At 28.4% G+C, this 66,550-nt stretch overlaps 1 protein-coding gene across 7 annotated transcripts; it reads right to left on the reverse strand.

Annotated features, from left to right (window-relative positions):
* Window positions 1-22,178: 22,178 nt before the first annotated feature.
* On the reverse strand, window positions 22,179-60,281 carry LOC130671563 (LIM/homeobox protein Lhx5-like). Of its 7 annotated transcripts, XM_057475525.1 has the most exons (9): window positions 60,176-60,281; window positions 59,851-60,101; window positions 49,515-49,704; window positions 36,892-37,124; window positions 35,404-35,628; window positions 31,542-31,783; window positions 31,171-31,456; window positions 30,775-30,960; window positions 22,179-25,071 (listed from the first exon to the last, which is right to left on the reverse strand). In XM_057475525.1, the coding sequence occupies exons 3-9, from the start codon at window positions 49,685-49,687 to the stop codon at window positions 24,950-24,952; spliced, it is 1,467 nt and encodes a 488-aa protein (XP_057331508.1). In that variant the 5' UTR covers window positions 49,688-49,704; window positions 59,851-60,101; window positions 60,176-60,281; the 3' UTR covers window positions 22,179-24,949. The 7 variants fall into 7 exon arrangements, with proteins under 7 accessions (XP_057331508.1, XP_057331512.1, XP_057331513.1 ...); XM_057475529.1 differs by lacking the exons at window positions 59,851-60,101; window positions 60,176-60,281 and adding an exon at window positions 57,387-57,530 and having other exon boundaries at window positions 35,404-35,607; XM_057475530.1 differs by lacking the exons at window positions 59,851-60,101; window positions 60,176-60,281 and adding an exon at window positions 57,387-57,530 and having other exon boundaries at window positions 30,775-30,939; window positions 31,180-31,456.
* Between the last annotated feature and the right edge of the window lie 6,269 nt (window positions 60,282-66,550).

Raw genomic sequence — 66,550 nt, forward strand, 5'->3', positions numbered from 1 at the left:
AAGTGTGTAGTCAAAATTAACACACTTGCCAACTAACATTGAAACACCATAAGCAATCTATAGATATTTAACACACGGGGCAACGTGTTTTAAGTAACTACAAAAAATTACAGTTTCGCTTATGGCCTTAAACGTGGAATACATTTAATGTATGTCGAAATAATGCCCTTGTAACACACTTGGATTTAGAGTGCTTTGATGGGAAATTATTTTTGTCATTAAAACTCCGAATTGGAGAGGATGACGATTAGGGTGGGCCAAAAAAAGTGAATATTTTTTTTTTCTTTAGTTACAGTGAAAATATTGTTTGAGATGATGAAAAAAAAATTCTATTAAAATTTGAGCTCTTAATATTAATATTAAGAGGTGCCTATTTGCAATTCTCCATTTCCCATTTAAATAACATGGGAAAAAAAATTTTTTATTTTTTAATTTTTTTATTTTTCTAGCTCGGCATTCGCACGTCATATAAATGAGTCCATAGCATAGTCTTGTAGAGAATTTAACGCTCTACAAAAAAGGTCTCTTATCATTTTTTGATAAATCCATCCATTCGAAAGTTATCGGAGCTGGAAGTCAAACCTATAATAAATTTCCAGATCTTTTTACTTTTCCAGCAAAACTATCAAACTTATCAAAAAATGTCATAGGATCTTTTTTATAGACAATTTTATTCTCTACAAATTATTTTTTATGAAGTTCTTTCAAATACCGCATTGTTTTTTAGTTATTTTCATTTTAATGCCAAGCTCGTAAAAATAATAGTCTTCTACTCTATTCTGAGAACTTAAGATTAAAATGAAAATAACTAAAAAACAATGCGGAATTTGAAAGAACTTTATTCGAACTAATTTGTAGGAAATAAAATTGTCTATAAAAAAGATCCTACGACATTTTTTGATAAGTCTGATAGTTTTGCTGGAAAAGTAAAAAGATCTGGAAATTTATTATAGATTTGATTTCCAGCTCCGATAACTTTCGAATGGATGGATTTATCAAAAAATGATAAGAGACCTTTTTTGTAGAGCGTTAAATTCTCTACAAGACTATGCTATGGACTCATTTATATGACGTGCGAATGCCGAGCTAGAAAAATAAAAAAATTAAAAAATAAAAAATTTTTTTTCCCATGTTATTTAAATGGGAAATGGAGAATTACAAATAGGCACCTCTTAATATTAATATTAAGAGCTCAAATTTTAATAGAATTTTTTTTTCATCATCTCAAACAATATTTTCACTGTAACTAAAGAAAAAAAAAATAGTCACTTTTTTTGGCCCACCCTAATGACGATTAAGTAAAATCCACATCAATCCGAATTAATTCCCGATTTTTTACAATGTAAATTTATATTATAGTCTGATAATAGAAAAATACTTCTAAACTGTTCAATTATAGGGGAGGTGGGGTAATATATGAGACACTTTATATTTTTTACTTAATACTTTAATTTAGCCGCACTGTTCGCGGTGATGATTTTCCTATCCTTTTTTACAAACCGTATCACTGAGTATTTTTTAATAAAAGACAATTATTTTTTATTTTGGTAAATAGTGTCTTATTTTACCCCACTTTCCCCTTTAAATGTTAAATAACTTTAAGGGATTGGCTTATAATTATTTCCCAACAAATTTGCCAATTTATATAAATACAGATATTCTAGATAATTATAATGTATATATTATATTTATATACTTAAGTTAATATGATAAAATCATTATTATATCTGAAAGGTATTGGCTCGCCGTAGTTTTATTTATAAATAAAAATCAAGACATTTAAAAAAATAAAAAAAATAAGTTGATTTTGAATACAAAATATATTTTTATTTCTATGCCACGCCTTCTTTCTTCACTCACAAAACGTCCTCAAAGATTTTATCAAGAATTTTTGATACCCCAGCATGTGACGATTCACTAGCTCACATTGTGTTAGAAAAATATAAATCTTTATACAAGCAGTCAAAAGAAACACACTTAGGTGACCTCATATCGGCGTAGATCGTCAACCGGAAGGATCATCAACTGCGGGGGGTACTTGTCAGATATTTATCGAAGTAATATATATATAGTATAATATTTATGATGTCGAGCACTTGTCATTTATTAACTTATATCATATCATACTTATTTTTTTTTTTAAATGACTCAAAAATAGATTTGATCTGTAAAAAGGAGTGCCGAGTTCATATATTCAAAATTTTATAATATGAGTCAACTTAAATTGTGTTCATTACACAATACAAAAACTATACATAATTAAACGGTTCAAAATTGTCAATTCATATGTCATGTAAAAATAATAGATAATAATAAAATCAGCTGTTACTGATAATTTCAAATACTAATAATAATTAAGGGGAAGGGGTAGGGGGAGGGGGGTGCAAAAGAGGGTACTTAAGGAAATACTAAGTTTTCGAAGACTCAAACACGTTAAATCTTTTTTTTTTATGATATTCAAAGTAAATAGAAAAAATTTTCAGTTTCCGTTAAAAAAAAAATTTTCATTTTTGCGGGCAAAATGAAGATACCCCTAAAAAAGGTGAAAAAAAAATTCCTAGTCATTAAATATATAAATTTGATTTAATTAAATTTTTTTGTAAGTAATTTAAATAAAAAAAAACTAAATTTTACATAGTTATAGGATACAAAAGAAGAAAAAAAAATTTTTAATAGTTTTTATTTTAAAAAAAAGTCATTAACATTTTTCGACTGACACTCTATTTTTGAAATAGTTTAGCAAAAAAAATTAAAAATACTGCTTAATCATATTTACAAAAGTGATTTTGGAATCTTTAAAAAACAAAATTTTTTTATAAAATTTTGGAGGTACCCCTTTTTGCGTTCCCTCTCCTATATGTATTCTAGTCACATATTAGCTCAAATAAATGTGTCAATATAAATAACATTATTATCAAACAATATCAATACATACAATGTGAAAAATCAGGAGTGAATACAGATTTTATTTCAATTCGAATTCACTCCGTCTCTCGGAGTTCCAGAGTAGAAAAAAAAAAACACTCCCAATACGAACTGAATAGGGAGTTTTTTCTCAGTCGAGTTATTTTGGAGTGATGTAGATTTGATTTCAATACGTATCCACTCCAATCTAGTCTTTTATTGTTAAAATAAAGTCCCCTTTGAAGTTAATTTCACTCCAAGGGGATAAAATAAATAAAAAATCATCTACTCTGGATTTAATTATAGTTTGTTTGTAGTAAGTTGCTTCCAAATAAATTCAAATATATTTTGTCTCTAAAACATATAATTATGACTTTTATACAATTTTGAATTATTGTTTTCAAGTCTATATGGGATTCTGCAAAATAATTAATTAACTTTTTGCAAAAAAACAAAGAATGGAATTTGAAATAAATTCATCCATGTTATGAACTGCGCCTGTAGCAAACAAATTTTCTGGAGTAAGGCCATTATTACATGATACGTAGCAACTGTATCGCCATAATTTATTAATTATTTATTAATAATCATAATTTGATTAAAAATAGTAAAAAAATTCTACAGTATAATTATTAAAATAAAAATTTTCCATAAATTGAGTTTGCAATTACAGATTTACATTTTTTTTCTTGTATAAAAACTACTGCTGTCACTCTTAATCCTCCGGATGATTGAGTTCTTGACATCTATCTCTCATCTCATGAACACAATTTTTTTTTTTTTTCTTTAAAAAGTCCTTTAAGACTCACGATAAGTCTTTTCAAAACTCAGTCTCATATATATTGTGACATTTACATAAGAAAAACATCAGCATTTAAATTTCATCTTTAAATAAAAATAAAAAAAAAAAAAGATCTAAATATTACAGATTGTATTTATTTGCATTAATGGCAAAATAAATAAATAAATTTAAAATAAGCCACAGAGTAATACTTAAAGGTGGCACGCCTTCTTTCGTCACGTACAGTAGCACTTTCCAGGACCCCGGAGCACTTTTCAGTAGCATCACGCCAAGCCCTGAATGAGACTGACTGGGGAGTCTATGATGATAATCCAAAGCCAAAGTATATATGCAGACTATATATACCTATCTATCAGATATACATCACTATTTTTATAATAGTGTATTCTTCTGCATCATCTTTTTATTGTTGGGTGTATAGAGTGTCCTGATGAGGATCTTGATAGAGTTGTGGTACGTAGTGGTGCTGATGGTTATGGTGACCTTGCTGGGTGTGGTGGGACTTGGAAGCCTGAGGCTTTGCTATATACATCATGGACCGTATATATATTAGCTGGCTGTATGGTTCAAGGTGCATAAATGGTTTTTGACTTTTTCAGTTATAATCGGTTGGCTATTACCGAAGTAGCATCTTGGGGCCGGCCGTGTGCCTACTGTTATGCCTTCAGGCTTCGAGGGGTAGTGTGCAGTTTCGAGCATGGACATGGATCTCAAAATATACTCTCATATCTTATGGCCATAAGATGATCCTTAATATAAAAACGTTATTCAACCTGACTTGCCACATAAATGCTTGCACAGTAAAAAATTTTGTGTTAAAATCAACATAACCTGTGTGTTAGAAACGGTCCACACAATATTTTTATTATTTATTAACACAGAATATTTGTGTTTAATTTTACACAATAAATTTGTGTTTAAATTTAAACACGAAATTCGGGTAAGACGAGAAGTAAAGTCAACACGTTTTAAATATCAGTGGCGACACGAAAAAATGTTCTTATACATTTTATTTTTGTACCATACTTAGATATACATTAAATATGATTTATACATTATTTTGAGGCTATCAAAAGTGACAACAATTATTACTTAACCCGTGTAAAAAAATTTTATTCATAATTAATTTAGATCTGAATTTCATTCCGAAACTCAGATCGTGACACAAATATGACTTTCATCATGAATTTGTATCAACAACTTTAATCATGACAAAATTATGACTCCGTCGAATTTTTATTTAAGCGATCCGAAGTTTATTCACCAAATTATTTTTACAATCGAAACTAATTTTCGTAAATCAAGTACTTGATAGGAGAAATTTATTGGCGATTTCTAATCGATGAATTTGACAAAAGGTAAAAATTCAGTCAAGTTTCTATCGAAATCATCCCAAGTCTAATTCGAAGACAGAATAAATTAATTTAGAATTGATTCGGGTTTACTAGACGAAAATTTGGAGTAAATTCATGATGAAAGTCATATTTGTGTCATGATCTGAGTTTCGTCATGAAATTCAAATCTAAATTCATTATGAACAAAAATTTTTTTTACACGGGAACATTCAACTATTTTTTTTATAGTAAACAATGTTTTTATCAGAGTCGAGATTTAAAAAAAATTACGTAACATTTCGTACCAATTGTGAATACACTGTAAAAAATGATCGGAGTAAATCCGGAGCGAATAACTGTTTATTTATTTAATCTCCTGGGAGTGAAATTCACTCCTATACAAATGGTGTTTATTTTAATATTAAAACTCCGAATCGGAGTGAATGCAGATTGGAATAAAATCCAGATCACTCCAAAATCACTCAGATGAAAAAGCAAACTCCCCATTTACTCCGTAAGCAGAGTAATTTTTTTAAACTCCGGAACACTTTTGAAGTGTTATATAGTATAAGTATAAATAAATGAATAAATAAATAAATACATAAAATAAAATATAGTAGATCGATTTAAAATTTTTAAGTAACGTAGTGAAATCTGTTGATTTAACACAAAAAATTTTAACTAATACACTCAATATTTTTCACTGTGTGCATATTATTAATTTTACCACCTTCCCGTTTATTTTTATTTATATTTATTTTTATCCGTATTCTTATTCGCGCATGGCTTGAACTTTTGTAACAGCTTCGACTTTTCTAACTTGTGATCGATTCACCTGATCTATCGGTCTTAAAACCGGTCCTAAATGTTTTGTATTATCTTATATAGATCAATACCGGATGCTCTTGAAGAGAACTCTCGAGGTTCGATATTGAGAACAAAAAAATTTTTTTTAATAACCCAATTATTATAGTACTTCCGGAACATATATATGTATGTATAACGTCATTTTTGAGTTCGATAAAATATTACGTAGCACGTGATTTATTTGTCGCGGTGAATTTATCTTGATTTAATATAGAAAGTGGTCTTTTGTATAAATTTATTATTTAAAATTTAAAATTTAAATACGTTTTTTATTATTTTTAATAATTTTGCAAATAATAAAATATAATCTTTTCAAAATAATATTTTAAGCTATTATCAAAGTTTTAATTAATGCACGGAAAAAAATGAATTGTAGATTCAAGTAAATATTTTATTGTTATGTGATAATAATATATTTTAATAAATATGCATGTTATTCAGCATATACTTCTTATTAATCCAAAAAATTTTCCATAATGTTTATGATTTATTTGAATTTACAAATTATTTTTCACAGTGACTTCATATTTTTCAAACTTAAAATAACTTATGAAAATCAGGATTCTTATTTTTTTTTTTTGGCTATACCTTTACTTATGATAAAGATTTTTTTCTTAATACACTTGTACTGTACACAAATAAATTAAGTTTTCAAATCATAATTGATAATAATAAATAAATATATAAAAAAAGAAATAATATAAAAATCATAAATAACAGATGAGACCTGGAGTAGAAGAAATATCAGTTTCAAGTCTACGATAAATATATATATATATATATTGTTTTTTTTTTGTATATAAAAGTTGCGGACTGGGGATTTAATCACGGGGGCTATCACAATTTCTAAGTGGGCTTCCTGGCCGCTTCAGAATTACAGATAATGTCGGATAATAATAATACACCCTATGCACAGGCAACTTGGCCACGGTCAGTAAGTATACGGTGACGTTGGATATACAACTTAGTTTTGATGCTGGATATATATGCACTGATGTAGTTGTGATGCTGTGTTGAATGATGATACAGTATACAGATGATGGTGTTGGTTGTGTCGATTGTGGTGATAGTATTAGTAAGAGAATGAGGATATGAACGAAAACGAGGAGAAGGAGGAAAAGGAGGAGGAGAAGGCGGCGCGGGAGGAGATTAAGGAAAAGGACGAAGAGGTGGATAAGTATAGGTTTGAGGAGGTGGACCCGGAGGCTTTTCGCTCGTAGCCAGAGTTACCTTCTGGCGAGATACAAGAAAGTATACGGGAGTCAGACCCTGGAGATACAGCCCGGGTGCGTGCCAGGCCACAGGGTCAGCTGGACCCCCTTTCGCCTGGTTCATAAGCTCTTTCCCTTCTCTCGTTCCTTTCTGTTTCATTTTACAATTTCAGTATTTTCTGCTATAGTATTTACAAGTATGTGATATTTAAATACTAGTTATCAAGAAAAACTTCCATTGAAAATTTAAACTTTAATTTAGAAGCTTGATACCTTTACAAAACATCAATCCGTATATATGTATCTGAGTAATTAATGACTCTGGTACATTAAAATGAACATAATTGATACTTGGAACTGAGGAAAAAATTTCTATATCTTGCCAAAAGTTCAATAATTATTTTTCAACTTACATATATTTCGAATCCAAAATTGATGACAATAATGAAAAATTTTTTTCATGTAATAAAAAATTTAAAAGAATAAAAATATCGTGTTGGTTACATAACTTTCATTAATGTTAAACGTTCAGATGATTTATGATTTATATATTTTATCGAAACCCGGAAGAGTTAATGTCTTTTGTACTATGAGGAATATTTAATGTATAAATATATATAATTGGAGATTTATTATAACATTTAAAATATTTTATTGATACATTTTTAATGTGTTTATATTATATTTATATATATTTATAATGGGTAGTTGGAATATTACTCCACTTTCTCTCAAGTATATGTATAGATATTGTGTTGAGTATATTCGATCTACAAGACTGTGAGAGCCTTGCGCGATTTCGGCTGATATATCCACCGCGGGAATATATCGGAAAAAAGTTAAGATTAAAAAAGAGAACAAAGGAAGATTTCAAGAAGGGTTTTGTAAGGCCTGAATAAAGCTTTTTAAATTCGTCGATGTTTATCGGAAATTAAATAATTGTATGGTACAAGTTTTTTTGAGTTCTAGTTTATGTCCGACGGCAAATTTTTCGATGATTTATTGGAGATCCGTCTTGAGAAACTTCTTGCTTTTCGTATATCATGTATAATACTATGATAATAGTTCTTTATGTTTTATTCAATTTTTTCATCGTATGTATTAATAATTTTATCAACAAATTTTATTAAAATAATATTTATTAATCTTCACTAATAAATTATCTTTAAAAAATTATAGTATACAAATAATTATATACATTTTACATAAATATTCCTTAATTAATCTTAGATACTTACTATACCGAAAATAATTTTACAAATTGCTGAATGTATAGGGGAGACTAGGGCACGGTGGCCCAAATAACCCAAAAATTTGATAAAAAAAAATTATTTGTAAATTTATTCGAAATTTATGAGATAGGAGCAGAACAAAATATCCAAGGTAAAATGAGATAATTTTTTTGTAATTTTAAGGTATACTGAAAAAAATTCTGAGTCCACGGTGTGATGTGAATAATTTAGAGTGAAAATTTTCAACAGTGGCGGTATGAAAGTTACACGACCTACGGTGTTAAATTTTTGGCCGTGTGAATTAGAACGATTACACCACCAATGGTGTAAATGTTACTTTAACAGACATACAATCAAAAACTTGGGCGAGATAATAGTAAAGAATATACTTTTATAGAAATTTATAAATTCTATTCTAATAAGTATCTTAGTTTTTAATTAATATCATATCAAAACAAAAATACTTATGTTAATAGAATTGTTAATTTATCAACTTTAAAGGTCGTACGAATATTAATGGCAAAGGTTTATGTGTATACTGTTAGTTTGTACTTAATTTACATTCGATTAATGAACACAATGTTACTTGTAATGAATTATTTGTTCAATTATAAATACTTGGCATTGTGTTTTTCATTGGTTCAGCTATTGATTGTATTTTTTTTTTTATCATTATTAAAAAAAGTTGATGATTTTTGAAGTTAAAGTTAAATTAATTAATTTTGACATTAAAAACTGTTATTAAGTTATTTTAAACTATAAAATCATATGATCGGACAATGTATGAGTTTTGAGCTAATACACTATAAAAAATTTTAGTGTAAAAATGGCCCTCGAGGACTTTACACAGCCGTAATTTTAGCACTTTTAACACGGTGTAATCTTCTTTTTTTTACACCGTACCGTGTTACTCGTTAAAATTTTGATCAATGTGCAACAAATGATCATCGAACATTTTTAAATAATTTAAACAATAACAAAATTGATTTTATTTAAATATTAAATTTACACGTTTGACGGTGTAAAAGTTTTTAATTCGCACCGCCTAAATTTAACACGATATTTGGTGTAATTTTTATACCGAATCATTTACGCTACACCGAATCCAAAATTTTTTTACAGTGTAACTCTGAACGGTGTGAAAGATAACACTCACACCACGTGTTAAAAATACACCCTTACGGAAAAAACTAATGAACACTTATGAACACTATCGAAAATTCATTAGTGTTGATAAGTGTTTTATTAGTGATCATTAGTGACCATGAGTATACTCTGGTTAGTGAATCTTACAACACTATTGGACGTCATTAGTGTTAGATAGTGTTGTATTAGTGTTTATTAGTACTTCGACTAATAAATCTTACAACACTATTGGAAGTGATTAGTTTTGAATAATGTTCTATTTAGTGTTCATTAGTATTCTGGCTAATGAATCTTGCAATATTGTTGTAAGTGATTACTGTTGTATTTGTGATCAGTAGTACTCCAAATACTGAGTCTGGCTGCAATATTGAAAGAGAGTAGTGTTAAATATAGCGTTCCATTAGTAATCGTTAGTAGTCTGATTATTGAATCGTTCAATATTACTGGAAGTGATAAGTGCTGACCAGGTTCCAATAGTGTTCATTAGTAATCCAAATAGTCGATACTACACGGAAAAATTAGAACCCGAATGATTACTGTTCTGCACCGTACTGAGTTGGGTGCAGAACAGTAACCAGTCGGGTTCCAATCTTGCCATGTACTCTACTGTGAAATTAACGGCATAAAACACACTAATGACACTACCCAGAGAGAAAAGTACCACGGGCCCAAGCCTGGGTTGCCATTAAATGGCCTAGACAGGGAAACCCAGTTATGGCCCAAGCTCGGGTAATCATTGTAACGGCCAGGACTGAGTACCCAATATTGAGCCAAGCATGGGCCAATATAGGTGTGCCAAAGCCAGGTTCATTAGTGCAGGGCGAAGTAGGGCCCCATCGTTCAACTCTGGCAGCTCCTGCATGGGTAAACGCACTAATGACACTAAAAGTACTAATTAATGGCACTAAAACATTAGTGCTCGAAGGAACTAAAGCATTAGTGTTTCCCATTAGTGCTGATAAGTTTTTTTCCGTACGGGCAACGCTTGATATTTCACGCCGAAAAAGTCTCACATCGTCAATTCATACCGAGGACACCGTGTAAAGTCCTCGGGGACCATTTTCACAGCAAAAATTTTGTAGTGGTCACCTTGCTCTAAAAAAAAAAATTTTTTTATTATTATAAAATAATTATAAATTTGTTTCAATTAAATGAAAACATTTTTTACTGTTGCTAAAAAAAAATTACTCGCTTTGGTGAATTGTTATTTCCCAGTCTCTACACGGAAAGAAATTTATGGGAAGTTTTCCTATGCATTATGGGAATGGTTCCCATAATGGTATGGGAATAGTACCTATACTACTATAGGAATGGTTCCCATATATTATGGGAACCATCCCCATAATAGTATGAGAATAGTTCCCATAATGATATGGGAATGGTTGCCATAATGATATGGGAATGATTCCCATACCATTTGGGAACCATTCCCATAGTATTATAGGAACCATTCCCATATCGTTATGGGAACCATTCCCATACTATTATGGGAATGATTCTCATATTGGTATAGGAACTATTCCTATAATATTATGGGAACTATTCCCATAATGTTATGGGAACCATCCCTATAATATCATAAAATTTTTTTTTTTGCACAATACACGGAAAAAAATTAATCGTGAATGCAACATGATGCAGTCTTGGTAAATAAACATGATGAAATGATATTGCATTCACATGATTTGTCATGTTGCATTCACATGATAGTCATGTTGCGGTAACATGAGAAAATCATGTGGCATTCACATGATTTGTCATGTTGCATTCACATGATAATCATGTTGCGGTAACATGAGAAAAATCATGTTGCATTCACATGATTTGTCATGTTGCATTCACATGATAATCATGTTGCGGTAACATGAGATAATCATGTGAATGCAACATGATCTTCTCATGTTACCGCAACATGATTATCATGTGAATGCAACATGACAAATCATGTGAATGCAACATGATTTTTCTCATGTTACCGCAACATGATTATCATGTGAATGCAACATGACAAATCATGTGAATGCAACATCATTTCATCATGTTTATTTACCAAGACTGCATCATGTTGCATTCACGATTAATTTTTTTCCGTGTAGTGTAGAAATTTCCCAAAATTTAAATTTTCTTAAATGTTTTGTGCTGACAAAAAATTCTTATTAAAAATTTTTAAGGTTTTTTTGCCAAATTCGATTTTTTTTTTAATGTTTGAATTTTTGTTTTTATGTTTAATAATATTTCTGTGTATTGTAGAAGTGATTACCACACTTATTTAAATTAATTTTTTCATGATAATATCGGAACCATTCCCATAATATTATAGGAATGATTCCTATAATAGTATGGGAACTATTCCCATAATATTATGGGAATGATTCCCATAATGGTATAGGAACCATTCCGATTGCATTATGGGAATCATTCCCATAATATTATGGGAATAGTTCCCATACTATTATAGGAACCATAATAGTTCCCGTAATATTATAGGAACCATTCCCATAATATTATGGGAATGGTTCCTATAATTTATGGGAATGGTTCCTATAAATTATAGGAACCATTCCAATAAATTATAGGAATGATTCCCATAATATTATAGAAAGTATTCCTATAAATTATAGGAACCATTCCTATAATTATAGGAACCATTCCTATAGTGTTATGGGTATCATTCCCATAATTATAGGAACTATTCCTATAATTATGGGAATCATTCCTATAATTATAGGAACCACTCCCATAATTTATGGTCGTAATTCCTATGATGGTATAGGAAAAAATTTCACAAAGTTATGGGAACCGCTGCCATAATTTTCTTTCCGTGTATATGTATGAAGATAAAATACAATTTAAGCTATAAAACTTGTAACAAAATATAAGCAGGAACTTTAATTGACATCGTACCAGCAGAAATCTGTGCACAATACCATACACATATTTTTCTCAATAGCCAATGTAACTCCAAACGCCTACTTATAAATTCTACCCTCGTTTTTCCAACACCCAAGCGACGTTACCATAATGTACCATAAAGTGACGATATGATATTCACCCTTGCGACCTATCCCGACTGGTAGATTCTTTTATTTGGCACACCCACTTTTTCCCCAGACACCTGTTCCACGTTTTTCTGCCTCTATAAATGCGTTCAAGACCCTTGTGTTTTATATGTCATTCTCGTTACAATGTTACAGGACAATTGTTGTCAGAACGTATTGAAAGCTACTTTGTTGTACATTTTTATGTTTTGACAATTTTATTATAAAATCGTCACGTCAGGAATTTCTTTTTGTTTCTCATTTGTTAATTTTAAATAAAATTTTTTTTTTTGTCTTATATTTAATTAATATTCATAATAAATTGAAATAATTTATGAAAATCTCTATCTTGACATCACAAAAATATCAAAACAGTTGCGAATTGCAAGTGGCTGATATCTTTAAATATAAATTTTATACATTAAGTTAACAACCGCATACATATATATAAAGCTATCGCAACGGGGTGGCGATGATCAAAAGGGGTCGCCGGAATAGTGACATAAAAAGAGGACAGATGGTGGGCGTATCTCATTGGTTGTATGCTTTAACGTGCTGACGTGTCGTGCATATCATTGCAACGTGTTCACGCTTTCGTCATCCCTATACCTAATTTTATAAGATCACGTCGGGTGTATGTCCAGATTTGCTTTACACGCGAGCTGTCATTCTTTTAGCGGCCTACTGCGACCGAACGGCACGCGATATGAACATGTGGTAATTTTCAAAACACTTACTCTGGTCTTATCATGCATTTTATCCCGATTAAATGTTTATTATTATTATTTTATTTTATCGTTTATAATTGTGTGAAAAATATATATGTAGACAATTTCATAATAGAAATTACCCAAAAATATTAGGTAACGGTGGGACAGCTCGATATTCTTGAGTATTATACTATTTGTTCCCGTAATTTTTACTAAAATTTTATTACAATATACTCTAAAAGACAACTCTGTTTACTGTACCACGTGGTAACATTTCTGACTGATCAAAAGATCTAATACTTAATTTAAATATTTACAATAAAAAATGACAAAAAAAACTAGGCCCAACAGTAAATTTGTCAATTCAAATGTGAAAATTTCAACTTTTTCGAGACTTTGTGCAACACAGCATGGTAATTTTATCAAAAATTTTTTTAATTCGAGTTCGTTCGGAAATATTCGGCTCTTTTCGTTCATTCTAGTGCGCTGATGGCTTAGAATTGAGGGTGGGTAGCAGTAACCGAATTTTACTTTTCTAATTACGTTTAGAATAATTACGTCACTCTAATGATGAAAATCTTCCGAAAAAGTTTGTTTTATACATTTTTTCGGAAACTATGAAAATTACTATAATAACAATTGATTAATAAATTAAAATAAAAGTACAATTCAAAAATTCATTTTCATTTTTTTCGAATATTTTACTGAATATTCTAATTTAGCATAATCAATTACGATGCGTCTAGTAAAAATTTATAAAATGAAATATAATCTAGTTGTCAAAATTACAATGTACATTGTAAATTCGGTATATTTAAAAAATTTTCATGTTATCAGTAATTTTTACTATAATTTCCTACTGTCCTCATGCTACTACTATTTTAGTAATGTTTCTATAAATTTTCAATGCAAAAAATACCGTAAAATTCTGCAAGTGTATCAGTTTATTTTTAATGTGTATTAATTTTAGTCAGATCACTAGGCTGAAAATTACGTAAGAACATTTTGTAGCTAATTCGTATTTCATCCCCTACGCAGTTAATGGTTCACGCATGTCGCGCGCATAATGTACACAATGTACCAGTGTATACACTTGAGCATTTCTCTTATGATCGAGGGTAGTTCGATACGGAAAGAGGAAGCATTCAAGGGTATAAAGTGTGTAGGAGGGTAGTCCCAGGAAAAAGAAATAAAGAGACAGGGAGCAAAACTTGTTTTAATGTCTGCAAGGGGTCATTTTCTTCATCAATTATAAATGTTTACTGTATACAACACCCACTTGACTCGTACTTATATAAATTCATATTTAATTTATATTTATAGAACCAAATATAAACTTCATCTTTATAATATTTTCCATATGTTTTCTTAATTAATGTTATTCTTAGAATAAAAACCACCTAGTTATAGATATTTTTTTTTTTTTAATTTTTTTTTTCAATTCACGGTAAAAAATTTGCAGAGTGAAACAGAATTAATGTGCGGTAGGAAAGTTTTTATTTATTCATTCCTTTCATTAGTGGAGTTAATTTCACTACATGAGAAAGTATTATTTATATTATTAAAAAAGAAGCTAATGAGATTAAGTGTCAGTTTATTAATATTTAGTTTTTAATAACCGAGTTAATAAATAAATAAAATCTTGAGTTTTTAATAAATTCAAATATTTAATGGCTGACACCTCAAGTTTTTTATGAATTACACTCACATTAAAACATAAAATAATATTTATTGCTACGGATTATTTATTCGTCATTAAGATTTGAAAACTGAAATTGTAACAAATTAGATTTTTATCGAAAATAGTTGTCAGCTGCACGCAGATAAATTTTTAGTAAAAATTACCTAAAAAGTTCGATACTGTGAGGACATGTAAATATCTAAATTTCTCCCATGTACATTGTAAAATATAGTACTCGATAGCATGTAAATGAAGTGCAATTTCTACTAACAACATAGTAAAAATTTAGTTATTGGCTAGATGTCTTTACAGTACCAAATTTTATGGGTAATATTCACTTAAAAATTCTCTGCGTGAAAAAATAACTATCACTTCATAGTAGAATTTTTCAATTTGTACGTTTTGAATTTTGTTTACATTAAATTATTAGTTACTTTTATTTTAAAAAATGTATAAGCAAACGATGGGCAAATCGGGACCGCTATGAAAATATTGGATTTGTGTGCATTTGAATACGGTGAATCTCTTTGCTTTTTACTTCTATTTGAATTAATTAAACCAACATATAATTGCCATAACTTAAAAAATAAAAATGACTGAACAATTCTTGAAAAAAATTTTGGGACACTCAAAATTGTATAAAAATAATGGCAAAAGTTGTAAATGAAGAGTAAAAACAATTTTGGAAAAAAAAAAATTTTACCATATATTTGGGATGATACGTTTTATTCCCCACCCGATCCCGTTTTGCCCGCGGACACGTAGAAAGGGTGCGCCTTTTTCCTATATTGTATGTATACAAATTATCAACAAATCAAAGAGCTTTTTGGTTAACGTACATACTAATAGTGTAATTAAAAAAATATTATTTTGCTCTTATAGAAAGCAGTCGAAGAAAGAATAAAATAGTGTACATATTTTATGAAAAAATATTAGATGTAAATAATCATAAATTTTATACAATATGAAATGAAAATTAGATGAAACTTTTTTTTTATCACAAAACTAAATTTTTAGTTTTAAAAATATAAGCACATTTCATGTCCGTAAATTGTTTACTAAAAAAAATAAAAAAATTACTATTCAAATTTTCATTTCATGATAATATAAAATTAATGATTACAAAAATTTAAAGGATGTTGAAGAAGAAATAAAAATTTTGGTAACAATCGAGAAAAAAATGTATTTATGTATACGAAATTGAGCAAATATATAACACTCGATTACACGATTACAAGCATTGAAATACACAATTAATATAAATTGTCAAGTGTACTGTGGATTTTTCAATGCTGGTGGCTTGTGTCAAGATTGTATCAGGCTTTACAGAGCAAATGGCTCGAAAATAACGTGGTATATATATGGCTTATTGCAGCTTGCAGATACAAAGAGCGAAAGAGAGAGAGAGAGAGAAAAAAAACTAAATTTAACAATAACAATAACTATCTTGGTTTGTATAACTCTAAAGAAAAGTAGCGAAATATCGTGAAAAACATGTAAAAGAGGGATGAAAAAAGGGAAAAAAAAATCGAAGAGAATGCTCTTGTTTTGACCTCAGTGTAGCGAGAATGAATGAGATAAACCGGACTGGTCGACGAGAATGAGTATAAAAGAGTAAGGGATAAAAAATAAAATAAAAGAAAAGAAAAGAAATAAAGGAGGTGGGGCAGTATAATCGATGCGGACATGTGCAGTTCCCCTGGGATAACTCGGCAACCCCTAACTCGCCAAACCTATTTATATACAACAATGCCCTATACACCCCCATATAAACCACTCCGTGGACCACTTGCTCCCCTCAACTGAAGCCGCGCAATCCCCCACGCAGTTTGCTCTCATGGTGGCATATCACACAACACACAAGTCTCAGCTATACTACTTCAATTCGTCCAAGTAAAAGTGTTTTGTATACGTGTCAAATATTCTTCTGACGATAATATGTAAACATAAACATTACACACTGCAAAAAACCTGGAGAGAATCCGGAACGAATACGGATTTTATTTAAATCCGAATCCACTCCATCACTCAGAGTTCTGCAGTCAGAGAATTTTACGGTATTTTTTACATCGAAAATTTATAGAAATAGTATACACTCTAAAACCAAGTGTGTAACGAGTTTACTATTTTAACACACGTTCAATGTGTTCCATATTTAACGCCATAAGCAAAACTATAGTTTTTTGTAGTCACTTGAAACACATTCCACGGTGCGTTAAATATCTATAGATTGCTTATGGCGTTTCAATGTTATTAGGCAAGTGTGTTGATTTCGACCTCACACTTGATTTTAGAGTGTAATAGTATAGCATGAGGACAATACGGAATTATAGTAAAAATTACTGATAGTAAATCATTCGTAAAAAATAAAATAAAAGCAATAAATTATGAAATAATTGTAACTGAAAAAAAAGCTGGAAACTAAATTTCCCATGCAGGATTATATTGGCCCATGCTTGGCTCACGATCGGGTACTCAGTCCTGGCCGTTACAATGATTACCCGAGCTTGGGCCATAACTGGGTTCCCCTGTCTTGGCCCAAGGTTCTACAAAGTTGGGCCAAACCTGGGCCCGTGGTACTTTCTTCTCTGGGTTATCCAAAACTTCATAAGTATTCAAATACAACTATATAATACAAAAAAAAATTCACAAGATGTTGAACATAGAGATGCTCGCTTACGTCTCAATACTTCAGGTAATTAATTCTAATCTATCAGTACTAGAACGAACTAAAAGAGCCGAATATTTCCGAATGAACTCAAATTTAAAAGATTTTTGATAAAATTACCATGTGGTATAGTAAAAAAATTTCGAACACTCTCAAAATACAAATTAGTAAAAATCGCTGTAGAGTTTTTAAAAAAATCACTCTGCATATAGAGTAAAAAGGGAGATTTTTCAGAGGAGTAATTTCGGAGTAATGTGGATTTTATTTCAACCCTCGTTCACTCCGATCCGGAGTTTTAATATTATAATAAATTCCTAATTGGAGTGTATTTCACTCCTAGGGGATTAAATAAATAAAAATTCATCAACTCCAGATGTACTCCACGTTCACTCCGCAAATTTTTTACAGTGCATCGAAATATCAGCTAAGGTGAAAATTTTGAGGCTATCGCTACATAAAAAAAAAAAATTTTTATTTTTTATTTCACATTATTCATCAATCGATATTATAAAAAGGTATAATCATCTTAAAGGAAACCGTTTATCTCGGCTGCATGGCTAAGAGTTTAAGATTAGGGCAATTTGAATACGAGATAGTTTTATATTTTAAATAGCAAATGCGTATTTTTGCTTGCCACTGCTTTGGACAGTATAAAAATAAAATAATAGACAAATTAGTAGAGGTTGTTGTCGAGGAAAAAATTATCGAAAATTGTAGAGCAAAAGCAAAATATATAACGTGTTTTTATAAAAATTTTATTAAACAAAATCTATTTTAAATGATTTTAGAAATATTTTAATCAATATCTTGGACAAAAATGAAACCGCGAAGACAGGAGTGTGAAATATTTGCAATAAAATATTGCTTACATCTCTATTAGATATTTTTTTATTTAATAACGGTCATTTAAAAGTTATATGCATAATTTATCATATAATAATAATAATGTATGATGGATTGACGAATGTAATGTTTATACGTTGTCGTCATTCGAATTTAAAAATTTTATTTTCTTCTTATAATTTATTAAAAGACGGGAGTGTTGATGTGAGGTCATGAGCCTCATACCTGAATGTAATTTCCTGGAAGTTTATAACCACGTTTAGTCGTACCACGAGTATGTGTTATATGTGGTGAACCAGCTGAGTCGACTGATAATCCGGATTTTGGATTAGCCTAAGCCTCCGGCAAAACTCCATACTGTTGTCTGTTTCTCTATTCATTTACTTCTGGCCTTGTCTTCTATTTCATTCCAGTCTATTCTACTGATCCATCGGTTATACTCAGTCTTCAACACTTGGTGAAAACAAGAAACGACAGGAGGTAACAATACTAACTTAGTATGACTGAATGAGTTTGACACCTGAATATAATATGATGGACTCTTGACTTGTAAAAATATATACGATACTTCACAGTTATATATAGTTAACAAATATTATACCTTAACTATTTACTTTTATTTAACTTATCTATTTATAAATCTATATGTACTCTGTTACTAATTTACTACTCAATAAAATAAGATAAATACCTACACTGTTATCTTATTGAAATATCAAGCAAACTTGGGAACTAGCGATCTAATTGTCTGTCTTTGACTGTGAATCTTAATGCAAATACTGATGGAATCCTGAGATGAAAAATGCAAGTCTGTCGGAGTCTCTGAGAGTCTTTAGAAGGCTCACAGATCCTTGCTGAGTCTCTCCGAATTTCCTTAAGTCTTTCTGAACTTTCAACTTAGAGACTAGCAGTCAATCGTGTTTCACATGCTCTCTTTGAGTCTCCCAAAATTTCTTATTTAGAGACTACGGAAGACTCAGACTGTAAAATTTTTCAACACGAGACTTACAGAGACAACTTACAGACTGTGAAATTTTTCAGCAAATATTAAGTCTCCTAACACGAGACTTAAAGAGACTATACAGAAAAAACATTTAACTTAAATTAAGAAAAATATTCTTAATTCAAGAATTTTCTTTTTAACGATTCGGAAAATCAAAATGATCTTGCACCAAGTAAATAATTATCTCGAATTAAAATTTTTTTCTCAAGTCAACATATTTTTACGCTTAAATTGAAAAATTTTTAACTTGTTTCAAGAGTTTTTATTTCTTAATATAAGAGATAGTTAATTTAAAACAATATGCGTTAGTTTTTTGCAGCAGTATTGCATTTTTTTGTTTGAAAAAAAATACATTTTCTCGAAATAAGTATATATACTGGTATACTATATTCTTTTAATGCAAGAACTTTTGTATAGTGCAACCAAGAAAAAAAATCTTTAAGAAATTTCTGGTCCGAAATTTTCTCTAGAAATGCGTAAGATTTTATCAAGTCATGTGTAAGATATCTGAAATCGTCTTTTCCTCAAAATTATGTACAAATTGTCACAGAATTGTCTTTTGTATGTTATCTTGTGCAAGTCTATCTAGTATCTATCAAAAGATTTATTGTGATCAGTATCCCGACCAGCAACTTGTGATGAAAATTGTCACATGGATACAGCATTCAAACAAAGCAAAAAAATTTTTAAACTAATCCAATTACAAGCACAGTGATTTGTCGGGTTTCAAGTATCTACGTACTATTATTATAAGAAGCAATACAACACGTATGTGTCTTTACTATTGAATGGGGTTACTTACCGTCGGGGCCAAAAAACACTGGTGGACACGTGTATACTGACACGGAGTTTCGAACGCGTTGGACCATGACATGTTCACCCCTCGTAGTTATCCCGCCAGGGGTTCCGTGTTCTCAATAAAGTCCACTGCCCCCTCCTTTTTTTCTTCAATGCAGACATATAATCCCTATTTTCCATCCATAGTTATTATCACAAATATTAATCATATCTTGATCGTAATTTTTGTTTTTTACAATTAACGCCCACAATAATTTTTTAATCAATATAAAAAAATCGTTCTATCTATTAGAATTTTTTTATAAGGAACTGAAAAATAAATTCATTGTAAACCCTATTTTTTCTTATTAATAGTAGATGATATATATATATATATAGCCCAAGGGACAGTTTGTCCCAGCAAGACTCCCAAGGGAGCTAAACTCTCGTAGACGCCCTCCGGGTGCATGAGGCAGGTTCACATCTGTCGTCCTCCTTCAGTAGATAGTATCCCACTCTCGATCTCAACTTTTGCAAAAAAAGTTACTCTATAAAATAAACCAACATCCCTTTTTACATCTCTACTGAAAACTCTTTTACATCCGACTCGATTTATAAACTTATTTCAAAAGTTTTTTTTAACCAGCTTCAATTATTTTAGTTTTCTTCTGATTAAAAAAAAAAAAAATTTACATATATATTTTAATTTATACATGAAATAAATAAGTTTAAAAATAAAGTAAGTTCATACGATGACTTGTTAGAGTAACAAAATTAAAAGATGTAAAAAATTATATACAGTTCAATTTATCATTCTTTGAAAAAAATAAATACTTTGATTTTTTTTTTTTACAGAAGTCTTGAAATCGTGCCAAGACCAATTTTTTTCTAACTTTGTATATCTTATATAATTATTTTGCTTGATAAATAATACAATAAGTTGAAGCTATATATATCTGTGGAGATGGAATAAATCCCATATATTTTTTGATTGATCTCATCTTAGTCTGTTTTCTCTTGAAAAAAAAATAAAATAAAATATTTTATATTTTTTCAATGAGTGACGATACAGAAAATGAAAGCTATCGATCTAGTATCTGTTGAGTCTGTTGGGAATAGTCAATACTCAATCCACAACAAGTCCAAACTGCTTGATAGTCTTTGTTGATGCACATTGAAGATTGTTGCCCGGGGCGAAAACACATCAAAATCGAATTCACCAGATGTCCAAAACTAAAGTTTGGTATGGGTGTATAGACATTGTAACTATATGTTAGGGCAGGCAGGGTGCCTATACACATGGGACAAGACTACGATCTGATTTTTTTTCTCTATCTAAATTTAGTAACAATCGAATGATAAAATGAGAGAGAAATAATCACATCCGGTAATAAACCGTGTAACAACGTAGCAAGGGGACTTTTAAAACTGAGACCACAGCAATCTATAAAGATAAAAAGGGAAGAAGACCAAAAATTTATCAAATTAAAGAGTCATTTGGAAATTATAGTTTTCCTTTTATAAATAAAATTATTTTTCAATAATTTTAGTTTGTTTTTTTTTTTTTATTTGCTGTGCCACACTTTAAAAAATTTGCGGAATAAACGCGGATTAAATTCGGAGTAAATACGAAATGGATAATTTTTTACTTATTTAACCTCCGCAGAGTGAAATTCAATTTACTTTGACATTAAATAAAATTCACATAACTCCGAAATTACTCCTCTGAAAAAAAAAAATTGCATACTTATTCCGAATGCGGAATTATTTTTTAAAAACTTCAAAACTCCGAGTGACAAGGCGAATTTCGATTGAGATAAAATTCATATTCACTTCGAATTCACTCCCAAATTTCCGATGTAAAAATACCTACCATAATATTTTTGATAGCTTATATTTTTAAATAGTAAGAAAAAAGGGTTAAGAATAAAATAGTTCAAGACAACTGTAAAAATTTACGGAAATACGAGGTGGTTTATTATATATAATAATGTTTTTAACCGTAATGCATAGTAGCGAGAGTATGAATATGATATATACTATATCTGTACATTTCTCACTTAGACCCAAAAAGTATTTTATTTAATATATACTCTTTCATATATCTTTATTTATTTATTCTCCCTTACTTCATTATATTTTTTTTAAACATTTGTTTTTGATCTTTCAATACATTTTTTTCTTCATCAGCATATATATATTTACATCGATAGTCGTTTTATCAGTTTTTATCGTTAAACGCTCTATCATTTATTTTTATATTTATATTTTATGGCTATTAGTACAATTTTGTATGAGGATACCGTTGAAACAGATTAATCAAAGACCGAATTCGCTATTAATGTTTACTTGAAATATTTTGTTAATGATGTTGATGTTAATAAAGTATAATATTAAATGGAATATAAAAAGTGTTGAGGTTTTTTAATGACAACTCAAACAAAATATTTTTTTATTGTCATTATGAATTGTTAATATTTATCTATACATTTTTAAGTATTGAAAGAAAAAAGCTGAAATTCGATTAAATATACTCAGAGAATTTTGTGATATTTTTTATAAAAAATTTATAGAAAAATTGCTACAGTAATCGTAGCATTAGGACAGTAGGAAATTATGGTAAAAATTACTGGAAACATGAAAATTTTTCAAATATACCGAACAAAATTTACAATGTGCATTGTAATTTTGATAAAGCACTAGCTTAAATTTCATTTTATAAATTTTTACTAGCCACGTCGTAATTGGTTATGCTAAATTACAATATTCAGTAAAATAGTCGTAAAAAATTTAATAAAAGCAATCAATTATAATTCAAAGAAAGCTGAAAAAATTAGTCAAGTGCATTCAGTAACTCAACATGCATACAATCACTTAGTAACAACGAAATAGAAGCATGGTTATTTTGTAAAATAAATTATAATTTATTTATTCAAATAAATCACCGTTAACAATTATAAAAACAGTTTATCTACCAAATTTATCGAAAATTCTATCAGCATTCAAATACATATCTATAATTATAATACAAAAGAAAATTCACAGAATGTTTTACATGGAGATACTCGCGAATGTTTCAATACGTCTCGTAATTAAGGCTGTGCCGTACTGACAGAATTTTTGAATTATACTTTTTTTTTAATTTATTAATCAATTGTTATTACAGTAATTTTTATAGTTTCCAAAAAAATGTGTGAGACAAATTTTTCCGGAAGATTTTCATCATTCGAGTGATGTAATTATTCTAAACGTAATTGGAAAAGTAAAATTTGAAAATTCGGTTACTACTGCCCACCCCTAATTCTAAGCTATCAACGCACTAGAATGAACGAAAAGAGCCGAGAATTTCCGAACGAACTCGAATTTAAAAAATTTTTGATAAAATTACCATACTGTGTTGTACAAAGTCTCAAAAAAGTTGGAATTTTCACATTTAATTTCACAAATTTACAGTTGGACCTAGTTTTTTTTATTGTAAATATTTAAAGAAAGTAAATGATCTTTTGATCAGTCAGAAATTTTACCATGAGGTATAGTAAACACAGTTATCTTCTAAAGTATATTTTAATAAAATTTTATTAAAAATTACTGAAATAAATAGGGTAATTCTAAAAAATGACGAGGTTTCCCACTCGGCTGCCCAATTTCGAAACATAATAACTGACAAAAATAAATTTTTGGAAATACGTACTGAATCATGTTCACAAGACTCCAGTGGAACTAAAAATACTAAAATATCGATTTTGAAAAATTTGTCCCTAACTTTGTTTCGAAATTGGGCAGCTGCACTGTTACCTAAAATTTTTGGGCAATTTCTACTATAAAATTCTCTGCGCATATATTAATATTCATCTTCGCGTTAGTAAACATATTTTAATTAAAATTATGCAAATGCATATTTAATAAATAAATTTAGTTTGAGTTTTACCTGACTAATGAATATTATAATCCATGATTAATCTGTTTCTGCGATACTGTGTAATTTGTTATTTAAAATTTTAAATAAACAAGCGTAAATATCAATTTATATTTTGTTTATATATAAATATAAACATTTATATTTATATATATATGTATTTGTATAATTGTGTATAAATTTTCTCTTTTTTTATCTGGTTTTCCAAGTGCAGTTATTTATTATTGCACGTGTAAAAAAAGCTTTTATCTACAGGATTTTATGCGATAATTAACATTTAATATTATAATCAACAAGAAAAACATATTACATGACAGGATAATTTTTAAATTTTGTACACAATAATAGTAATATTAATAATAATGATCATAATAATTATTATGATAATAAAAATAATAATAATAATAAACATAATAATATGATTATAATATCATTTTCATTGTAAATAATAACTTCCTAATTATATTAATAAAACTAATAATTAAATTTGTAATAATCGTTTTTACAAAACAAAAAAAAAATATATATATATATATATAATAAATCGCTTTGCGATTTTTGTTGTTTCGATAACTGGAATTAAATTGTCAGTTATTGACCACCAGACTCGATCGTTATCTTTTCACTAGTATATTCTCTTATATATTACAAATTTATTAAATCATTTTTTTCTTTTTTTTAAATATTTTTGTTTATATTTATACTATTGTGTTGTAATATTTTTTGTTAATATACTATTATAATTTCGCTGACAATCGATAGTTCACAATCGAGTCCGGATGGATTGTGGATAAGATTAATTGAACATAAACTTGTTCTACCAGACGAGGCCCTCGCTTTGCATCTGGTGTTGCTGTTCAGGAAAGCCGCCGCCACCGCCTCCTCCACTGCCGGGACCGCCACAATTACCACCTCCTCCGGGATTACCTTGGCCACCGCCTGAAAACATAATGTTGTAATCGTTATATAAAACCGAAAATAATTTTTTACACACATGAATACAACTATAGTAAGAATTGTAAATGGTATATCACTTGTTTTCATTAATATCTATGATAAAAAAAATTTTATTGATAATGTGCCTCAATTTATTAGTTTAGAAAATTCAATATACTTTAAAAAATTGAGAATGAATACGGATTTTATTTTAATCCGAATTCACTCCATGACTCAGAGTTCTGGAATTTAAAAAAAGAATCAATTCGCATATGGCGTAAACAGAAAGAATTTTTGATTTCGGCCGAATGATTCTGAATTTACTCCGATCCGTTGTTGATATTAAAAAAAAAAACTTAACGGAGTTTAAAAAAACAATCTTTCCGCATGCGGAGTAAAAAGGGATTTTTTTTAGTGAAGTGATTTCAGAGTGACACGGATTTAATTTCAATCTGCATATTCACTCTGGTTCGGAGTTTTAACACTTAAATAAATTTATATTTAATTGAATTAACTTTTTCATGGGAAATATAACTTTGTTAATAAATAATTAATTCAGGATTTGATAATTAAACGTAATATATTATGTATTTAATTTATAAACTTGTTTTAGTAACTTGCTAAATTATAATTTCGTACAATACATAGTAAAAAGATTAAATTATTTAATATTTATAGTGGCATAGTTTTTATTAGAATATTTTTTATTTCGGTACGATATAAAATGTTATTTCCTGGTATGGTTAATGTAAGTTATATATGACAGTTTGTGACTGAGGGAAATTATATCCATGATGAAAAATGAAAAATCTATTTCTTTAACTCCATAAACGTGAAAGTTTTCATTATCAGCTGCTTATAATTTTTGAAAATTATTTCGCGTGGATATATACAAAAGAAGCTCGTAATCGCTTCCGTATTCAATAGAAATGTCTAAATATAAAAGACCAAACCTCACTATACATAAGTAATTTACTCCGCGAGTTTTTACTACAACTTTATTCTGCAGAGTTATTTTATACTTAATATTTTCTAAAACTCCCGGGGGAAGTGAATAAATAAAAAATTATGTACAGTGGATTAAATTTGAAATTTTTTATTAACTTCTAACGATCAAATTGAGTCTAAAAAACTCAAGCATAATAATTTTAAACTCCAAATTGCTTCATCTTATATTTTTCCAATTTTAAACTCCAAATATCTTAATAGATATTGAGTTTTTAAATAATATATAAGACACCTTTTTTGTAGAAAATTTGACGTTCTGCAAAAAAGGTATCTTACAATTTATCACAAAATTAAATATTTATAACGATATTTGTAAAAAAGTATCACGGGCAAAACTCGATTAAATTTCAAATGTTAATTAAGTGCAAATAAAATGTAAATTTGAACAGAAATAACTTAAAATTTTTATTTGACTTAAAACAGATCACATTGTTCGGCTCGGATTATTATAAAACCTGAGTTTCAAAATACTGTGATAAATGAAAAATATATTGAAGTTATTAATATTATTGTAAAATTATCATCATCATGCACCGAATCGTGTAAAATAAATTAAACTCTTTTCCCGAGTCAATATTTAACATGTTCGTCAAATAGAATTAACTTTACAAAAAAGTAATAGATATTATAAAAAGTATCTCACATTAGAATAACTAATTAAGAATTTTATTGAACCCAAGAAAGTTTTTAATAATAAAAGTGTATCGAAACAAAAAAGTCTTACTAATATTCTCTTAGCAGATTGACTACATGTTTACAATGGCTTTTGTAAAATCGAAAGTGTTATTACAATCGAAACAGAGTTCTATTTATATTTTAAGATTAATCGATCACTCATTGTTTTTAAGTCGTTTGCGAATAAAAAGTTTGAGAAAAGTTTTTTGAGATTTTTTCTAATTTTAAGATTTATATTTTAATCTGAATCTTAACGATTACCTTTAATTACAATAAGAACCAATCAAATATCCCAATTTATTTGAAAAATATTGTACGAACAAATTTTGTGTATGTGCATTCACATACAGAACTCTAATTTTTTTTTTCTTTAATAATCAGAAATTATTCGTTAAACTTCAAAACATAGATAATGTTTTAACAGGGCCCTTTTTGCCCGCCAAAAATGAAAATTTTATTTTGCAACGGCAGCTAAAAATTTTGTCTATTTACCTTCAATGCCATTAAAAACAAAAAGATTTAGCGTATTTTAGTCCTCTAAAACTTAGTATTTCCTTAGGTACCCTCTTTTGTCCCCCCCCCCTTCCCCTATTTAATGAACAGTTTTGGTGGTCTATTTTACCCCTTATTACATAAGAAATTTCGATAAGCTTATTATCCGTCCGAATTTATTGGCGTATAGAAAATTTTGAGGGTCCACTTTGCCCCCATATTTTTTGAAGTTTTGAAAATTTTAAAGGGCCTACTTTGCCCGCAGTGGTCCACTTTGCCCCCTCCCCTATATTTAGCTCAATTTTACAAGGGATGTGTTTTAACCCGTCAGCACTCCGGTGATTTTTAGTGTCTCGCTTGCGTGACAGTGACATTTCTATAAGTTAAATAGTGTCCTGTGAGCAAAATGCTCATAACGGGAGTGCTGACGGGTTAAGTTTTAGTGATTCTGACATTCTGTCCAGTTCATTGATGTAATACGATATTAGGTACCTATCATATCAATATTTGCTTCATCAATGGGTTATCAAACGTTGTATTTATTTAACCAGACCCTGTCAAAACAATCCATGTGGGATTGCACGGGAACCCATAGGAATCCATATATGATAGTGTGAATTTATGTAAGAATCTATAGAAATTTATGTAGGAGTGTATGGATTCATATAAGGATCCATGTTATAAATTATGCGGACATCTGGATTCTCATATGAGAAATCCACACAGGGAATTGTGGATATTTGGACTCCCATATAGGAATTTGACATAGGAACTTGGGTATATGGATTTCATTGTCGGAAATTCATATGGGAATCTGGGTTTCTATGTAAGTAATTTCTATAGAAATACACATGTGTATATCTATCGTCTATTGATATGCGTAAAAGAACAGTAATATCCAATCGGCAGGATACTTTTTAACAACAAATCGATTAATTGATGCTCGTTATACCAGTATTTGTAATAAGTTATTAATTTACTAATTAACTCAATAAGTATAACATCTTTATAGAAATTACAAATAATTTTAATAAAACACTAAACTAAGTATCGTACAAAGGTATTGTACTTCAGGAAAGTTTATAAAAACACATATACTCTTTATACAGTATTTGTATCAATAACTTGACGCCTTTTAGTAATTTTCTTTATTCCTAACCCATACAAGATTCCTTTATTGATTTTGACATGGTGTGGATTCCCATAGAAACCTATGTGAAAATCTATGTCGGGATCTATGCTAGATTCCGGTCGGAAACCATTTGGGAATCCATCCGAAAACCCCATCCCATGCTTTGGAACACCTATATCGGCCCATGCTTGGCTCAAAATTGGGTACTCAGTCCTGGCCGTTACAATGATTACCCGAGCTTGGGCCAAGACTGGATGCCCCTGCCTTGGCCGTCCAATGGCAACCCAAAATTGGGCCAAGGAGGATTACCCAAGTTTGGCTATACCTATGGTTTAAAAAGTACATCTTATAAATGTATCAGTTCAACATTAGTAGGTTCGTCCAGTAGCTACCGTTCGGACCCAGCAATCAGAAGGACGGCAATTCGCGCTCAGAGTCCAGCAGAATTTTCACCGAGTTCTTTTCACATTATTTACCTCCCTTAGATAGTTTAAACGTTAATGATCATGAACTCTACGAGAGGTTAATAATAATAAATTTTTTTTTTTAATTAAATTTATTCGTTTCCTCGATGTATGGGCCAGATCTGACAACGAAGCCTGAGCCAAGTCTAGCAACCAGGACTGGCCCTGTGTTATCATTCCAAACTTCTACCAAGGCTGGCTTACAAGCTTAGCCCAAGGTTCTACATACTTGGGCCAAGCCTGGGCCCGTCGTACTTTCCTCTCTGGGATGTGGAAACCCACGTTGGAATCTAGGCTGGATTCCCATATGGACTTTTGATAGAGGATACTTTTTAAAAGTTATAAAGCTATTTATGTAGAAAATTATTCCCTAACAGTATTATATTTTTAATGATTAGAAGAACTTGTATTTAGTCGAATTCAATATAATAATATAAATGTAAAATAAAAAAAAATCAAATAATATAATATAAAAACCGTCTATAGTATTCAATAAAAAAGTAACAAAATTTTTTTATTTTTTATATGAAATTTTTCGATAATATTTAGATTAATTGAAAATAACTTTTCTTATCGTAGGGGAATCTGGGACAAAATGGCACGTCATTTATAAGATAAATAAATTTGTTCTCAAGTTTAATACTATTATTTACGGTGTCTATGGGGAAAATGAAACAGGTTAACCACCTTGGGCAGTGCAGCAAAAATTTTAATTAAACAAATGGTGTCTCATTTTGTCTAGGGTTTTTGCATGTATATATTAAATAATTTGAAAAAAGTTGTTGTAGGGGAGTCAGTTAAATCAATAATACTTTATCCATTTTTTTTCAGATGAATAAAATCAAAATGATAGCTTTTTCTTTTTTGAAATTATACCTTATTATATAGACTATCATTTCTCATAAGCACATGAGGAAAAAATCAACAAATGATAAAAATTTTTAATAAATACGAAATTGTACAACTGCATTAAATGGTTCAATCGTCCCCTTTTAAGGAGCAATTGAACCTAGAGTATCAGAACCACAAATGAATGACTTTAATGAATAATTTACTATTCATTACAGCTTAAAACTAAAATTACAACACTTCTAATAATATTGATTATTTTATCTAACATTATATGTTATAGAAATTACTTTTACAACTGCTGTCATTACAATAATTTTTTTTCTAGGTTAGTTTAGCTTTTTTTCACATTCAGTCAAGATGCGCGCGCATGTCAGATGCTCACCGTGCGGTTCAACCGTCCTGAAGTGTACTGGTTCAATTGACCCCATATGATTTTATTAAAATAAATGGTAAAAAAAAAATTATTCAAGAACTATTTTGCTAGAAGTAAAGTTAGAAATTTATCACTAATATATGTAAGGAGGTATTACAAAAAAAAAAAAATTGAGATTACATTTAAAAATTTTTAAGTAATTAAACAATTTGTCAAGAGCTGAAAAAAAAGTTGACATGCCTAAGAACACAAAAGCTTGAATTTTTCAAAATTAAATCATCATAATAATTCCAACCCTTGGTCAGACTAAGGTTTAGTGTATTAAAACATTATTCCAAGAGGACAACTCATTTTTCTATTTTCTTCGATTTTTCTATTAGGCTTACTGGTTCAATTGACCCCCTTCTCCCCTACTTTACGCTCTCTTCAAAATAGGTATGTATTTACAATCTACATATATATCAAATTTATTTTAACAATAATAAACTTTTATAAAAATAATTATTAATTTTTAAAAATCATTGCAGTGAAATTTAACCTGAATATTTTACTTCTAAAGTTCTATCACATAGATTATAATTTACAATATATATACCGTAAAAAAAAACTGTTACAAAACTTTTAGTGGCATGTCTAATGAGCTTTTATGTGGAGGCAAAAATGAAATAGAAACGAAATATTGACTGTTTAATCTTTAATCATGGGCCTACCTGTAGGTGCTAGGAACTCTCCGGGACTGCCGCCCGTCGGTGGTTGAGGTCCTTGGCCCGGAGGTCCCGTGAGAAATTCCGGGGGGCCTCCTGCGGCGCCTGGTGGTGGATACTCCCCCGCAACAGCCGCTGCCGCCATCCCTCCTATACTAGCAGGGTCGAGACCTGTCACAAACAGGTTGGGAACTGATCAGACAACATCGTACCATGTTTCCATCTCCGAATACTCTGCTATTTCTGAACTCAAAATTTATTTTCCCAGTAAAACGTAATTGCCATTAAAGTAATCAAAGTAATTAAAAAAAAAAAAAAAAAAAAAAACTGAGTAAAAATAACGAATGTTTAATTTTGAGAAAGTCTATTAAAAATGATGGTTCAATTGATTCTTCAACTCACTCGGATTACCTGGACCAGCGAACGGTGGCCCATGCGGATGAGGAGGTCCATGTGCACCAAAGAATTCATGATGAAATGGAACAGGAGCACCATAGCCAAATTCAAACTTATCAGTAGGAAAATATGGAAATCCAGGTGGCGGACCATCGTCACCACCTAGCGCTCCATGATTAAGATTTAATGGGAAACCCCGCATTTTTCTAGAACCATTGAAGAATGGACTTCTTCCCATCGTCGTAAGTTGTTTCAACCTTCGCTCTTTACTCCTTTTATTTTGAAACCATACCTGCCAATTATTAATTAATAATTAAATGATCAATAAACTAAACAAAAATATCTTACTATTAAATATATTATTGAGTAAAAAATACCTGTATAACTCGCATAGGTAAACCAGTCTCTTTCGCAAGTTGTTCCCTAATGTGCCGCGTTGGTTTTGGCGTTGCCGAAAACGCCGTTTTTAATATTTCTAATTGTTTAGCTTTTATTGTAGTTCTTGGCCCCCGTCGCTTTGATCCAGCGCCACCATCACCGCTTCCACCCCCGGCACCACCATCAGGACTTTTGTTTTCTGTTTGGCTATCTCTAGTTTCAGGATCACCGTCTAAGGAACCTGTTTTTAATTTCAATTTAAAAATTTAATAACGTTATTTGAAATGATTTTTTTTTTTTAATATGAAAAATATAAGTTTGATTTTTAATTGCCGCAAGACTATCCGATCAAATTATAAAATTTGAATTCATTGACTGAATGAGAATAGCTGGATAGAATCATATTTACGGTTTCAATATAACTAATAGGGTGGTTGTTAAAAATTAAATTTTCTCAGACACCCTATAAAAATCTTCTTTTTAGTGAAAAAATACGTGGAAAATTTGTTTTTTTCTTGTTAAGTAAAAAAAAACACGTGCTTCAGGACAATCGAAATTCATTTTTCGATACAATCGTGGTTTTTTAAAAATCTCTCATGAAATATGCAAATTAAAGAAAAAAATTGTAGGAATAATTTTCTAGAAAATTAAATTCTTGACAAAAAAGGTCATGTTTATTTTTTTTATAAAATGTGTATTTATGAAGATATTTTAGAAAAACTTTTTTAGATTTTATTAATTGAGTATTTAAAGGATTACGAATGTTAGAAATAACGTTTTTTCTTAAGTATAGACAACTTCGTAACTCGTAACATATCAATCATTAATATTCGTTATAGTTTCTATATAGGGGACGGTGGGGTAGAGCAGCCCCCCTGAAATTTTGATCAAAAAAAAATTTATAAAAAAATGAATTTGACCTTTTTTGTCAAGAATTTAATTTCCTATAAAATTGTTCTTATGATTTTTTCCTTTAATCTGCATATTTCATGAGATATTGAAAAAAAAAAAACATGATTGTATCGAAAAATGAACTTTGATCGTCCTGAAGCACGTGTTCTTTTTACTTAAAAAGAAAAAACCAAATTCCTCACTTATTTTTTCACTAAAAAGAAGCTTTTTATAGGGCGTCTGAGGAAATTTAATTTTTAACGACCACCCAAATAACTATACTAATATCAAGGACAAATAAAAACGTAAACAGTTCATTAGTAAAGTTGTATAAGTACATTTTATGCCAAACCGCGTGATATTAGAAGTTACTGAAATTATATAGTATGTACTATTGTATACAACTAAAAAAATTGATTGACTATTTGATCATTCATCGAGATGACCATGACAATCCTTGTTTTTTGTTAGAGGCCAAGTTATAGAGGAGGCATGACGGCCCCCTTTTTTAAGATAGTCCCCCGAAAAATTATTTAAAAAAATTTTTTTTGTCATTGCCATGTTTATAAGGGACTCAATGATGCATAAGAGTAAATTACATCGGAGCAAGTTGAACTTATGACACAAATTTTTTAAATTTAATTATTCTGAATTTTTTGTATGTCAGAAGTAAAATAATTATTAATAATAAATAAAATAATTTTGAATTAGCAACAAATATTTGTACGTATAATCTTCTATTCAATGATCCAACTTACTAACGGTAAATCTAAATAGAAATGATATTTTGTATAAATACAAATAATATGCGTGAAAATCGAAGTTTTAAAATAAGGAAAAAAATTTTTATTTTTATTTTTGGAAAAGTCCAACTTACCTCAGCAAACTCGAATTTTTCGGTCCCGACAAAATCGTTAAGACTTTTTTTAAATTTTTTTGAGGAAACCATCATACCTCCTCTTTTTAAATTTCGAGATTTGGGATGAAATAAATCCCGGAAAACCTATTTTTTCGTCGTTTGTAATCAAATTTGCCGGTTCCATAATAAGTTAACTATAACCTTAAGAGAGCCATTTTGCCCCCTCTCTCCTATATTTTAATACATATATGAAATATACTCAAGAATTAAAAGTGTATAAACATTTTATTTGAAACCTATCACTTTCACCAAAAACATCAATTTTTTATTTTTTCTTTACAAAGTTTATAAACTCCAATTAACATACATTAGCATAACAAAAGGAATGATCATTGCAGGACAAATTAATCTTATTCTTATTCAAATATATATAGGTGTATAAATAACCACATCAGCAGGTACTCGATCTCTTATCCTATTGCTGTCTTATAGTCTATCATCCTTCACCCTGTTATGTTTTGTTTCATTATATATATATATATATATATATATATATATATGTATATGTATCCGTTACCCATCGACGCGTATTATTGACAGCACAAAAATCAGAGGGGTCGGCATGTATCATATATCCCCTGCAGCATTATTACTGCAAAGAGAGCGAGTTAAAAGCTATAGGGCATACCGCGATAATCTTTTACATCGACCGATTGCAGGGAGGTCTTAACCACGGGACAAAGAAAATGTTTGGACAGTGTCATATCGTACAACAGGACACCCCTTCAAGATACCCTAGTACTTGGAGCGGATGAAGAGCACCTACCAAACACTATATATACTATAAAACCCCCAATTCTATACTCTCCATACTGCAGAAAGTTATCGTGTATATAATATATACAAAGCGACTAAAAGAAAAAAAAAAAAGAGTGCGGAAACCATTGTCAGCATTTTTTTTTCTACCCTATACCTTGGATAAAAGAGCCGGTTAGAAAAAGTGGATAATAAGTCGTTCGCCCTAAGATATATACTTTGTAAATATTATATGCTCGGATGGTTATAATCGCTTTTTGATACACTCCAGTCTGTATACAGCCGTTTGTTTTCAAATTTACGTAGCAATAGATCAACAATGTGCTTTTAAATTCTTTATTACTAAAATTATTATGTATTTCGTATACCAAAATTACTTATTTATTTCAAGTATAATCATTGTGGTCAAATTTTCTTGTGATATTTTTTCAGATTTTGATTGGACAATTCCCGGTTGAAAAAAAAATTCATAAAAATGAACTTACAAATTTGAGGCAATTCTGAACTTTAAGTTTGATCATTTGCGGAATTTAAAAAACATTTAATCGTAATAAAAATTTGTAACCGCCTGACTTCGTTATTGAACAATTCAAATGAGTCAAAAACCATTTATAGTTGGGTTTAAAGTATTTTTTTTCAACGTCATTCAAACCAGGAAAATTCTCAAATCGAATTATGCTTGCTTGAAAAATTCCAAGAAACGTGAAAAAAATAATCAATTTAGTTCAAAATTGTCTCAAGTTTGGAAGTTCACTTGTTCACTATTATGAACTTTATTTAGAACGACTTTTTTTTCACGCAGACTGAGTCGAAAAGTTTAATTTAATCTGTTTTGAGTTAACGTAAAAATTGAAACCACTTTCAATTATAAATAGCATTTGTTATTTATTATAATCTGTCTGTAAAATCGGTTCATATTCAAAAATTTTTTTCCCAATTTTTAGTCTTTTTTTGATCAGTTCTAGGCCAAAGTCAGATCTTTTTCCACATAAAATAATAAAAATTTTTATGAACATCATAAATAAATATAAATATTTCAAGTGTATTTTAGACGAGTTTTATTTTTTCTGATCTTTACAAATAAAATTTTTCAAAGTTCCAGATTAAGACTTGTTTTGTCTTTTTAAAATAAAATTATTTTTTTTTTACAGAGTAGATTAAATATTCAAAAAAAAATGTGTCAACAAGCTCAAGAATAGATCAGTCAAACTGCAAGCAGACGAAATTTTTCGACCCGTGAGTAAAATATGTTGTTAATTATAAATTAAAGACAATAATTATTTATTGACACTTACCCTGATCTTCAGAGTCTTCTTGTTTGCAAGAGTCACTTCCAAGAGGTAGGTCACTGACATGCCCAACACTTTGGTCACCCGTACTACCGGGACCTAAACTATGTGGTCCAAGATGTGATCCACCAATTCCTTCATGATGATGAATGTGATTACTTCCATCTTCGTCCTCGTCTTCCGAGCCCGAACCCATCAGGGAGTCACCACCTGCCGGCAAAATCGGCGATTCTTTTACGAATCATCGACAAAAGTGTTGAATTAACTAAAAAGTTTTACCATATTTTTTATTGTTCATTTAAAAAAACTATTATTAAACATTATGATCTTGTAAATGTAGTAAAGAATATATATTTCAGCTAACGGTTTAAAAGAAATAAAATAAAAAATAAAAAACAAAAAGTAAGTTAACGTAAAAGTGTGCTCGATACGATACGAGTAAAAATGAAAAATGGATTATGGCGATTCATAGAAAACTCGTGGAAAAAATAATGACTATACTTTTGATTTAGTTATGGGCCGACGTCTTTACTTGGGCGTTTCTAGAACGAGCGAGTTGCTTGTGGTCGCTTGTGGTCGACTGTCGGCATGCGACAAAAGAGAACCCGCTGTGTAACATAACGACCCTTGTATTCGTCTCACAGTTACAAAACCTCTCGAAATCACCGAGATCAAACCAAGACGGTGAAATAAAATAACGTAAACGAGAGAGAGTCGTTGCAAGTATTCTACACTTTTATATTCACACGCCCTTACCTATAATTCTTATATATATTATAAATCCTATAAAGAGTATCTATCTCCTTTTGCTCTACTGTATTTCTTGATATCTTTTCTCCCAAAAGAATAATATAAAATATAAACATCAAGTGAGAATAAAATGTGATCTTGTGCACTTTAATGCGTCTTATTATCCTCTAAGCTGTATGACATGTTGATGCACCACTGGCCAACGATATACCCGTGTATTTTCACAGCTTGCCTGACATCAACGCCTGGTTCTATATATTATTCTGCTCTAAAGAATTCACTAAAAAAATAGAGAATAACAACCGTACCCGTCAACCCCTAGTTTCATACGCGTCATCCCGTGAAATGCTGAATTTATTTTGTTCGATAAAAAAATTTATAAAATATCATCAATGAAAATAAAATTTCATATTTAAAAAATACATTTTTAATTTCATAATTAATTTGTCCGAGTTTTTTTTTTTTTTTTTCATTACTTAGCAGATATATTTCTATGCATCATTATGAAAAGTATAGAGGTATGAAAAGTATGAAAATATATAAATTACAAGTGACTAAACGCTTAAATCTTAAAATATGTAAATCATATAACTCCGGACAAAGAAAAAAGATATCAAGGAAAAATAAAATAATGTTAAAAAAAAAAAAAATCAAACGACTCGTTGGAGCGTTTCCTAATCCCGCGGTTGGAGAGTGACTTCTTGGCATTTCGTTTCCACGTGGATACGCCAACGGATGACTTACCATGATGACTATGAGCGTGACGGGCGTCCGGCAGGGGCTTTCCCGACAAGTAGTCTTGCTTGCAGACAAACTTGTTGTCGTCCAGGACATAGAGCTCCTCACCAGTGCTCAGCTGCTTTCGACAAACAAGGCAGGTGAAGCAGTTTAGATGAAAAACTTTATCTCTTGCCTTTCTTACAAGATCTTGGGGGCTTATACCTTGATGACATCCACTACACTTTGTTCCATATCTCCTGTAATAATAAATAAAAATATATATTTAATGTACTATACATCATTTTATAAAATAAAAGTATATATAATAAATCATTTATTGCATGTATGTATGTATATATACATATGTATATAAACTTCTGTTAGTCGCGTGTTAATTTATTACTTATTACTATATAGCTTTGTGGATTTTTGTTATAATATTGAAGTCATATTTTTTTTTATTTAAAAAAAAATACAGTATGACGGCAGTATGGACAAATCAATATATTATTTATTTATCAACGATTATCGCTTATTAATAATGATGTTTATTGAAAATATTAATAACAAATTATATTCTAGATAAATCTATTAATAGAAATATTTGCTGTACATATAAATTATAAAAATAGCGGGATGTCAAGATAAAATATTCATAAACTGTAGATTTTTGATTAGTTAAATAATTGTTTTTCATCATACCTGCAACGAAAGTTCCTGCCCTGTTTAGAGGGAAAAAGTCGTTCTTTTCTCTTATGAGAGAACAAATGATAAAAATTAGCGCATGCGTCATTCTTGCCATAAACAGAGGCAAAAATTTAAACTTTCAGGTACAGATCTGGTGAAAAATCATATACACACCACGGAGGAAGGTAGGAGTTCCAAAATCCGCGTGTTTGCCACACTCGCCTTTAACTCGGGTATTAAGCAATTGTATACGCGGGTTGTAATGCCCTACTTTTCTCCCTTGGTGTGTAATATACTATTGCCTCTGTTTGTAGGAACAATGTTGCATGCGTTAATTTTTATCATTTGTTTTCTCATAAGAGAAAAGAACGACTTTCTTCCCTCTAAACAGGGTAGAAATTTAAACCTTCGGCGCAGGTATGGTGCACTGATAGAAGGATTTCTTAGTATTTAAGAAATCATTTCTTCTTATTTAACCAATATTTCTTAATATTTAAGGCATTTGTTAAATACAAAGAAATGATTCCTTAAATACTACACGGAAAAAAATTAACTATATAAATTGAGAATGTCAAGTAATACAATGATAAAGTGATCAATAAATACCATCATTCTAAATAGTAATTTTTTTATTTGTGATTAAAACGTGAATAATTACAGGATAAGTATGAAAATTTATTGTCTATGTAAAAAAAATTACTATTTGAATTTTATAAATCGTAACTGATACTTAGAAAATAGACGACACGTATTATAAAATTTACTATTTGAATGTTAAAATTCCCCATATTGACAACCGGGTTCCGGGTTATAATTTCAAATAGCAATTTTTAAAGTTATTTTTTTCCGTGTAAGAAATCTTTTTAAATGCTAAAAAATCCTTCTATGAGTGAAAAATTTAACGTTGATTATCATTAATGACTGTTTCTTTAAGTATATTACTGATATTTGTTGTATTTAATTCATGAACTTTTCATTGCCTTTTTTTTTAATTTACTACTATATTTACTTTCCGCCCATACGGAGAAAAATGGACATAAAAAATCTACGAAATTTTATTATGCCGTCAACCAAACTTGAAACAGGAAGTTAAGTCACCAAAAAATTATTATGCTGCACTATAAACATTATTATACATTTCGAACTTATTGATATATTGTAATGAATATTATTTATCTAAAATAGAAATTATATGTAATAGAGTATATAAAATTTTTAGAGACTCACAACGGTAATTACAGTAGAGCATAATAATTTATTGAAATTAAAAAAATTTTTATTGATTTAAAGTATGACACTCTTTATACATCGTCATACAAAATTGATAAAAAATAAATAAAATTTATTGATATTCATAATTACTTTCTAAATATTAAACTTCACTTTAAAGCCTTGTTTTGATGCCTTCACGTGTTCTAGATTTAAATGAGAGTGAAGTTAAAACAAACTTTATTGAAAATAATCAGTATAAAATTATCTTAATGTCAATAAAAAAGCTATAATTATCAGAGTTGCAAAAAAATTTGTGATAAAAAAATGAATGGTGAGAAAAGGTATTTGCACGATATTTGATGACATATATTATATAGAAGCATAATCAGAAGCTTTGATTTTTTTACGGTAGAAAGTGTATATAGATATCCTGAAGGCATATTTTGCGTTTGCGACTCCATCCTCACTCGTCTAATTACAGGAATTATTTAATTAATTATAGCAATTAGTTACTCCCATTCCCACAGTAAATTCAGTGACTTCTAAAAATTTTTTTATTTTTTACACCCATCATTCCTTCCCATTATTTTTTCGCTTTTTTTTTTCTCTTCTTTTTCTTTCTCTCATCTTATTCACATATATTAACTGCATTATTTTAAGCTTTTTATTTTGTTTTATTCTCTCGTTGGATTTCATATGCGAAAACTTTTTTTCTACCTTACATATATTGGCTGACCGTAAAAATAAATCGTTAATAGAAGAAGGCTTTGGGTAGTAGTATATACAAGCAAGAAATATATCCTAGTAGAAGACTCTTAAGTCCAGACGTAAAAACAAAACAGACTAAAATAAAATTGAAATAAAGCTATAAGGATAAGGATAAAAAAAAATTAAGACTAGAGTTCAGAGTTGATGTACAGTAAAACTGATGAATTTTTTCTTGAGTTAAAAAAAATAATAAATAAAATTCAAAGGAAAAAAGATAAAACAAAAGAATAAATTTTTAAAATATAAAATAAAAAGTAAGATAAATTTAGGTGGTTGAAAAAAAATTTTTAAAATAACAAACTATAGATATTCTTCTAGCTGAGAACAAGAAATATATATAGAACGGAACCATACTAATAAAAAACGAGAGGAAGGGAAGAGTTGTAGCACAATTTGTTATGGACCCGCGTCCACGGTTTCTCATACGTTGTCTCGTTTATTTTATCCTCTCTCTCATTTTATCCTTATATATTTTTGTATAATACATTAGTCCTCACATAAATGACTTGTGCACTTTCGTTTTCTGATTTATAAATTAATAAAATGCATATGCGTCAGTTAATTCTCCTGTTCATTACATGTCATGTATGCACAATTTATATTTATACTGACTATACAGTGACCTAACATATATTCTAACATATATCCATCAAAGAGCGCCTGATTTCAATGCCTTTCATTTGCTTTTACCAGCTCACGATGGTGAATACATTGAAGTATGTGAAGGTAATGTGGTAGTGTACTGTTTTATTAGTACTAAAGTAAACTTTAGATTTTAGTGTTTGATTTTATTTAACGCTATTCGTTAACTTCAAAAACGATGAGGTATTTACATACATACATATTATATAAATATGTTTACTACTTTTAGTAGACGTCCTTCTTATAGTTCAACTATATAAGACAAGTATCATACGTATATATGTAGTGGATTTTTATATAGTGGAAACCTAAACATGCAAACCTCTCAATAAGACAATTTATAGATAAATTGAGAAAAATATAGATAGCCCGAACTGCACTGACCGAAAGGTTATCTTGGTTCAAAGAGAATTATCTTGAGTCAAGAGAATATTTAGGAAAATGGAATAAATCTTGGTTGAAGAAAATTTTTTCTTAATTTTGATTATTTTGATTCAAAAAGTTATTTTTTCGACTCAAATGGGTTAAAGTTTTAAGTTAAAAATATATGATTTTAGTTCAAAAAGAAAAAATATTTTAAGAAAGTAAATTGTTTTTTGAATTAATATTTTGAATTTCTTCATTCATGTATATTGAATATTTTATTCTATGAAATTTAACTTCTCTACGTAAGGAGTCAGATTTCTTAAACCAACTAGTGGCTATTGCTTGAAACAAAAATAAAAAAAATTCAAGTCAAGAAAATCAAGCTCTTGGTTTTTTTCCATAGCAGCATTCGGATAACAGGAGCACTCGGGTCTATGCAGCTTCTCTACTTCGGACACTACTTTGTGTATACACGTAGACGCCCGAAGATCCCAAAAAAATGAAACGAGTCTGTTCAGCGCTGGCGCCGTATATGTGCAATTATATATTACACACCAATATTCTAATAGTATTAGTTTATTAATTATACAATTAACTAATTCATATACATAAATTGTTTTGAATTGAAGTGTTCGGTAAAAATGTGAGTTATTGTAGTTATTAGTCATTATATCTGGTGTTATTTCCTGATTTAAGTTAAGTTAAAGGGTGTCGTTTCAATCGCGAAAAAAGTAAGTTAATTTTTATTTATGCTGTTTTTAATCATATATCAGATAATCAAGTTTGTTTTCATTTCTAATCCTAAGTTCATATAAAATTGTTTCCTTTTTAGTGTGGTATCATGCAGTTCATAGTGTCAATGAAGCCAGGATAAATAACATAACCTTTAATTTATTTTCATAAACAAAAAAAATTTCTTATTGTAATAAAGAATCAAAATTTATTTTGATAATTAATTGTATATATTCTGAGAATTGAATTTTTAATAAAAACAATTAATTTGAAATTGAACTTATTTATTATATTTTAAAATAAAAGTATTTTTTATTTACATTGATGTATAATTTAGTTTTAAAATGAGTTTTTTATTTTTTAAATCTAAAATTAATCGTTCTAAGATGAAGTCTACATTTATTTTGAACTAAATGTTATCAAATCTTTAAATAAATTAATTTTTACTTGGAGTAAGTTAAATGTGCCTCCGTTTAAAAACTCGATGTATCGAAATGAATCGATATCGACTACATTTGAGAGAACGATGTTTTTAGAATGAGTTGGTATCTTCTAAAACCAAGAGCTAAATTTTCTTGAGCCAACCAAGTTGTTTTCTTGTTCGGAGAAACTAAAAACATTTAAAGCAAAAATTTATATTTTTAAATCAAAATTGAATTTCTTTATTGAAGAGCTTTATATACTCTAATTAAAAAAAAAAAAATTTTTTACCAAGAGAAAATTTTTTCAAACAAGAAAAGAGGATATTTTAATTTAAGAATTTATTTTTGGAAACGATTTTCTTCTTGACCCAAGAATTCCTTTTTTTGTGTGTGGGAATCGAACCCAGACCAATTCGGTATCGCGCCGAGTGCTCTACAAGTTGAGCTATCCGGCCCTATACTATATTCCGTTCAATTTGATCTATAAGTTATTGAGCCACATATATACATGTGTACGTAAAAAATAAAGTTCAGCCACAGTTGAACTTCGAGCTTTGAGACAAACTCGAACTTTCATACTGAGAACTTTCAAAAAATTTCTGAATTATGTACTTGAATTTTTAAATAATAGTTTAATATTAATTAATTATTATATATTTAAAATTAATTTTTATAATTTCTAACGGCTTACTATAACTTTCATAAAATAGTTTCAAAAATAAATGACCATTAAATTTAATATAAGTTCCCTTTAAAAATTTCCTGAATGAATGTTATTTCATGCCAAAAACAGAAGCTGATAAGACGAGAGACGTCTATAGAGTTTCCTGACTTTTTATAAATCGAAACAAAAGCTTTATCTCAACGATTCAACAAATTACAAATTATGAGTATTATTAATTTCAATTATTTCCACTGCGGAATATTAATATATATTTATATAGATTTAATTTATTTAATCAAATTTTGTCACAACTTTATACACTAAGAGAAAAAATAACTTTGAGAAATATGTTATTTTCTTCTTACAAGAAATTGTTATTGGAAATTTTAAATCTAATATATTTTTAGTGTAAAAATTTGAAGATTTAATTCAAATTCATTTTCTAAATCGAAGATATCTGAGCTCAGTTCGGGATACGCTGATCTTGTTTTTTATTGAAGTATTGCAAATAAATTTCGATTTTTTTCTTTGAAAAAAATTATTATTTAACTAAGATATGAAATTAATAATAAAAAAAATTTTGTTGATATATTTTTCAAAAAAATATTGTTTTTTAATGTATAATCAAATAACAAAAAAAATCAGAAAGAATATGATTCCGCACGAAATTATATATATACATACATATATCTATATATATATATATATATATATATATATATATATATATATATATATATGTATATATCCCGGAAAAATATGTATATATCCGGCTTATATATCTTTTGCATTGTCGTATGTATGCTACTCTGTCGGCATATATATACTTTTTTGTATGGGATATTTTATTATACTTTTATGACTTATTAATTACAATATTGCAATTTATATTTATATATTTATATTTAAATGTTTTATATTTATACGTTAATATAATATTTTACTACTATATATATCATTTTAAGTATAATGAATGAAGATTTTATGGAGCCATCATATAAAATAAATATGTATAAAGCAGGAATTAAGCGATGTGATGACATATTTAGTGATATGTAGTATAATCCATCATTTCCATTTTTTTAGTGATAGTCATTGCCACTATGAGGACAATATTATAATTATCATAAACGCGATTCGCAGATATAGATAATTTTATATATCTATAATAATTAATTATTATTATTGTTATTAATACAAGTAACAAACTTTATATAAATAATTATGTGCATGTATAATTAAAGCCCTATACGATCTTAGAAATAGTAATATAAATTGTAATTCTTGACATTTCGGTTGAGATTATATTATCTTAACTATCATCAGGTCAGTAAAGTTGTTTATACTAAGAAATTGTTTATCAAACTGTACACACATGCATTTTGCAATTTACACATTAATTTATTTTGCAATGGCTAAATTGATTATTCATAGTAAAGAACAGTGCACCGTCCTGATGTTTTACTCTATAACTAATAGAGGATTCTTTGACATTGTTATAATGCTTTATAATAGGCCACCTGAACCGTAATATTTATTTATTTATTTATTTATTTATTACGCCATATTGTCAGTAATAAGCTTTAATTACAGAGCACGTCGGAATGCCTTAAAAATTAATTTGGTAGAATTTTTTTTCCGTGATCGTATTTTTATAAAATTTACATATAGTCCAAATTTAGAAAAGAAGCTAATTTCAAATAAACACTTTAATAATTATGTAAAAAATTATTTTTTTTTGTAATTTGTTATTTATTTTGCAGCTGTTATTAATTTTTATAGTGATACAAAGTATCTAGAAAATTTCTCGTGTCATGTTGAATATATCACTCCGAAGGGATCGAATAAATAAAAAATCATCCACTTCGCGTTTACCCCGCGAATTATTTACCCCAGTGTAAGATTAATTATTTTAAAAAATTATTATATTTATACACAAACTAAAAATAAATATGTAATCAAAATGATTGAAGAAAGTTCAAAGTTAAATCTATATACATATTTCATAAAAATTACTTCTTTATGATACTGAAATTTAACCCTATACCCGATCAGTACCATTAGTCGGACACTTTAACTGATCGAAGCGTTTTTATAATTTTTATAAAAAAAAAAACTTCAAGTAAAAAAATTATCATTGATAAATACTGTTTTAAAAATCTCACTCAGGAGGCCATATTTTACATTAACGTTCGTTTGTTGGATTAAATGTATATGATTATATGTTATTCAGTATATATTCTTAATTTGTGAAGATTATAAATAAAGTAATATATTTTATAAATTATTCTCAAAATCAACCCGTGTAAAAATAAATTGTTGAGAAGGGTTAAAAAAGTTTTGGCTATTCTAAACTTCAAAACGTGACGCATCGACGAACTTTTTCTGAACGTTTTTCAAACATTAGAAAATTCAAAAGAAGAATCAATAAATATCCTAATATTATTAAGACATGCTAAAATAAGAAATGTTCAGAAATAGTTCAAAATCAGTTTTTTCTGAACGTATTTTCCACTGAGAAAAATGATGAAACCTAGCACTTTTAATGGAGCATCAAAAAAAGTTTACAAATGAGTAAAAAACATTACTTTGTACACGCTGAAAAGAAATGCTAACTATTGCCATCTTGCAATACAGAATGATTACCATCTGTATGTAATAATCATTATCATGCTTTTATGTTAGCTATTCGTTTCTCGTATAGTAACAATTACTATTGCCTATAGTAATAGTTACCATCTAGATAGTAATATTTCTTATGTCTGAAAAATTTTTGATTCTGCCTTTTAAGATGGTAATGATTATCATTACAGATAAGAATGGTTACTATCTAGATAAGAATGCTTACCATCTCCGATAGGAAAAGTTAACATAAAAGAATGAGAATCATTAAAATGTAAGGATGGGAATAGTTACTTCGTTAAGATGGCAAGTATTACCATTTTTTTCAGCGTGTAGTATTAAGTCAGTTTGTTTTTTTCTTTGTATTTTTAGAAATTCAAAAATCGTTTAAAAAAAGTTTGTCGTTGTATCAGGTTTTGAACTTTAGAATAGTCAACACTTTTTTTAACCCTTTTTCAACGAATTTTTTTACACGGTAATAAACTTATTATAGTTCAATTGGTATTGTTTTTGATGGAATAGGAGGCCATGTGTTGATCGAGTAATTGTACGTCACAACTTTTAGTGAGCAATTATGAATACACTTAACGACGTTATTTAAAAAAATTAATTATCAAGACTATCCTTCAAATTAAAATTTTTTTCGAATATTTAAAACTACAAAAAATTACTAAAAATAATGAGTTTTCATTTCATTTCCTAGTTTAAACCGACTGGTTTTAATATCACTTCAATGATAAGTGAGCGGGTAATGGATCCTTTACTTTATGAGATAAAATATTAAATTTTTTTTTTAGTTTTAATCAACAAAAATTTATAGCTAATGTATGAAATTAATAAATTGTATAGAAAAACATTAAACTTTCACAGTTTCATACTATAAAGAGTGACTCTGAAGGTGGTCAGTATAAAAATGTTGTCTTCATGTACGAATCCACATAGTCGAGGATATGTCTAGACCTTCCTGGAAAGGAAGACGGCGTTAGTTCGACTCTCCAGCGTACCCGTCACGCCCAACGGACTTGACTCTCACGAGCCAGCGTCATGGTACATTTATTATATTTCCACGTTTAGTTCTCTACGTTAACGTTGCGACGTGTGCGAGTAGGTAAGCCTATATAGTACTACCATACAAGCTACATATGCATGTAAACTATACTCTTCATACGTTTATCGTGCGTTTGGTTCTACACTACCACAGTCGTATAGTTAACGTCAATACGACTTTGACTTGGGAATTCACGTCGGCTCTTCGAGTTAAGAATTCACATCATATATTGGTCCAGAGTGTATGAGAAACAACCAAACACTGAGAGTTACTTCTCGCGCTTTGAATCGCGAGATTATTTACGAGCCAACTATATATAAGTCTTTCACGCGACCGGTTATCGTTTTTTACCTTTCCATCGTATTTTTAATATTTTAATTTTTTTTTGTTTTTGTTTATTAAATATCCAAATTTACTTTTTATTACATTCACATCTATTTGAATGAATTTAAAAGTGAATGAAGACTTTTTTTTACATATCATTTGAAGAGTCGGGAAGTTATTGGAGTCATCCCGAATTTTTTTTTTTTTTTTATAATACAAATTTAAAGAAATACATCAATTTAATTTGAAAATTAATCTTACACTTCTATATTTGAAAAAAAAAAATTCTAATTGTCTTCGCGAGAAGTTAAAAAATATATAATTGAATAAACAAAATGTGTGCGTGAGTGGTATCCAATTAAAGCAATTCAAAATTCGTTTTTTTTTTTGTAAAAAATTCAAATAATTAATAATTGTAAATTTTTTATCGACCACAAAATTGATAATATTTATTTTTTGTTACAAATTAATTTTAATTATAATTATTTACTTTTATTTATAAGTTTACACCACTGTGCTAAATTACAAATTACTGACTGAGATTCTAAATCAAAATTGTAAGGCCACGAGTTAATAAATTACCAAATTAATGTTAACTTCTCTGTGTTTCTAAGTTCCAATCATAAAATGAACGAAAAAATGCCTTAATAATCTATTGGTAGATCGCTGTCTCAATTAGCTTTTTCGTTTCACGTTTAGTGTCATCTTTATTGGTCAATTAGTTAAAGAAATGTCAGCAACAAAAAATTCAAAAAATGACCAAATTTCTTAACATTTGTTAAATAACATAAATTACTAATCTGAATGGTTATTATTTCTCGTTAGATCTATAGATCTATAGATAGATTATAATTAATTACGTGACGTATCGAAACGTAAGCGAGCATCTTTATGTGATTTATTTGAATAAATAAATTATAATTTGTTTTACAAATTTAACTTACTTATATTTTGTTGTTACTAAGTGATTGTACTTATGTATGTTGAGCAACTGAATGCACCTGACCAATTTTTTTCAGCTTTCTTTGAATTAAAATTTATTTTTTACGAATATTTTAACAAGTATTATAATTTAACATAATCAATTACAATGTAGCTAATAAAAATTTATGGAATAAAATTTAATCTAGTGGTTTGTCGAAATTACAATTCACATTGTAAATTTTATTCGGTATATTCGAAAAATTTCTGTTATTGGTAATGTTGATTATAATTCCATACAATCTCCATGTTATTATACCTATGGTAGTTTTTTTGTAATTTTCTATACAAAAAATACCGTTAAATTTTTTGAGTGTATCATAAATAAAATATTTTTGTGCACAGAGAGCCCAAAAACGTACGTGTTATATTTTTTCAAGCTCATTGAGCTCGAAAATAACGAGAAGTTTTGGGGCTGAACCGGAGGCTCAACCGGTTCCCAATTTTTTTTGTTAGAAAATTCTTTATATAAAATGGGTAATTAAAACTTCGTAAGTTACTTCAGCTATTATATAGAAAAATAATATTTTTTAGAAAATATTTATAGTTTTTAAAGTATTGATATTATACTTATTTCATAAAATTACATTTTAATAATTTTTTAATAAATATATATCATTTAAAAGTGTGTGAGTTGTCTACTTTCAACGCATCTGTTATCTACTTAAAGCTACATTGTAAGTTTAAATATAAGGTTTATATGTTTCAAAATATAAAGTTAATAATTTTTAACTTTCTCGAGATATGCATCATTATATACACATATCAATGAGTCCTGTATGATATTATCAAGATATATCAAACACTTGCAATACCACATTCTCTTATCATACAAAAAATTATATTCAACCTGAATATATTTATTTTCTCATAATTAATATGTCCAATCTAAATTTTTTTTCTACCTGTGACAAGTTTATTTAACAAAATTTAAAATGCCAATCAATCATTTGAATTTTATTTTGTTGATAATTAGTAATTAAATATGTATAATAAATAAAAATAGACTCTGTTTAAATAAACAATAAAATCTACTAATACTTGAATCTATCACTAAAAAATATTAAAACAAGAATCAGGAATAAATATATATTTACTCATCATACATTTATCAATACGGATGTTAAAATCAAACGAGTCATATTTGACGGCAGAATAAAATATTTCCAAGAAAAAATTTTTATGATCCATATTTTGATCGGCGAAAGGACCGAACTCTTTTGAAAAATAAATTTTATGTAGATTTTTTTGTTAGGTCAAAAAATATTTCAAATGTACCCGTCTTCTAACTTGTAATATATTTTATTTATAGTTTCTAATATTTATAGTATTTTGAATGGATATTTTAAGAAATACAATATTATATAAAAAATATAAAAATGAGGACTTAAAAATTTAGGGTATCATTCTAAAATTGGTTTCTACAAAAATGTCAAGGTTTACATTATAAACCACAATGTTTTTTAACTATACACAATAAATTTTTTACAGCGACTAGTCGAGGAAAGTTATGAATAGTATTGTTAATGATATAAGTATTTATGAAAAGTAATTAATCAAATCACTATTGATATTTATTTCTTATAAGAAAGTTTTCTTTCTTCGAATAGAGCAATAAAAATAATAAAAAGTGATTGTTAATCGCGATTAATGTAACACCTGCGCTATTGCTAAGATTTACTTCACATAAGATTTAATTTTTCCTCAAATAGAAGGCAAGATAGTCCCACTTTTTGCTCTATTTAATATAATAATACAAAATGACTATCATTTTTATGTTCAGTCAGATCACGAGAAATTTACAAACAATCGCTCGTCAATTGACGTCAAATATGATTTAGTCAACTTTTCGGTCAATTTTTTATAAAATAATTTCCTCGGTAATGTTAAATGTATGAGCACTTGTAATTGTAAGTAAACTGCAACTCATATCACTCAACATACGAACCGATGTTTTGATTTAAAAAAATTCGTAGAAAATTTCTCTTCACTTCTATCAAGATGCGAAATGACGGTAATAAATTTTTCGGTCAATTTTTTATAATATAATTTTATATAACTCATCTATAATTCAATTAATAACTCATATATTCTACAATAAAATAAAATTTCAGATTAAGTGATTGACAGATGTTTTTAAAAGTAATAAATATAACTAATTAATAAAAAACATATTTACCTGAAGAAATCATTCCGGCAAAATAATTTTGATTCACGTGAAAAACATTTTTCCTGAAGTTCGGTTCCACAATCGAAGCAACGCACACAGTCACCATGCCACGCTCGCTCCAAAACGTTAAGAAAAAATTTGTCCATTATTGGTTTCTTGCATCCTGCACACGACAGGAGCATTGCCAAACCACACCTCCCTGTAAAATAAACATCAATGTAATATATATTATTTAAGTTCTTTATGATTATTAGGGAAAGTTGAAAAATATATATACTTTAACATTAACATGAAAGATGTACAAGTGTACTGAAACTTTTAACGTCATTTTGTCATTAAAATATACTAAAAAAAATTATCGAATTATTAAATATGTTGTTCTACAAGAATTACAAACAGTATTTTCAAAAAATCTTTTCATTTTTATTTTCTCGTCTTTCGTATACCAAAAAAATTCATCAATAATTCAATGATTTTTCACTAAATCTTTAAAGTGCGATAAAAACGTACTATACTAAGGTGACATCAGAATTTATACTCGAATAATCTTATAAGTAAAAAATTAAAATCAATATTGATAGTAAATAGATTTTTTTTTTTTTGAGCAAAGTGATTTCGGAGTCACTCGGATTTTATATTTCGGTACAATATAAAATGACATTTCGTGGTATGGTTGATGTAAGTTCAATGGTAGTTTGTGGCTCAGGAAAATTGTATTAATGGTTTTTAAATTTATACTCTATACATATAATAAGAATAATAGTAGAAACAAAAATCAGTTTTCTAAAGTGTTCTAACGGTAAACTATTTCTTCAAAGACCAAATAATATAATGAAATATTTAGATTAGAGAAATAGATCATTTTTAAGAATAATTATTTTTAAATAAAAAATATACGCATGTAATAATAAAATAAACTACTTGTTATTAGTAGATTGTATAATTTTTTATAAATCATAAAAACTAAAAGAATTAATTTTAAAAAATTGTTGTAAATATCTAATTTACTTTGAAGAAAAAAATTTGTTTGAAAAAATGAATTATTTTGGGTAAAAAAAATGATTTAATTAATGTATGATATAATTTTATTATCGACATTTATTTTAAATTATGTAATTAATATTAATTGATATCAATAATAAAAATATTAATAAATCAAAAGTTTTATCAAATCATGCTATAGAAAATATATATGTATACATGTGGGTATATTAAAAAAATATATATTTTAATGTTATAATGATTATATTATGCAGTTTAATTTATTTTCACGGCAAACTTTAATGATGTTTTGAATATGTTTTTAAATTATAACTAATGTTGTATACATCAATAAATCAATTTATCAACATGTCTATAAATGCGCGTATCGGTCTACTGTTTCGAGAGACATGTCATCAATATACTGACTGTTTCTACTTAAACGTTAGCGCCTGTACACGAAATCGATCTGCTTTTCAGACTAGACATGTACCTTATCTACTGCTCCTTATTGAGAATTTGAGACACTTGCTTTATAATTTTAATAAAACATTTAAATTAATTTCCCAAGTGCAATTATATATAAGAATAAAAAGAAAATTTCCTATGATTAATTAGCCAAAATTTACTAAAAATTAGATAGACGAAAAAAAATTTTTTCTACACAAATGACACTTGCTACAAAAAATCAATTCTTCTTATCGGTATCAATTTAATTACACTGTAAAAAAATCGGTATAAAACTACACTACCCCGGTGTTAAAGTTATCGATGCGTCAAATTTTTCTCAGTGTTAAGCGGTGTTGAAAAAAAAAGTAGCTTTTTTGTGGGAGTATCGGAAGTCGAATTGTTTTCTAATTTAAAAAAAAAAAAAACTTTTTATTGTTTCAAAAATTAATGATACGACAGATTTGCCAATTTATGAAGACATCCAAAGAATATTCGTCCCCATTGACATTTTAATGGTATTGTATAAAATATGAGAAATAGATTTTTATGATTCAAGTCTCGTTACGAACTAAATCACCAGGAAAACAAATAAAATTATCAATGATTATAACTTATCATCTTTAAATCGGTTATTACCTTATGAAAAACGTAAGAGTTATGATAAAAGTAATTATTATATTGTTCTTAAATATTTTCCGAGGCGAAATCTAAGGCATACTTCGAACCTAAATGTGCATTGAAAACGTAAATTAGACTTTTTAAGACATAATCATTGTAAAAGTTTGCGATGAACCAACTTAGACTTATAAAGACATGCATTAGACCTACAAAGACATATGTTATTGTGAAACGAACGAGCTCAGAATTTTTGAAATCGACTCTCTGTTGATCTCAAGCTGTTTCTAGGTATAATTCTACTTCTAGAGGTGTAACTAATATACTGATAAAATCGTTGGATCACTTGCAGCAATTTTGTAGTAGCCTTTGAATTTTTTGAATCGACCCTCTGTTAGTCCCAGGCTGCCTGTGGGACCCAATATATCCTTGGGAGTCATTAGCCCACTGGAGAGATGACTGCATCACTTGCATCAATTCTCCAGTAGTCCGTGAATTCCATAATTTTACCTTTTTATAGTATTCCTTGCAAGTCCTTCTTTTAGGTCTAATTCATGCCTCTATAAGTCTAAGTAGGTTCAATTCAACCCTTTGTAAGTATAAGAAGGTTCATTCCAAGTTTTGAGAATGCCTTAGATTTCGACTCGGGTTAATTTGATGTGTTCAAAAATTTAAGCGATTTGTTCAGACTAATAAAAGTGGTATTGCTTATTTTATAGGTAATCAAATTATTTTAATCTCAATTAACGATAATTTCGTAATTCTATCGAAAAATTATTATTATTATTTTTTACTATTTTGTAAATCTTAAAATACTTGTACTCACATCCTTATATACTTCGATCAGAGTTAATTTATTCCGCATGCATGTACACCGTTTTAATACCGATTGAAGTAACACTGCTCGACGGTGTCAATTTATTTTAACACCGCTTTTTTTACAGTATCCTTGTATTATTTATAAAATCCTGTTCATAATATCATAATTTATCCTAATCGTGATAGAGCAGTTCTTATGCCTTATATTTTACTGTATAATTATAAAAATTCCCATGTTCCATTGAAATAAATCGTTTTATTCAATTTTATTTTTTTTTTTTTTTTTTGTATTTATAATTAACATGTGAAGTTTAACCGAGTTTTGGCCGTACTTTTCTTCATTTAAACTATTTTCAGACTTCGTTTCATAATTTTTAGTCTGGTTTTCGTCGCATCTTTAGATCAAAATCAGACTTTAGTTTCGTAATATTTAGCCTTCTTGGCATGACGGCCCACCCTTAAAAATTATTTTAAAAAAATATTTTTGTTGTACAATTTATTATTCTCGATTTAAATTAACATAAAAAAATTTTTTCTAAAATACGACGATTTTTTCTTTAAAAAATTTATAAAATAAAAATTTTTTTTGTTATAAAAAATAAATTTATTTCATTGGATTTTCTATATGGGTATCTTATTTTATTTGAATAGTCTAACTTTCCTAATCAACTCTAAATTTCAAATGAACCGTCGACAAAATTATTTTTGTCTTTACCAAATTTTTGAACTGGGCCGTCGTGTTCTGGTCTTCCCTATATTAGTAGAAGAATTGGACAAGAAAAAAATTCTTACTTAAAGCCATCTATCGAAGTGCCAAAAATGAGTCCAATTACAAGAGCAATCTTGTACACTGAGCAAAAAAAGGCCCGGACTAAACTAAAAAGTATATAATCTTTTGAGTCACCAATTATATTGAACAATTATTTTAATCAACTAGACATTTAACTTGACAAAATTAATGTCGCATACAAACAAAGTTTTATTGATATTTATTTTTACGACTCTCTAAAATTGAATTCGTAAAAATTAGTAAAAAAAAAAACAAAATGTTCACTATTTACTAGTAGATTTCGTTAACTAAAGAGTAATTATTAATTTTCACCATAAATATAATAAAAAAATTATTTTTAATAACAATATGATGATTTTTAGAGTAAAGGAATTTTTTTTAATTATATTAATAAATTATTACGATAAAAGATCATTTATTGATAAAAATTAATAAAGTAAATTCTTAAGTCAAGATTATTTGTCTTATGTTACCTAAAAGTCTTTTTTAACTCAAGGTACAGCTATCGTAGCAAAATACGTCCGGCTATATATAATAGCGATCTGTTTTGCCACCGCTTGCTCCAAGATGCTGTCGTCACTAAAGTTTATTTCTTACTAACTATAACTTTCAACTAGTTGTCTAGTATCGTAATAATCAGAAAACTTTATCGCGATGATCGAAATAATTTTTTTTTCGATGATAGTAATCAGTACACTGTAATAAATTGGGAGTGAATACGGAGTAATTATGAATTTTATTTCAATTCGTATCAATTCCGGCCTGGAGTTTTAATGTTAAAAATATAACTTTCCTTTGGAGTAATAAATCCGCTCCCACATTCACTCCAGATTTAATCCGCAAATTTTTACAGTGTAATTTATATAAATTAAGTGTCATTTATTACTAAGCACATATAATAAAGATTTAAATACTTGATATGTTCTCACGCAAATTTTTGGGGTGTAAGTTTTATTAAAAAAAGTTCTGCGTAACATAATCCATATACATTTAAAAGAAATATGGTTATTATTTGAATATGATAAGGATTTTTTATCATGATAATTTATGTATAAAAATGACTATATATTAATAATTAATACTTTTATAAATTAAAGTATTAATTATTAATTTATCATAAAATAGCCTCTCAGTAAAAAATTATAATTACTGAATCAAAATGATTGATTTGTTTTTAAATAGGTACGTATATATTAACTTCGATTATGATATTTTTTAATAGTATTTATCCTATATATGTATATAAATTATGTATTAAATTACTACCCATTTTTATTCATTAAATTTAATTACCTTTTTTTTATATTAAAATCATATATATGCATACAAATATGTAACATAGAATAATAAATATTATATTGTACAAGTTAAATGAGGCAGTTTTGTATTAAATGCATTTATTAAATATATTGTACATGTAATTTTTCAAATCTGGTCAATGAATGAAATTTCCCAATAAAATGTTATTGTTTAACTTAAAATTGAATTTCGTTTAATACACTGTAAAGAATTTACAAGGTGAATCTGGAGTGAACGCGGAGTAAATGATTTTTTTTAAATTCTCTTCCTTCACTCTCTAAACATGAATTCGTGAAAATAAGTGAATATTTCACTGATTCAAAGTGCAAATCGAACCACTAATTTCAAAAAGTGGTTCGATTGGCACTCCGGATTAGTAAATATTCATTCATTTCACTTATTCATGTTTAGAGAGCAGGAGTGAATTTTTTACTCCAAGAGGGGGTTTTGGAAAATATTAATTATATAAAAAAAACTCTGTAAAAATTATAAATCGTCGAAAGGCGAAATAGTTTTTAAAAATTATAAACTGATAATGGAAACCTTCATACTTATGAAGTTAAAGAAATAGACTTTATTTTCCATCATTAATTCAAAACTTTCCTGATATATAGCTTACATCAACCGTACCACGAAATGACATTTTATGATGTACTGAAATATAAAATATTCTGATAAAAACTATATGTAAAAACTTTGGGGAGTAACCGCGGATTGAAATAAATTCCAGATCACTCCGCTGAAAAAACAAAGTCTCTATTTACTCCGTATGCGGAGTGATTTTTAAAAAAAAACTCCGAAACTCCAAGTGACGGAGTGAATTCGGATTTAAATAAAATCAACATATTCACTCTGAATTCACTTCCGATTTTTACAGTGTATATACATATTTTATTTGATCTTCAAAGTTTTAAATGTTTATTTCTTCACTTCCTCACATGTTTTTATATTGTTGTCGTTAAAAACTTTTTCAAGTACATTGTACTTAATATTTTTGTTTATTTTTAAACCTAGTTCTTTACTTTACTAAGCCACTTCCTTCATCTTTCTTTATACTTTCATGAATTCCTCGCGGTTTTCTCTGATGGGCGGAGCTAGTCCCTTACTACCGGCGCTGTCATCCGAGCAACTACCCCTTCTGCTTGTTAACCCTCACATTCCCCTTTATCGACATCCTCCCTCGTGCGAATCACGACCTTTTACACTGTTCTTCGAACTTTCATACCGAATTTTATTCTAAAATATTTTATAAATGTAAATATGAATTTTATTTTTATTAAAAGTTATAAAAAAAAATCAAATTTTCAAATGTGTACTTTTTTATAAATTTTTATAGTTTTATTGCTATTTTATATGCTTATAAAATGTATGACTCTTATTTAAAGAAGTATGTATAGATGTTAAAAAAGTATATTAATTTATTTTGTGCATCATATAATAAAAGAACAATAGATGATAAACGCTGCTATTATTAAAACATATGTACCCTTGAAATAAAATCCAACGGGATGCAAATCATTCTCGCTATACGACTCAAGAAAGTTTATGATCTTTAATATATATAGTGACGATATATGGGCAAATATTATAGCGATAGGTGTTTATCGAGGTCGTTAAATATAAAAAATAAAAATTTCTGTTAATCGATATTAAATTGATACTTAAAAGTTAAAATTAAAAATTATTTTTCAAGTCTAAAATCTCAAACAATAGATTAATTGTTATAAATAACCATTAAAATTTTCATTAATAAATGTATATACTAAATACTTGTAATTAAAGTCTTATATTTTTAAAATTCTATCAAATTATATTTTACTTCTTTCTTTCAATAAAAAATTTCAATCAAATAAAAAAAATAAGAAATTCATATTATTTATCGTATTGAAAAAATTAATTGATGTCCTGTAATTTTTACTTTATAAAAAGAATTTATAAATCAGGGGTATATTTGATATTTTTTTCGAATTTTGATATTAATATATATTCTAGTTTAAAATTGTTGACTTAAATTCGAGAACACAAAAATTTTCATTCATAAATTAATTTCAAATTTAAGGGGAAACGCCACCGAACCTCTTTCTTACACTCAGAAAAATAAACGGGACTTTCTTTGTGGCACTCGTAGAGTAAATCAGAATTTTAAAACAATTTTTCTCGGAGACGAATTATAGAATTTTTGAATTTATGAAATTTTTAGCCCCCTATTAAGGTTTCAAAAAACGCTAAAGATTCTCTACTTCAGGTTTCCAGTGTTTGCCTGTGAATGAAATTTAATTGAAAATCGGTTAACTTTACCCCTTTAAAATAAGGAAAACTTTAACCACGTATATTTCATGAATGAAAATGTGTGTGATTTGTGAAAAATTTTTGTGTCGCTTTTTAAAAACTGTTGTACTGACATTGTCTACAAGTAATAACAAAAAAATGAGTAATTTCCCTGCAATACATTGTTATCATTTATCTATCGATCTTTTATTGGAATATATTTAAATTCCGCTGACACATCAACTAATACCTATGGTTGAAAATATCCGTCACACATATTTACAAATATTATCCTCACATAATTTACGATGAACAATATGAACAATTGAACATACATATATATACTTATTAGACAGAATAAAATCGTTTTAGCAATTTAATCGAAAACTAATGACTTTATATATTATTTGAAGAATCCAATTTCTCCAACTATTTTTATGAGAATATATTTGATGTTAATAATATTTTTAAAAGAGTACAACTATCAAAATCAAATCCAAGCTTGAATTTATACCGGTTATCTTAGAGTATAATATTGAAACGCGATTCATAAATCGAAAATAAAAAAAGTAAAAACGAAGGATTGCAAGATAATTTAAAGAATAAAAAAATGAAAGAATGAATGGGGAGTAAAATTGGCAGTAATTTAGGTATCTTACCAATATTATGGGCCTGGGTGAGAGCGAGGGGGGCACAACGGGAGCCTCCAAGAGTGGCTTCCCTTAATCGGGGGGTGCTGCTCACGGTGACCCCAGGGGCACCTCCCCCGGCCCCAGCAACCCCGTACCCCTCCACCTCCCCAGCCGCGGCAGCGGCCGCCCCCACCCCCACTCTCTCGGCGGTTAAGGGACCACTGATACGACCACCTTCCACTAACCCGAACCTTTCGAACGGTCCCGAGGGCCCCAGCGCACCCACTTTTACTGCAGTTATATCCGACACGCGGATCACTCACAATACACGCACTACAAATTTTTTAAATTAAACTCCAACACCGTAACACTAATATATCAAAAAATAAATAATAAATAATTATTTTACACAATAACAATTTATTTATATTTCTTATTTTTTATTTCATTTGCTGCACAAACACATGTTTACAATATATATACATATATATTTTTTTTTTTATTATAATAAAAATAATAATTTTTTTTTATTTTGGCAGCATCTAAAAAATTAAACCCACGATATTTTATGTAAAATCAATTAATTAATAAATCCAAATAATGTTGGAATCATTGAACTTGAAAAAAATATCATCATTACATTTTTTACTGAATTTTTATAAATTCTTATCACATTAAATCGTCATCACCATCACAATACAACAATAAATATATGATGCTCCATATTAAACGGATATTGTCACGAAAAACTTATTATGATTTTCAAATAGTATTTCCACAACAAAGTCCGACGGATAATTAGCGGCATACTTTATTCATATATTTTTTATATACATAAAAATTTTACTTTATACTTTCACAGTAATCCTTTTTTGTTTTGTTACAAATTTTATGTTTATATTAATTACTATACAACACACTAGTACATAAGTTCATATTTTGTTTTATAATAACAATATATTTAAATGTTAAATTAATAAACACGCGTTTGATGCCGGCGAAAATCGTGAAATAATTTAAGGGTTGAATAAACATAAGAAATTTCAAACACACTCGCTTCGAAGTTCGCCAGCCAACTGGCCGCACCTGGAACCGAGAACCCCACCTCGATATATGATGGGCTGAAAAGCCGCGGATTCAGTCACGCCCACAACAGAATCTGTATCCCATAGCGAGTCTTGGCTATTGGCTGAAAAGCCCGTAAAAAGGCGTATTTCTCCCCCGACAATATTCGACATCGGCTTTAGAATGGCTGCTGTACGAATACTAAGGAAATATAAACCTCTGAGAGGGAGAAATACTGGGGATGGACCAGCTTCCGTCCGCGACAGTAGCAAAGGATGGTGGCGGCTGCCGATGGTGCCGCCTCGTGACTGGTTAACTATCGATCCTTCGAGCAAAGTGAGTTTAAACACTAAGCACTATCAAAATGCTACAGGTTACTACGTCACACTTTCAAAAGAGAATAACTTCTCGTCAATGTTTTATGCATCTTCATTCTTTCAATTATCATTATTATTTCATTTTTTTTTATGCATCGTTTTTTCATCACTACGACCACCTTAAAAAAATTTTAAAACTTCCGCTTTGCTGAAAGATTTGCAGTAATTTATGCAACGTAAATTAATCCTTTCACGCATAAGAGACACATTTGTCCCCGCATAATTTTTCCGATTTACAATAATATACTGGCCAAATAAAATCTTTTTTAGATTTATAATTTTTAATTTTTGATACTTTTTCAAGTTTTCGCGGAACACCTTCACATGTAATGGTAAAATTTAGTAATAGAAAAAATACAGTGCGCTAAACGTCGCTTGCAAAATTGCACAAATAATACATGCTCTCCATGTGATGCTCATTTATGTTATACTTCAGATCGTAATTTTTTTTGTAGAATTTCATAATATTTAATATTATAAATAAGTATATATATTTAATAAATTGTATTTTCTGCCATAGTTTGTCTTTATTTTTCAATAAAAGCGCGAAATAATTTATTGTAATCAATTGAAAAATGCATACCTGAAGGCATAGAGGGATATATGTGTTCCCATTCCAAAAACACTAAAATATACCCAATTTCTGTCTTATGTATTACTTTTATATTGAATTAGATCAAAATAGATAGATATTAATAAACAAAAATATTTTTACTGTCTTGGAATAGTTATGAACGTGTAAGGGTTAATATATGAAAATATATTATTTGATTTAAAAAAAAAAATCAAACATTTTGTAAAAAAAAATATCAATTTGTAACAAATAATTGTTTTATCCTTAAAAACTAAAGTTTATAATTTTATACATCATAGAATCTCATAGATAACACTTATTGAAGTAAAAACCGCATAATTTTAGTGAAAATATCTAACTGCATCGTGTACAGGTGACCAATGCTTATTTTTTAACGTCAAAAAAAAATAAAAAATCACTAATGTAAGTCTTAATGTGAAGAAAATAAAAAAAAAAAAAAAAATGTTTACCACACCTGACTTCTTGGAAGACTTTGTAGTTATCCATAGTTATTATCCATCATTGCTTTGTGGTCAGAATAGCCACAAAACCAATGCCTGCGTGTACGCATATAACATCAAAGTACCATTATTTTATGCATATTTGATGATTACATCTAATTATTTCAAAATTTATATTTTAGCTGACTTTCTCTTCTTAATAAACTCATAATATTTTTAAAAAATTTTTTTACATCATTTTTTTCTCAAACAATTTAATTCAAATCTGAAACATTAAGTCAACTTTTTTTGGATACAAAATTTTTATTACATAAAAATAATACCAAAAATCTTACATACCTTTAAAATATTTTTTGTTTATTAATTCATTTTTGTTATTTGATAAGTATCAATACTTCATATTTTAAATACGTGTACTTTGTCTGACATTAAAGTAAAAATCTACTGAAGTATAATTATAGTAGATATAGTAATTATAGATCAGACAGGGAATATTTCGTAACTGGTCAGACATGCGGAATTTATTTATATCAATTAGTATCAATTTTTAATTCAATTAATTAATTAAGATAGAATGTTTTAAAGAATTTTTTCTTTTACCTCTTATCTTTGTTTCTTTAAAATATTATTGTAAATCTAAACATACAAAAAAAAATAACTTTTAGTGAACACTTGAAAATATTTAAAAAATAATAATTATCAGAAAATAATTATAAAATGTTGTTATAAATAATTATTAAATGTATTATATCCCTTCAGCTAATCAGTGATTTTATAGAACATTAGATGTAGTAAAAAAAATGTGAGTATATTTACAATTTTCAAAGGGACATGTGGTGTCACTCGGCGGATCTTTTTTAAAGTAAATTGATTACTTTGACTCATAGGATAATAGGCCGTAATTTAAATAAAATTAAATATTACTTCATTTAATACTTAAATTCAAATGATCCCGATGATCCTGAAGTTAGCAGACACAGTAATTTTTGGATTTTTTTTTATCAAATCAATTACAAAAAACCAAAAACTAAAAATATGCACATGTAGAAAATTTAAAAAACTGCAAGTGCAATTTTTTAAAATATTTTTTTTTTTATAATTTATTGTTTAAAAAAAATAAAAAAATTATTAGACGTCGGCTAAATTCAGTATCTTATGATCCCGCCGAATAGTTTTTTGTTTAACTTAATATTAAGAGGCCAAAAGTACGTAAATAAACAAAAACAAAGTACTCGGCATATTGTATTGTAAACTGAAAAAATTACTACTGTGATTTAATTTATTTTAAAAATTAAACAAGCAAGAACAAGATTTCTTATTTTACAATAAGATATGGAATGCACTAGTTTTTTAAAAATTTTATTTGTCATCATTTTATTGACATTTTGGGATAGCAGAAAATTGACTGCTAAATAATTTACTGCTAAATAAATAAAATAAAATACATATTATTACACAGAATTAACTACTACATAGTGAGTATTTTACAATCGCTGAAAACAAAGAGAGGAATTCTCCAAAGAAGTTGATGTCAGTAGAGTGTTGATTTATCAACCTAGCAATTATATTTCTAGATCCATGATAGATATACAATATCGGTCATTAATTCTTGCGCGGTAGCATAACATCGGGAAAAAAAAAACTTCTCTAAAGGAAAATATGTATCACTTTTTTATACAAATATTATCTATAAAAAAAAAAAATTGTAAAAAAAAAATACAAAATTTAAAAATATATCTATATTAATTAATTGTAAAATTATAAATATGTATTGTAAAATAAGTGAATAAAAAAAAGTCCCTATAAAAAAAATCTCTAGATTTATAAATCACTAAAAAAAAATTACAATAAAAAAAAAAATTCCTACAAAGAAACATTTGCATATCTAAACATCTACTTAAAAAAAATATATAAAAATGAAAATCTCTACAAATAAAATATCTATAAAAAATCGGCTGTTTCGGAAAATCTCTATAAATCATCACATGTACAAATAAATATCTGAATAAAGTATAACCTCGAGAACTGGAAGCATTGCCACCACGTGCTCATAATCATGAATAAGTTCGTGTTGTAATATATAAGTATAAATAATAATAATAATAAAAATTATGGTTATTATTATGTTATTAAGAAAAATATAATAAATAATTTTAAACTTATAATAAGTGACTTCGAAAAACGTGAAAGATTCAAATCTGATAACTCCAAAGCACTGAGCCTGTAATAATTCATATAATTTTAATTTTTTTAATTTTATTAGTTAAACTTTATTTGAGAATATCATAAAATTATTATTATTTATTTTATAATTTTTAATTTTGTTTGACTATCAAGCCGTATGCCAGGATTCGATGAACGTCCAAAAATCACTTTTCTTTTTTAACTTCCCGCTAAGAGAATCGACGATTTTCGAAAGTCGAGTTTTCATCAGATGTCGACGTTTTGAGGTCCTAGGAAGCTATTCTAACTATTTTCAGAATGATGTCCGAGTGTATGTATATATATATATATATATATATATATATATATATATATACTAATGCAAAAAATTAAAGGAGCAGAAAAATTTTATAAATTTTTTAGTGATTTTTGGAAGACTGTAACTTGGTGAAAAAAAATCGTATCGAAAATTTAAAAAAAGCATTTTATAGCTTGAAACCTCTAGTTTAGGTGTATTTTTTCAAAATTTTTTAAAAGCTCCGATTATTGCGCAAACATGAGAAATACCGCGAGCCAAAAAATTTCTAAATTTTTTTTTTTTTTCGAAGAGCCCACGGACCGCGGAAAAATTCTTTCAACTAAACGAATGCATACATCGTTTAGCAAATTTATTCAGCTTCAATTTGGTTTTTTTTTTAACCTCGTAGGACGATTTGTCGCAGAGATATCAGCCTTCAATTGATTATGATTACACAATTAAAGGAACAAAACTTGCTCCTTTCATTGTTTAGCTAAACGTTGATCGATGATTCCCAAAAAACGGTACGATAGATCAATTCAAAAATTTACAGGGGTCTTGGGGGTACATTAAGCTAAAAAAGTCCCTGGCAACATTATTTTTTTTATCGATATATGCAGAGTAGCGGTTGATTTACTAAAAAACCAAAAAAAGTCATTTTTTTGTACTTTCTTCTAATGGATGTTAAAAATAAAAAAAAATTTTTTTTTCAAAAAATGATGACAGGATCTTGTAGGGAATTTATTCAAGTTTTTAACGCCGCCCTTCAACTTTCTGTGCGATCATTGGTACCTGAAATATCGAAGATCAAAGCCAAAAGGATCACTTTCTATTTGAAGGCTGATATCTCTGCGACAAATCGTCCTACGAGGTTAAAAAAAAAACCAAATTGAAGCTGAATAAATTTGCTAAACGATGTATGCATTCGATTAGTTGAAAGAATTTTTCCGCGGTCCGTGGGCTCTTCGAAAAAAAAAAAAAATTTAGAAATTTTTTGGCTCGCGGTATTTCTCATGTTTGCGCAATAATCGGAGCTTTTAAAAAATTTTGAAAAAATACACCTAAACTAGAGGTTTCAAGCTATAAAATGCTTTTTTTAAATTTTCGATACGATTTTTTTTCACCAAGTTACAGTCTTCCAAAAATCACTAAAAAATTTATAAAATTTTTCTGCTCCTTTAATTTTTTGCATTAGTATATATATATATATATATATATATATATATATATACATACACTCGGACATCATTCTGAAAATAGTTAGAATAGCTTCCTAGGACCTCAAAACGTCGACATCTGATGAAAACTCGACTTTCGAAAATCGTCGATTCTCTTAGCGGGAAGTTAAAAAAGAAAAGTGATTTTTGGACGTTCATCGAATCCTGGCATACGGCTTGATAGTCAAACAAAATTAAAAATTATAAAATAAATAATAATAATTTTATGATATTCTCAAATAAAGTTTAACTAATAAAATTAAAAAAATTAAAATTATATGAATTATTACAGGCTCAGTGCTTTGGAGTTATCAGATTTGAATCTTTCACGTTTTTCGAAGTCACTTATTATAAGTTTAAAATTATTTATTATATTTTTCTTAATAACATAATAATAACCATAATTTTTATTATTATTATTATTTATACTTATATATTACAACACGAACTTATTCATGATTATGAGCACGTGGTGGCAATGCTTCCAGTTCTCGAGGTTATACTTTATTCAGATATTTATTTGTACATGTGATGATTTATAGAGATTTTCCAAAACAGCCGATTTTTTATAGATATTTTATTTGTAGAGATTTTCATTTTTATATATTTTTTTTAAGTAGATGTTTAGATATGCAAATGTTTCTTTGTAGGAATTTTTTTTTTATTGTAATTTTTTTTTAGTGATTTATAAATCTAGAGATTTTGTTATGTCCTCAGTGGCCTCAGGTGCCTCCACCTGTTAATTAATTAGTGAACTTGAGATCCATAAATAGGCGCGCATTTAAATTTCATTTGAAATTATATATTAACATCTTACAACACTTATTGCGTCTTATCAATATTTAGTCAATAATTTAAATAATAAATCGTCGTGGCACATACTTATTAAATTATATATTTTTATTATAAGAAACTTTAAATAAATAGATAAATAAATCTTTATTTTGTATTCAGAGAAATATAAATACAGTTTGAGTGGTCTTGGAACGTTTCCTGTCACCCGATACTTAAAACCTAAACAAAACACACGCATAAAAATCATGAATAGGCCCTTGTTCTATAGTTAACAGTAAATATGGTTATAAACAAATGCATACTCTATAAACAAATAAGAAAAAGATATATTTGATAAATAAATGTTACTTATAAATGAAAACCATATCACAAGAACTCAATTATTATTGTTAACATATATACATATTAAATAAAGAGTGACTCGTATAATAAATAAATTAATAGAAATATAGAAATATAACATTAGAATAACTATAATGATGTTTCACGATAAATGATAATGTCAATCGTATCAATTAATTAAATATAGAATAATTATAAAAGAATACACCTCTGATAGTCTAGAATATTTAACTGAAAGATTGTATCCAAATACAGGAAAATAGAATATAAATAATATAAGTAATAAGTAAAGTCATAGAATGGGTAAAGTAAAGAACGTAAATATGTAAGTTTATGTCTCGAATTAGTATTAGTAAAAAGTATAAGTATATTTGGTAAAGAACATGGATATATATATATATATGTATATGTGTGTGTATGTATGTATATATATATGTGTATATATATATATATATATATATATATATATATATATATATATATATATATATATATATATGTATATATATATGTATATATGTGTATATATATATATATATGTATGTATGTATATGTGTGTATGTATGTATGTATGTATGTATATATATATATATGTATATTGTATGAGCCTGAGTGTGAACATGAGAGTAGTGGGGAGAAGTTGGAGAGTAGAGGTCAGAGATCTCTCTGCCGTCTGATGTAACTTCACTTCTCTCCGAGAACTATTGACGAGCACAACTGTTATTACTGATCAAATCTAATCTACACTTTATAATAAAACTCAGTCTTCAGATAAAAGTTATTTTATCAATTACATCTATCCTTATCCATAATTTCATTATTTCATATTAAATAATAATCATAATTATCATCATCATCATAGTCAACAATAAATTTATCACTGTTTTCAAATTCAAAATTGGTCCCGCGTGACAACGAACTGCCCACTGTCCAGGAGGTGGCGTCAGCTCCGATCCTAGTAACCTCCCAGGACATAACAACTGGTGACAGCGGTGGGATTGTCACATCAACTGGGATCAACGCGAATCTGTAGACTCAACAGCATTCTGCAAAAACCTGATTGGTCCATCAACGTTTTGAAATTCAAAAGCACCATCGAGCGTATGTTCTGCATCTCTCCCGGCGTTCCAGTAAATTCATCGGCGATCTCCTGCTTCCAGAGGGTCAATCCAACTGCAAGGGGTCATCTACGAGGAAACTTCGGGCTGACAGAAGATATTAGTGAAGTGAAATTGTGTAGTGCGATATTAAAAAGGGCAATTTCGCGAGTGAAAAGTGAAAAGTGATTATTTTTAAGGTATTTTATTTGTATAAATTCTGCAATCTGTAAGTCGTTTTAGAAAGTATTATTTTATATCAAAACTAAAGTCATTTTTAAGGAAATCCTGTAACTATTTACATATGAAATTCAGTGATTGTTAAGATTTTGATAGTTTGAAAATTGCTATTAGAGATAAGTTTGCGTCGAAATAAGTACACATTATACTATTTTTGTATTGTTCACAATTCCATAAACTTTATAATTATAATTTAAAGTTCAACTGTAATTTGATATAGGATTTCCTTAATATATTAAACATAGTAATCAGATAGAATCTAGACTATAGAAACATTAATATAATTTGAGGCGAAAATGTCTAATTTAGTGACTCCAGACGAACGTATTTTGGACGCGAGCACTGACGTGGTGATTGGTTCTATCGACATTCTGAACACTAATAATGACGATTTTTCTTCTACCTCCTCTTCTACAATCCCTAACAACGTGGCAACCCCTGTTCATGACCCAAATCGCGTAACAATCGAAACAACATTTACGCGTAACGGAAACAATGAACATAATTATGCTACTAATAATTTAATTCATACAGATAATTCTCAATTTTTGAGTATCAAAGA

This window comes from Microplitis mediator, chromosome 7, assembly GCF_029852145.1.
Source record: "Microplitis mediator isolate UGA2020A chromosome 7, iyMicMedi2.1, whole genome shotgun sequence".
In the NCBI taxonomy this organism is placed as follows: domain Eukaryota; kingdom Metazoa; phylum Arthropoda; class Insecta; order Hymenoptera; family Braconidae; genus Microplitis; species Microplitis mediator.

Excerpts from the sequence above, each read along its gene's own strand:
- LOC130671563 (XM_057475525.1), bottom strand. The coding sequence starts at position 49,687 with ATGCTCCTGTCGTGTGCAGGATGCAAGAAACCAATAATGGACAAATTT. Across the intron at positions 37,125-49,514 it reads TGCCGGAATGATTTCTTCAG|GAGATATGGAACAAAGTGTA; the intron begins GTAAATATGTTT and ends TTATTATTACAG. Across the intron at positions 31,784-35,403 it reads AGAAGACTCTGAAGATCAGG|GTTCCTTAGACGGTGATCCT; the intron begins GTAAGTGTCAAT and ends AATTAAAAACAG.